This window comes from Chelonoidis abingdonii, chromosome 17, assembly GCF_003597395.2.
Source record: "Chelonoidis abingdonii isolate Lonesome George chromosome 17, CheloAbing_2.0, whole genome shotgun sequence".
Classification (NCBI taxonomy): domain Eukaryota; kingdom Metazoa; phylum Chordata; order Testudines; family Testudinidae; genus Chelonoidis; species Chelonoidis abingdonii.
The window spans coordinates 26,847,284-26,918,812 of record NC_133785.1 but is presented as its reverse complement, the minus strand read 5'-3'; the positions used below and the strand labels follow the sequence as shown (position 1 = coordinate 26,918,812).

Below are 71,529 nucleotides of genomic sequence, written 5' to 3'. Positions count from 1 at the left end.
CCCTTAACAGACTTGCTTCCTGGGACCCACCAGTGGCTGAAATATGCCCACTAATTGCAGCAGACAAGTTAAAGTCCTTGCTTGATGGTTCAGCTTTGTTCATAAAGCAAAAGGAAGGAGGGCGTGAAGTTCCAGTTAGTAGCAATCTTGGTAGAGTATCAATTATAAGGAGAAAAATCTTGGGTAGAATTCAGTTCTAGAACTATTCCAAGACCTTACTTTGGCCTTAGAAAAGCAGAGATGGCAATTTTGCCAGCAAGTTACACTGAGTTTCAAGCTCTGCAAACCTTTTGCAATGGAACCTGAAACCACGGAAAATTTTACGAAGTTTCCGATTTTGTTAGGAACATGAAACTCAAGCCAGATTCGTTTACATTCAAGTTTCATGCATGTCTGTGCTGATATTAGACCAAATCTAGACTACGTTTTTGTATGGTCAAAACTTGTTTCCATTCAAACACAGGCAAATCTCAGCAGTTTTGGCCAAGCTTCAGGTCACATTTTTTAGTTCAAAATTCAACCAAAAGTCAGCCCGAAACGGTGGAAGAGAGGCCCTCCTAATCTTTCCAAAGCCGTCTCATCTAGTAGTGTGTCTTTTTTGTAGCTCCTCTTTTTCTTTTGTGTTACAGTTGTACAGCCACATTATTGCACTTATATGCAGAGAGCAAAACCACTTCTTTTTTTCTGGAAATATGCTATTCTGTGGCAGGGTTTATATTCTAATCAGTTGAATTTCCAGATCTTAGGAAGAGAAAGAAGGTAAATCAAAGAAGCAATTTATTCTGTGAAGCTGCTTGTGACACTACATCAAATACACCAGTCCAGTTTTCTGAAGCACTATAAGAAGATGTTATGACATCTCTAAATAAGCCAAAGGATTTATTTTAGTTTGATCCTTAGTAAGGACTAAGGTGATACTGAACTGGGTGTCTCTGGTGCGCAGAATTGAAAAAGGAGGCTTAGGGATCTTGCTAATTTAAGGAAAATCATATTCAGCTCCTTGCATTTAACAAGTATAAATTAAGGTGATCTAATGCTACTTTAGAGGGGGAGGGAAGTATTTGCTGAGGAACTCAGTGATTTTGAATAAAATTTATATGTGCCTGCTTAGCTCTTTGAATGGAAGGATAATTTATGCCAGGCTCATCTGATCACAAGCCATAGCAGAATCACTTTTGTTTTTTATTTTCCAGTAGAAGTGCTCTTCCTTGCTACTCCCAACAACCTAGTGAATAAAGAGCCCAGCAGCAGCACCTGTTCAGACCGATTTCTGATGGCTGACCCATAAATTAGATTGCCCTTTTGCAGCACAGCCGCCTTGCTAAAGCTGGCTGTGCTGGAGAGCTACTGAAATTGCTCCAGCTGATGGGAAAATGAAGTTTAATCAAGCTGAGAGGCAGAGGTGCTCTGCTGGTTACAAGGACCTCTGCTGAGTGTCATGTGGCTTTATGACAGGGCTGCACATCAGAATTCCAACAAGATCCGCGTTCCGCAAGCTCCCTCCATAATTAGCCTTCAGTGCCCAGTGGCTTCACATCAGCACAAAGTGAAGAATTCACAAATGTGGCTTTCTAAAGCACCCATCAGGTTCAGATCAATACATCTGTGAAATCTGCTGGGCTTCTGATGATGATAGAGACAATTCTGTTCTCTGGGAAGGAAAAGATCAATAGTAAATCTTCAGGTTGTTATGGAGATGATCAGTTCTCTTTTCTCTCCCCCTCCCATCCCATATTTTGCAGGTTTTATACAGATGGAACAGACAGAGTAGCACATCTGTAATCGAAACTAATAAAACATCTGTCGAGCTTTCTTTGCCTTTCGATGAAGATTACATCATAGAAATAAAGCCATTTAGTGATGGAGGCGATGGCAGCAGCAGTGAACAAATCCGAATTCCAAAGATATCAAGTAAGAATGTTGTCATTGTGCTTGTGTTTCCAGACCATGGAGCATGGATTCGTAATAGATCAAGGGCCAACATTTTCGGATGGCATCCCATTTTTTGCACACTGAAATTGAGCTTTTGGAGGCACTGTGGCCCACTTTGCATATGCAGAATATCAGCTGCAGCCACAAAGAAACGTTTTGTGCAAGCAAACTGGGGTGTTCAATCACAATGAAAGCAGGCTTCAAATTTGCCCAATTCCGCATGTACGCAGCGAGGTACGCTGAGAAACAATAAACCAGAGACTAGACTGAGCTGTAGTGCTCTTATTCAAACCTGAACTTTCCCAGAATTCATAGGCATTCAAACCCAAGGTTTTGGTTTGGCCCTTACTCAAGAATAAACTATATGCAACGGCATAGTAAAAAGGGTTATATTTTACGAGCGTTTCTAGACTGACACACTCAGGGTTTTTTTCATTTGTTATTACAGGTTTTGATAGTCTCTTTGATACCAATATATTGAGTCTGTTGTTTCACTGCAATCTGTGATCAGAAAGTGTCTAGTATGAAGTGCAAAAACGTATTAATTTATACTGTCGCCTTATATCAGTACTTCACTCTGTGTTGTGTGCATATATACTTATTTAGGGAAATGAGGCTTTATCTCCATGTAGAAGCTAATATTTTCCTTCTAAACAGAGAAAAGAGCAGGGCCAGCGCTACCATTTAAGCAGCCTAGGCAATCACCTAGGGTGGCAGGATTATTAAGGGGGTGGCATTTTGCTGGGGGGGCAGCAGCCGGCTCCGGTTGACCTGCCGCAGGCATGCCTGCGGAGGGTCCGCTGGTCCGCGGCTCCGGTGTAGCTGCCGCAGTCATGCCTGCAGACGGTCGGCTCGTCGCGCGGCTCCGGTGGACCGCCCGCAGGCATGCCTGCGGCAGCTCCAACAGAGCCACAGGCCAACGGACCCTCCACAGGAATGACTGCGGCAGCTCCACTGGAGCCGCGGGATCAGTGCGGGGGGCGGCGAAATGGCCGTGCGCCTAGGGCGCGAGAAACCCTAGCGCCAGTCCTGGAAAATAGCTATTACAATGCACTGGTCTTAAAAAATGCCTGTGTTCCACCTTCCCAAGTGATTTCTGTGAGTGATGCTACAGCTGGCAAACTGATTTAATCAGGTGGGTGAGGGAGTTTGTGGCCATGGGCCAAATCCTGCCATCATAACGCAGTCAAAACTCCCACTGAAATAGGATGGCAGGATTTGACACGTACCATGGGAAAGTCAGGGGGAAAGCCGCAATCCACCTGAGATAGCTGAAATTCTCCAAGCAGGATCAGAGCTGATAGAGCAAGACACAGAGCTGAAAGTTTAGGGAGGTGTTGCTAGGCTGGCTGTTTTTGCAGGTTCTTCAAGCCTGACCCTGGCATAAATTTGTCAGAGGAGAGGGTGTTTATGGATGTTCTGAAGGGAATTTTTAAGACTGGGTCACTTTTGCTTGCAGTGTTTGACTAGATGTGGATTTAAATCCAGATTGGTGGTTTTACTGGGAATCTTTAATATTTCTCAGAGTTCTGGATGCTCTACTCATGCTAATCCATTCTAAGGGCCTGATTTTGCCCTAATTTACAGAGTAACTCCACTGCAGTCAGTAGAGTTACAGCAGTGTAAAAGGTAATAGGCTACGATTCTGATCTTATCTATGTATGTATGTACCTTGTTTATACAGACATGTCAGGAATCTAAGCATCAGTCACAGAAAATCATGAGATCAAAAGCCAGTAACACACATGCTATTTTTCTCTGATCTAAAATGGAATCACAGATTCCAAGCTGGTATAAATCAGCTAGCTACATAAGGATCTGGTCCATCATGCCATGTTAGTATGGTGTTTGGTAACTTGAACTTTGTTGTATTCTAAAGAGATGCATTCCCTAAAGTCACAGAATTTTGCATGTACCTTGAATACAAATGACTGGAGGAATTCAAGTACAATCCATAATGCAGAATGGCTAATGAAAGTAGTAGGTCCCACTAAATAAACAGAATCTAGAAGGGGAGAAGAGGCTGGTTAGGTCCAAGAAAGAGAAATTCTATCCCATCTTCCCCCTGTGTTCCTCAGACTGGAACTGGAAGATTTACGAATCTTGGATATTCAATATGCTTGGGTAAAGTGAATTGATTTGTGTGGGAGTTTGGCCAACCCTGTGCCTGTACTGATGATACCCCATCAGAAGGCTGTTGCAGTAAGATTCCTAGCCCAATCTGCAAATGTACGGTTTGGCTAAACTTTGCAGGAACATGCGAACTCTTGGGTCTGTAGCCAAACTTACTTTGAACTGTGGACCTTCGGAGGTCACCACCTCCTTGTTTGTGATTTGTTACCCATTTTGCTGTCAAATGCATTTTAGACTCATCATGACAGGATATAATGGCTGCGGGCTGAATCCTGCTCTCCTTACTGTTTCTTTTCTCTCTCCTTTTCTCAGATGCATATGCGAGAGGATCTGGTACTTCTACTTCAAATGCGTGTACATTGTCAGCCATCAGCACAATAATGATATCCCTCACAGCTAGATCAAGTTTATGACAAAAATTACATAAAGGACTTCCTGTTTATAATATAAGCAACATTTAGCTAGTTGTTTTGAAGACACCCAGTACTAAGTAATATTGTTGTTCAAGTACATCTTACTACTGGAAAAAATGTTTTATGCTTCTTTAGGAATGGCATTATACAGTACTTCCTCAAAGCAAGTATAGCTTTGTTTGAAGTTTCCTTGGAAACTCTGCAATGCACTGAAAACATCTGTAATATGATGTTACCAAAGCAGTTTACATATGTCCTTATATGCATATTTTTATTATATATTTAGTGTTTTATAGAATTTTTTAAAGTTAACATATGATGTAGATATTAATTTTTCCTCTCCTATAAAATGCTACAGATAACACTATCATAAAAAATATTGTTTGGAATTTTTTCCTTTAAAACTGAGAGTTCAAAGTTGTTCTCAGTAAATTGGTTACAAATTGATTGTACAGTTTTGCAAGGGTACACATTGGGAGAACTGTTTAGGACTTGGTTCGTAAGTCAAGGCAGCTGTATTTAAACAACAGTTATGATGGTTCCTATGTTAAATCAATTGCTTAAGATATTTTTTCATTTTGGATCAGATGAGTATACAAGATAAACCTGAGATAACCTTCAAGAACAGCTATAATCTTCAAAAATAAGCATACAGATTTTTGTTCCTAGCCAATACTTTAACATCATATATTAACCTTTCATTTTATTGTATTGAAGTAGCTTTGTCTTGATCATAATTAACATTAAATTGAACATTAAAGTTGATATTACATAGTCGTAACTCTTCCTATAGTAACATAGACCAAAAGTTACTGCAGCAAAAGAAGGACCAGTTTCTGACCTTAGTTACCTTGGTGTAAATCCAAAGCAATGCCAGTTTAAATCAATTATTTTACTCTAGATTTACACTAAGGAAATTATAACCATAGTATGCATGTCTTTAAGATTTAAAACTAATTCTGGGTTCCACTGTCTGAATATGTATTTCTTTTCAGTCTACATTTTAAATGTAATTCATAAATCTTCATAATTTAATCACAAAGTCATGTTTTCTTATGTAATCTCTTTTGAGTGTAGGTCATAAACTGAATCTGACAGATGTATCATGTTTCTGGTGAATAACTCTCTAAAGTACATTTTTCATATTAATTTGCAAAATGTCTTTGTGTGTGTGATCCCTTAATAGTTCTGTGCTAGGAAGTCTTTGTTTCTTTAGAAACTCTTCATACAAATATGAAGTTTTAATAGAATCATATTGGAAAATGACAATATCAACAGAAAAATAACTCTTCTTGAGAAAAGGACTGTTTGTTACTATGGGATCATTTTATAAGTCCACTCAGATGGATCAATGCTGGTAAAAAGGCAATGGAATTTTCTATAAAAATTTTCAAGTTTAAATGCGCTGCAGTGCTTTATTTTTTTTCTGATAGCTTAAATTTCCCTGTAACTTGTCTTTTTTGCTTACACAATACTACAAGTTAACTTTTAAACCTTCTCAATATATTTATTCAGTAACTCATAATTGGGATTCCACTTGTGTAAAAGTCAGGGGTGTTAACCAGAGAAATACTGTCAATATTTCAAGCTGTGTTCCTTTCTTAGTTTGATGTGGTTACTTCTATGTAAACACAAAAACAAAAAAACCCACAAAAACAAGAAAATGAAACAAAAAAAAAGCCTATGTAGTTTTCTCCCCGGTGTAAATGATATTTATTGGTGATCTAGCAAATGTAATCTTTTTTTAAAGGTATTGGTAATAAATATTCTGTCGTTTGTAAAGATACTGGTCTTTCGGGAGCATTTTTCCTAAATACCTGTTTACAATTTGAGACAAACTTCAGCACTGGTTATCTTGAATTGCCACTGACTTAAAAGTGGGAAGCAGTCCAACCCAGAACTAAGAGGAGGCAGAGAAATCAAATTACATGAAGTCTCTAGGCTTATTCTGCTTCCTACACTATTAAAAAAGAGTATCTGATGAATTTTGGATGATTCCAAACTCTGGTGTAGCTCTGTGACCTTTCAAAGCTTATGTGAACTAATATCATAGAGTCTTTACTGATGGAGAATCTCAGTTAGCATCTCATTTAGATATGGAAAAAAGAAACAGATGAAATGTTTATCTTCACAAACCCATTTAACACTTCTGACAGCTAAGGAGGAAGGACACAAGCTGCAAAAGTTCAGCAGGTAGGAAGGAACTTCAGTCAGAACAAGTACAGGTGCCCAATTTGCTGATAACACTTGCAGATAGTGCAAATACAGTCCAGAGGATGAGAGGACCTTTCTTCTGGTGCCTGAGGGAATATTAATTCTGTGCATAAGGATAAGCTTTATCAAGATTCCTGCTGGCTCGTGGTGTTACTGCTGAAATTTTCTTCTAAATGTTCATCCAATTCTAAGTTATACACAATTCCAATGAACCTTCACCCAGAAGGCTGTTGTTTTGTGTTTTACAATGTACATCCGGGTAGTTAATAGGTGGACTGCAGGCCAAATCCGCTTTTGAACAGACCCCAAAATCTTTTTAATTACTTATTATTATTTTTTTTTCCCCTGGAGTCTGGACCTTGACCAAGAAATTTGGACCTTGACAAAAGATAATGGACCATCCCTGAATTTGATGCGCAGGGTGTCAAGAACATACATATCTTCATTTATATTGTGAGGGTTCTCTTTGATTCAACTCTAGAGAGGCTAACAGTTCCTTTGATATCAGTATTATCCTCAGGTTGTCAGTGCTGCTGGATTTAGGGTAATGGTAAATTGAAAATGGCATTAAAGTCATGAGTTGGTTTTTATATGGCCCATACTGCGGTTTCATAAACTCTGTGTTCTGTTTGTGAACGTGATCTCTGGATCTAGGTATGAGCTCTCACTGGATGCTGTGTGTTAAATTTAACAGTAAACAGATACTCCTCAAAAGAGTGTTGAGAGGAGTTAATTGCAGCCCTTATATGGATTTAAAGAGGAGTCTCTATTGAACAGACCAAGCAAGAGGTCCAGGCAGAGCAACAAGCTATGCAAGCAAAGGTGCAAGATTTCCAGGCAGATCTTCCCCGTCTTATGCTAGCTGGCTTACCACTCAGTCCAACATAGCTCTTCTTACAGACTCCAGCTTTCCAGTGCTCAGTGAACAAGCAAGCAAGGAGAAATCGATCTGCACAAGCTTTCCACCGTCACATATTTCCAGCAGAGTATGAATATCCTGCTGTATTACATTTCTAACATTGAATTTTGGGCGCACCAGTGTGCAAAAGTGATATGATTATAACACTCCAATGACGCTGTACATTTTCAAAGGAGCCAGGCTCCACTTTATGATCAAGGGAGATTAAAAATCAAATGGCCTGGTAGCATAACTCAATTTTAAATTTGCAATATTCAGTTAAGTTCAGAATTTAGTGGTAGGCATTCCCCGTGCTGACTCTCCAGCTGATGTTATCTCCGATATTTTTGTGTTGATATATATGATGAATGTATTGGGTTTGTGTATCCTAATTGAAGACAAAATTTGTGTGAAGTGTTCACTTGGGTGTCTAGCACAAATGTACTGAACCTATTTGTAATTCAGATCTAAAAACACTGGTATAAACAGGCTCAATATTTGCTTCAGCACAGTTGTAGCCACCACACCAGTGGTAAATTTGGCCCATCACTCTGCCATATTACACTGTAATCACTAAATGATAATACTGCAATTAACCATGAATGTTATGAGTGTATTAGAAATTTTTCAGGGACTCAAATTACTGTCCTGTGGCTTAAATTGCTAACTGACAGTAAGGAATGACTTACTAGAGATTTGTTTTATTGTTCTTTTTAAATAAATGGCTAGTCCCTTTAAGGCACAAGCAAAACTTCCCAATATACATCTGCATAAGATCAGCAGTACTGTGATGTCAAAAACAGCAAATACAAGGGGCTAGATCCTCAGCTGGTAAAGTTAATGATTCTATGTTGATTTATATCAGGTTAGGATCTCATCCCATTAAAAGAATAAACCCAGTATAAATCTGTGCTGTTGGCAGTAAAAGGTGCTGTAAAGAGGGAAAAATAGTGGTTGCCTTGGAAAATACTTACTTCCTATCATCCGATACACACAAACATTTTGTCTTCAAAGGGAAATTTACATCTTGAATATCTTTGACAATGTAATAATAATATTTAGCTCTTCCCTACTGCTGTTCATCTGCAACTCTCAATGCATTTCACAAAGGGATGTGAGGTCATGATGCCCTTTTTACAGAGGGGGAAACTGAGGCACAGAGCGGCAAAGGAACATGCCCACAGTCACACAGCTAGGAATAAAACCTAGGCATCTTGATTCTCAGACCAGTGCCTTATTCTCTGACCACGCTGTCTCTTTCAATTATATTTACAAACTTGCCTGATTAGACTTTATTTCTAGAATCTTGTTGGAAATTTTGTGGTTTAGACAAGACAGTTCCTCTCTGGAGATGAGGTACCTGGATTTCAGAAAAGCGCATACCAGCATAGATACATGGAGATGCAGTATTGCTCACCTATGGGCAGAACGAACAAATCTAGGTGCCAGATCCTAACAGTTTGTTGCTGGATATATATCTTTCATGTTATATTTTATTTAAATGCATTTTTCAAAGAGCAAGGCAATGGCTGTGGTCCCCACACAGCATTTATATTTGATGGGCTAGATTATGATACCCTTACTCACACTGCATAATACCTTACACCACAACTAGTGTTGTGAGTAAGGTTTTTGCAATCTGGCCCTTCTTGAGCAAGCGAAACATTTCTAGAAGTGCTAAGAATCTGGAGCATTGTTTCTGGCTTTATGAAAATCTGTACACATTCTTGCATGTTTTCATCAGATCTTTGCAAATGTTTGTGTAATTTCCTCATGCACCATCCTTCTGGCTCTTGTCAATAACACTAAAACTTGAAAGATTGTCTTTCATTTTTATTTAAGACGTTAATCAGAAACACAAATATTTGTCCAAGTATACCAGCCTAATATACCTGTCTTTTATGTTTGGTCACATTACTAGCTTGGCTGGTAAATTCTGACCATTCCAGACAGTTTCTAATCACTTGAACCTATAGTAATACAATGCAAAAAATATTTAAATATATTGCGTAATCCCAGCGGTAGCCTTCTGTTAAAAGGGGCTTAGTAAATGAGAGAGAACTAGATTTAACATTCTTATATATTAGGATACTTGGTGGCATAAAACAAATAAAATACATCAATAGCAAATGTATTCTCCTGTCTTCTCATTTTAAGTTTCTGTTGATCTAACATACTGTTTTTAAGCTGTTACATCTTGGCTCCTTTGATCCATTAAAATCACCTGAAGGGAGATTTTTAGGCACAAAATTCAAAGAAGTCATACCAATTTACACCAGTTTGGGAACGGGCTAATTAAAGTAAAAAAAACAAGGCACCTTAGACTAACAAATTTATTTGTATGTAAGCTTTCATGGGCTAAAACCCACTTCATCAGATGCATGGAGTGGAAAATACAGTAGAGCGGTGTAAATACACAGCATATGAAAAGATGGGAGTTGCCTTACCAGGCACCTATTTAGCAACAGCACCGGACAGTGGTAGCACTAACTTCCTGATAGTATTAGGAGAAACTCTGCACAAGTTGCCACACCTCATGAGCATCAGCAAAACAAGTTCCCTTTCAAGACAAAGTTGCTTGCATGGTTCTGAGATGCAGGTTTGTTTTACAGTGTGCTCTGTGGATTACACAAGGCAAGCATACAGATTGCAAGGGAGGCAACAAGATTAAACTAGAAGAACACTGGCTTAAACTCTGCTTCATTGGGTTGGACTGGTGCAACTGAGAGCTGAAATGTGTAGCATACAATGTAGGCAATACCAGAAAAGTATTGATTGAGGCTGGAATGCTCAAGGATCCTCAGGGAGCTGAAATTAATGGGGAGTTGGGGGCCTAACTCCCTTTGGCTCATTCAGAAATCCCAGCCCAGAGCAATAATATTTCTCTGAGGGTTTTCTTTCACCTTGTCACAGGGTGGCTGGTTGCTGTAAATGAAATAGGTCCAGCTTCCCTGTGCCAGAACAGGTGCTCCCAGGCTAGCTAGTTAAGAGGGCAGCACAACACCTGGGGCTGTAAAGGGTCAGGGAGAATCTAAGAGGAAGAAAGACGGTGAGTCAAGGTTGCAAATCAGTCAGGAAAAGGCAGGTGGGAACTGCCCAGATCAGTCAGGAAGGGCAGGTGAGAGCTGCCAAGTGTTTCCTGAGGCAAGATTGAAGGTGAGGAGAGCCACAGGTTGGGTTTGCCAGCTGACCTCCCCAAGCCAGAGAGCCATAGCTGAAGGGGGCTGAAGACAGGAGGAGCATCGGAGGGAGGTGCTGGCTGGTTCTAAGCGGAAGAGCCAAAGCTGAGGGACGGAAGCAGGGGAACAGCAGTGGTGCTCACCCACTGATGTCTCCTCTCTACGGAGCTGAACTCAGGGGAACAGTGAGAAGGCTGGGGGAGCAAGCAGGGCTCCCCGGTGAGGATGCTCTCCCAGCACAGACACTGTGGAAGTTCCCAATGGAAAGAGCAGGCTTGCACTTCAGTCAAAGAGGCTGGGGTGGCTGTCCTGGAAGAGGGACTAAAAAGGACTGACAAGAACCCTAGGTGTAGTGGAAGATGCCAGAATATGATATGTGTTACGTTAAAGGCTAAGAGGATGTGTGATTTTTTTTTTTTTAAGGACTATATGCACTGATTGTGATAAATGGACTTTGTGGGACTTATGTTTTGCACTATTTGTTACATTTTGTAATAAACTGGCCCTCAGGAGGGGTATTATTCAATCAAGAGAGCCTAGCATGGAGTCCCTCATTTACCTGAGTGGACAATCTGTGATGAGTGGACATGTTGTGCCATGGCCTGCCACAAGAGGGCACTCTAATCAGGACGATTATACGAAACATCCATATATATATTGGGGCAAATTTTCCCATGCCCTCTACTTTTCCATGCCAACCTTTTGCAAGTGTAACTGATTAAGACCACAGAGCTGGGCATGCTTCTGTTTTATGCACAGAGATCTGTTTGCCCAAAGGTTGCTGTCTGTGGCTACAGAATGGATGTGCTTCTATTATTACAGGTGCATTCAACTGGTTTCATAAAAATGAGCATGTGAAAACAGAGGCTAGGGCTGAAAACATAGGCCACGTCTATACGACGCGCCATATCGGCGCGTTACAATCGATTGCTCGGGGATCGATATATCGCGCCTCATCTAGACGCGATATATCGATCCCTGAGCGCGCTTACATCGATTCCGGAACTCCACCAAAACCAACGGAGTTCCGGAATCGACATGGCGAGCCGCGTATATCGATCCCACACGGTGAAGATGGGTGAGTAGATCGATTTTAGATAATCGATTTCAGCTACGCTATTCTCGTAGCTGAAATTGCGTATCTAAAATCGATTTTCGCGTGTCGTGTAGACCTGGCCATAGTAACTGAAGGGCTTTGTTTCCTTCACTCTTTTTGGGGTTTCTTCTATCTTCACACTATTTATAGCCTAGGAAGCGTGCCAGCGTGTCTAGAGACAGGATCTTGCAAACTTACTGCTCCAAACAGCGTTCTTTTTCAGAGTGGAAAATTATTTGGTCAGGTGAGAAACATGATTTTTAACATTTACTCTAGCACTCAGTTTTTGGCTTGGGCAAATGGCCAGGCCTCAGGTTAAAGGCATTCCTAGCACAACAGTACATTGCTGAAGATATTGGGCACTCAAGCACAGACGTTGTGAAGAACATGCTTGAGAAGAAGCCATGAGAGGGCACTGAACATGCTCCAGAGAGGTGCTAAGTGCCTGCCACTCCCACTGACTTCGGCAAGTAGGCCCAGAATGTTTCATCTGCACAAGCAGCATTTTCAAAGTAATGATGACAATTTATTAGTTAAGTGCTGATAATGTGCTCAACACTGTCTGTAGACGACACGTAGTCCAGATGGGCTTTATGCTGAGAGGCTAACCATTTCACAATGTTTGAAAGGGCCGCCACCTTTGAATCTGTTAGCTTCCTCTTTCCATGTGAATGTGTGACTTTTGTTGGTTTTCTGTTGAACTTTATAAATGTTGCCCTGAATGCTTTTCAGTATGAATACATCAGTGTTTGAATTTGGCACACTGATACCATTGCAGAGCACAAAGCTATTATCCTGATGTATAAAATCCAAGGTTGCACAAGCAATGAATTATCTGAATGCACACAATCACTTATAAGTGTGACTAGTTGTGCATGCAAAGAGCTAATTTGCATGTGCAGTTATCAATTGTATATACAAATTAAGCAGCCTATTTTGGATGCTGCAGAAGGTAACTAACTTGTTAAAAATCAGGCTCTCCTGATCTCACAGTTTACAAACTCTTGTCACTGTAATTTAAGAAGACCAGATGAGCCTGATCTGCCATTATCCTGTGCCTGTTTAGTCAATTACAGCAGCGCAAAAAGAATGCAAATACAAAGTTTTATACCCATTTTGCACTACGGTAACTAACTGCACAAGGTAATGGAGAATCAGGCCCTGATAGCTGACCTCTGGTTAAATACTATGAAACAGAGTTCTGCACATCAAATTTCACACACCATTAAAGCAGTTCTAATTACCAAAAAAAATTTTAAAAAAAATCCACATTTTAAATTAAATCAAGTACAGTTTGCCTAATTAGGTAAGTTGTTAGTATTTGCTTATACTTCCATTGATAAAAATTATACTTTACAGATATTAAGACACTGGTCTTGCAAACTGAAAAGCTTACAACCTAAGATGAGTTCAACAAATATAGGATGCTGAGGGAATTAATATTAAAAAAGGGAAGGCTGGAGGGAGGATGGAGTTCATAGTACCAGATATTAGAGCAGCTAAGGTGACAAAGGATGTATCATAATTTCATTCCATTTTATATAGTGGGGGGTTGTTTGTATGGGAAAAGGGGAGTTTAAAAAGGGAGTGGAGGGCAAGGGACTTGCGCAACAAAACACAGATAGAGCCACTACCTTTTGAAAAAGTCCTTTCACTGTATTTTGATTTTTGAGTCTTTCTGGCCATGTCCCTCCTGCGCTCACAAAGAGCAAAGACGCAAATGTGATAGTTCCCTAACCGCTTCCTCAGAACATATAGGTCTAGGAACAAAAATATTCTAGTTATCAGAGAACAAAAGCAGCAGCAGGAGACCAGGTCTTCAGCCCACTCTTATAGGAGTGGTTCCACTTGGCCAAATTCAGCTCCAGTGTAAGCAGAGGTAGCTTCACTGCAGTTAGTGGAGTTCTCTCTCTTAGCTGCCAAGCAGAAGACGTCTTTGGCTTTCACGCTTTGATAAGAGATGCTTACAGAATGTGTGATGTTACCATCTGGTGTTGCCAGGACCAGTGATCTGCTAGGTCACTTCAATCCTTGACTCTGGGAGCCAGCCTTATCCTGCTCTGCTGTGAGAACCCCCACCCCTGAGCTGTTCACATACAGCCTCTGGCATGTCAGCTGCTCCCAGCTAGCCAATAAATCTGGTTCCAGACACAACCCTAGGAACCTCCATCTTGCAGTGCCCAGTTATGTCCACTGGATGCTGCAAGCTTATATAAATTCATCAAAGAAATTGATATGTACCAGGCTTGTTCTCCCAAGGGGAGTCTCTGACACACTGCAAACCAAACGCATTGCTTCAGGTAGAATAAACAAACAGATTTATTAACTATAAAAAGTAGATTTAAGTGATTACAAGTCAAAGCATAAGTCAGATTTGGTCAAATGAAATAAAAGCAAAACACATTGAAAGTGTTAAGATCAGCTTAGAATGTCCTTAAAAACTTAGATGCTTCTCACCACAGGCTGGCTTTTGAGTCAGGTTCTCCCCTTGATCAGCGCTTCAGTCGCTTGGTGGTGGTAGCGTCTGTAGGTGTTGATGGGAGAGAGAGAGAGCATGGCAAAATCTCTCTCCCTTTTATCATGTCCTATCTTTCCTCTTGGCTTTTCCCCCCCCCACACACACACTTCAGAGTCAAGTGAGCATTACCTCATCGCAGTCCTAAACTGCCCAAAGGAAGAGGGGTGACTCCCTTGAGGGTCTAACAGATTCTTTTGTTACTGCCTAAGCCATTGTTCCTGTGAGGCTGGGCTGGGCTTGTCTTGTCTCATCCATGCTCTGATGAGGTGTGAACTGCCTCTCTGTTCTTGGAGAGTTTTTGCATGGGCTTGCTTTAAGCCATGAGGATACATTTTCAACCTCATAACTATATACACATGAAATTATAACCTTACTGTAACATCACTATAACAACCATGCTCAGTGCATCATGAGCCTTCCAAAGACATCCAACATGACAAACTTTGCATTGGATACCACACAATCATTTTATAAAGATGAACATGGGGGTGTAGAGTGTCCCCTCGAGGTACAGAGCATCACAGAACGTACTCACTTTTTTCTTTACAAGCTAACACATACAAATGTCACTTTTTATTAAGCAACTTCACCTCTTGGAAGCAACACATTTTTCTACGTTTGAAGCACTGATGATGGTATGTTCTGAAGGTTCATCCAATCTAAGCTGTTGTCACTTGCAGTAACACTCCTGTTAATTTCAAGCTCATGAATGGATTAATAGTTCATATTACAAGAATCTTCAAGGACATCTGGATAAAGGTCTTCAACATAACTTCCAAAATCTTCAAAGCAACTTCCAATTTCTGTTTCCGTTTCACTGGTAAAGTTACGTGTTCTCTGAAAACACAAAACACTGCTTTTAGCTACCAAACGGTAGGTGAAAAATGCTTCTGAGCGATAATTCATGACAGTTCAAAGTTCACAATGATTAAAAACATACAATATATATTTTTGCTTTAGATTTAACCTCTGAAACTTGTGTTCCAGGAGCAACGCACCCATTAACTTATCCAAGCAGTATGAAATTTTGCAGGGGTGCAAAGTATGTCTCAGCAGGGGATAAATTGTGTAAAAGTTTATATTACAATTAACCCAGTTCCTGGTTGTGACCATTTTGCTGATGCATGTCACTTTTGTCATGGCAGTGTGAGATCCATTGACAAAGGTCACAAATCCAGTTCCGTATAATACTGCCTTAACTGGCAGAATAAAAATGCTAAAGCAGTGACTGTGGGGAAAATGGCACTGCTGCTGGCCCTGCTCACCCTGCTGCCAGTCTGGGGTTCCATTCACTCAGCTCGCAGCAGGCTGAGCGGGGCCGGTGGCCGGGACCCCAGACTGGCAGCGGGTTGGTCCGCTCAGCCAGCTGCCGGTCTGGGGTTCTGTCCACCAGCTCCTGCCAGCTGGGATCCTGGCACCGGGCCCCCTCAGCTCACTACCAGCCTGGGGTTCTGCTCACCCAGGCCAGCAGGAGGCTGAGTGGGGCCGGCGGCTGGGACCCCGACTGGCAAGGGGCTAGCAGCCAGAACCCCAGACTGGCAGCAGGCTGAGTGCTGCTGGCACCCCAGACTGGCAGTGGACTGGGCTAGTCAGGCCCCCGCCGTCCCCACTCAGCCCACCACCAGCCTGCTCAGCCCACTGCTGGCTGAGTGAATTGAACCCCATATCAGCAGTGGACTGAGTGGGGCTGGTGGCTGGAACCCCAGACAAGGATCCCAGGCAAGGATCACACTAAATTGATAAGATCTGCATTTTAATTTTATTTTAAATGAAGCTTCTTAAATATTTTAAAAACCTTATTTACTTTAAATACAATAGTTTATTTCTGTAATATAGACATACAGAGGGACCTTCTACAAATGTTAAAATGTATTACTGGCTGCAAAACCTTAAATTATAGTGAACTTGTCTCACCACTTCTGAAAGCTTGCCAACCCCTGAACTAAAGCATGTCAGTGCGGTGGGGGGAAATTTGCACTGCTAGCTGCTCACGTTGTGTTGTATTCTATTGCTAAACACAGGCCTTCGGCCTCTAGGGCTATCAATCTGGCTTCATTCACCTGCATTAAATTTACTTTAAATAAAAAGATTGCTAAGTAAAACCCAGTGCTGCTCTCAGTAATGTGAAATTGTCTTAGTACACTTTTTCTAAGGATTGCTTAGCTGCTATGTTAATATTTGCTATTTCTCTTATTCTAAAATCAGTTTGTCATACCCAATCACGTTATTTTCCACAGTTGACTTTACTTAATTAAAAACAAACTGAACGCTTATACAATAATCTCTTAAGCTTGTTTCCTTGATCAGACTGTGGAATAACAAAGGAAAACTTTTCAGAGGGCGGAGGAAAATTAGAAGCAAGTTACTATACAGAATTCTCCATGAAAAACCAAGGCAAAGTTACACCTGATCTGTAAGGCAATTATATTTTTTCAGGAACAGCAAACATAAGAAGGCATCAAAACTGCTTAATATTAAGTCCAAAGGATTTCTCATCAGTTTTCACAAAGTAAATCAGGTCAGAAGACAGAAGTTAAATGGTGTTTGCGTCCATGCCAACACAGGGCTCTCTATGATACTTCCATATTCCCCATTACTGTAATATCTGAGTGCTCCCAATCTTTAATGTACTTATTCTCACAGCATCCTTGAGAGGCCATTATCTCTATTTTACAGATGGGGAACTGAAACAGAGAGACTAAGGGTACTTACATTGCAATCATCAGTATGGTTGCAGCTGGAGCAGACACACCTGAACTAGCTTTGCTCGAGCTAGCTTGGGTACCAACAGCAGATTGCAGCACAGGCCCGGAACCCTGGGTACCTACTCAGACAGTTAGCTCATGCTGCAGTCCATGCTGCCATGGGTTCACCGCCATTAGTACCCAAGCTGGCTAGATTAAAGCTACTCAGGCATGTAACATACTACACTCCTACCTCCGATTGCAGTCCCCTGTTTGACTTGCCCAAGTGGCAGAGCAGACAATTGAACCTAGAGTTCCCAGCCAGTACCATAACCACTGGATCATCCTTCCACCGTAGAATGTTTCCTGGAATACATTCTTTAGAGCTTTGTCCATTCAGGTTTCAAGTTTCCTATGTGATGGACTTTTCCAGCACTTCCCACCATTCCTCCACCACATACATCTTGCTGTCAGCAAATGTTTCCAGATAAATCTGTCTTGGTTTTTCCTTTCTTCATTTTATCAGATTAGTCCTAGTTACACCACTTGTACTATCTTATACAAATCTGCCATTAAATACCTCTGGACTCAAACTCCACTTCACTGTTTAGGAGACAGCTCCTTTCCCCATCAGAGCTATGGCATCATCTGTAGCAATCTGGGCTCACTTTGGAACACTTTGTGGGCACAGCTTCCAAAAGTGAATTCTAAATTGTAAGTGCAAATCCTATAGCTAACTAAGCAAGCTGGCGCTCTGGCCTTCCAATGGGTAGCTTGCTGTGCACCTATGTGCCTCTTTGCCTGAGCAAATGTGTGATTTGGGTGCACTTTTATGTGGTCACCCTTGAAAATCTGGTTATTTCTCTCAAACCCTGAAGGAATGTATATGGCTCCCCCTGGGTTCCCCAGTGGGCAAGCTACAGGCATTAGAAGGTAGTAGCAGGCCACATCCACTGCTCTCTCCCTCCCCCTCAACACACACACATAAATACACAACTGTAGCCAGCCCTAGTCTAGCTACAGATATTTCTTCAAGCAAAGTCTCCTACTCAGATTTGGTCCTTTTACCAGGATTTGTTTTTTTACCTTTAACATTGTGGCTTATTTTTAGTAGAGCTATGTAATATATAAGACAACCCTTTAGGATTTCACAAAAATATACAATGCACAATCAGGGCTAGGTCTAAAGTCTTCACTAAAGTCAACAGATCTTTGCTCATTTAAACCAGTTTGAGAGTCTGGCAACAGTTGCCATAATTGCACACACAACCTCACTAACTGCAGGTGCAAATGGTTAATTCAGTTTCTAGCTCATCTTTTGTGCTTGCAGTTAGGATTGTCTGAGTTATTGCATTAATTGCACATACAAATTATGTGCACGCATTTCTGCATGCACTAGTCTGAAAATGTGGTTCACAAGTAATATTTATGTGGGAAGTTATAAACAGCAGGAAGGGAGTTCCTAATCAGAGCAATATTAGTTGCTCTCCAGGAGGACAATACAAAAGAAATACAGGTTTAGCATATGTCTAGGAAACAGGCAGCAGCCAAAGACAGTTAATTGTCTCCTCTGTGCAAATATAACACATTTCTTTTACCTGATAGCTCTTATTTAAAAACAGATTTTTTAAACTGTTATGGGGTGTTGGAATTGGTGGAAATAGTCTGCTCCATAAGTGATACCTGTGGAAACAATAAAGCAGGTTTATGAAAGAAATCAGTTGTTTTCTTCACTCTACCATGATTAACAATGATTTGATTCCCATGGGCTCTATTGTCACATACACTCAATTTACCTGCCCTAACTCCTTTTCAGATTGTGACTCCTGCCACAGTGAGGCAAGCTGGGGGGTTATTCACCGGTTAGTAAATACCTGAGGCCAGTGCAATGAGGGAGGAGATTCCACTCACCTCTAATGACTGGCCAGAGCAGCTGACCTAGCACACAGTGAAAAAGGATGTAATAACTTATCCTTTCCCCAGGGAAAAGGAGAGGGAATGTGACTCTGTGTCATAATCTGTTCTTTGAGGTGCTCCTGGGATGATGCAGCTGTAAACCATGTGCCTAACAGAGAAAGATCTCTTTAAGAGATCTGTGGAGAAGGGGTGGGGGTTTGGGAATGACTGGGTCATTGGTGCTTGGCAAATGCAAAATTAGCACACCACACCCTGAAGTTCCTGAAATTGGGTGTAGTTTGGGACATGCGCAATAGGTTTCTTGTAGCTGGACTCCATTGAGGGTAAGTAGACAGGGCTTCTGCTTTGCAAAAGCCCATGTGGCCTGTATGCTATGTACTGTTTGCGTGGGCTAGAGTTTACTTCCCTTCTCCAGTGCCTTCAAAACCCCATCTCCCCTAGGAAAGTACATGGAGACCCAGAATTCAGTTGCTGAAGATTTTCAGCAAGGCTTGCACAGGGTCAAGCACCCCAAACCAATTCTAAAAGGAATTAACTTAATTCTCAACTACTAACTTTATAAAATCTTATAATGCTAAAGAAACACAAGAACAACAATTTCTGCATTATGAGGCTACTTTATAATCCACATACATTATCTTCACAGTTATACATAAACATAAATAAAATAAACTAAGGTTAAACAGGTCAGTCCCCACAGAAACACAGTGAGAAGTAACTCAAGAGCTTAGGCTGAGTTTATCAGAGTCTCAGTTAGTGTTTGATCACCAGAGTGAAAATCTATAGTGTCTGCTGAGAAAAAAGCACTATTTCACTTTCTTAATCATGTCAATGCAAATATGAGAATCCCACAGCACCATGACCTGCAGAACCCACCAAAAACAAGATTAAAATCCCACAACCCCCTATGGAACCATATCAAGATCCTTGCACCCAACTTTGATGCTGAGGCTCAGTGTTGCACTTTCACCCAGGCTGGTAATCCATCTACTCTGCAATATGGACACAGGCTCACTCATTTGAGTGCTGATAGTCCTCCACTACCTTCTCACAATTCCCCTTTTGTGCCTAGAACAGATATGATCCTGTGATCTCTGTGACAAAACTATATCCTTAATATACATGACCTAATTGTCCATTCCATCACATGCTGGTATGATTTAAGTGAAATGACATGGGTTAAAACCAGTGCAACAATTAGGGTAATCTCTGTTGATTAGATGCTCAGCTAGCATTACTTCTGCACCACCTTCATCTGTGTTGGTTGGGGTCAAGGTGAGAACTGCCTGTTTCTGTTTCACTTTGTTATGTGCTGCTTAAGGAAGAGGCAGTCCTATACTATCCCCACTAAGCTACTGATCCTTTTATTTTATGACCACTGTCTCAGTTCATCTGGTTGGTTGAACTCCTCCATTACCATCACTTTGCCCTTTTCAAAAGCCTTTTTGGTTCCTGCCAAGCTCTTTTTACCCACATTCCTTCTGATCAAATTGTCTAAAGTAAATATATGCTACTAACTTAGTCCCTTTCATGAATCCCACTTGGGCACTTAATTATATCCCAAAGAGAGCTCCTTCAAAGTCTTCCATGACTATCATGCAGTATTGTAGTTGGTAGACACAACCTGGCTAAAATGGCTACCACCTCAGTAAGTAAACGTTAAAACACATATTTGTGCTTAGCTATTATTTAGTGACATTATGATGAAAATTACAAGTCACAAAAGGGAAGACTTGGAATACTGAAAACACACTGAAGTCTTTTCACTGTTGTACAGGCTAACTTTATGCCTGAGGTGTGTGGCCAAGGAATCATTGGGAATGGGGGAGAAATAGGGTGCCTAAGAAAGAGATTTCTAAGGGGACCTAGGCACTTCCTCGTCCTTACCAAGGAGAAAAGATGGAACATTCTGCATCCTATTTTGAACACAGTGTCACAAAATTATTTGGAATGTGCATGGCACTCCCTGAAGTGTGGCTCAGCTGGAGTCATTCAGGGTAAGGCAGCTGCAGCTGGGGAGCCAGCTAAGAAATGGGACACAGCTGACTGGAGACAGTACTGCTATATGTGCTGCTATCATTTCAGCTCTTGGCAGGTGAGTTACTTGTACCACAAAGGGAATATCTTCACAGCACAGTTAACTCAGAAGACTGGCACCTTGTCTGAGCACTTACGTTGTTCCAGCCCAGGTGTGAGTAGCCACACTGCAAAGCCCTGCCTTAGTTACTGGGTATATCTATATTGCAATAAAAGACCTGTGGCACAGCCACACCAGCCTGAGTCAGTTGACTGAGGCTGCAGGGCTATCAAATTTGCAGTGTAGATGTTGAGGTTCAGGCTCAACTCTCCTTCCTCGTGGGGGGTCTCAGAACCGAGGCTCCAGACCAAGTTCAAACATGCCGTTGTTAGCTCCACAGCCTGAGCCTAAGTCAACTGACCTGGGCTCTGACACTTGGCATCATTGGGATTATATCACAGCGTAGCCATACCTCACTGGTGCTGCACTCATGCATGTGTGTGGCTAGGACTTCAGAGGCATTCGTTGAGCTGAAGTAAGCTGACCTGCTCTATAATTCCTTCCCAGTGAATTGTGAGAGAACATGTCTGTCCTGGGCACAAAAAGGGAATTGTGGGAAGGTAGTGGAGGACTATCAGCACTCAAATGAGTGACCCTGTGTCCATATTGCAGAGTGGGTGGATTACCAGTCTGGGTGAAAGCTCAGGTTTAAGTCCTCATGAAATCTAGATAGGAGGGTTTTGTGTGTTGATAGGAGGGAAATTAGGGCCAACTGCCGCGTTAACTCTGTACTGGGAATATACACAATGAAAAAACACCCACCTGAGCAGTGCAAGTTTCAGCACTGCAAAGGGGCAGTGTAGACAGTGCCACAGCACTGGAGCTGTGCTCCCAGCACTGGTAGCTATTCCCCTCACAGAAGTAGCTTTTTACAGCACTGGGCTTCCTCCCAGTGCTGGAGCAGTGACTACACAGCCACATTAAAGTGCTACCACCATTTTTGTCACAACCTGTGCTTTTAGTTTGGACAAAAGAAACTTTGTGGGAAGGAAATCAGCTGAGGACTCATCAGGTGAGCAACTAATTTAGGAGCCATTAAAGAAATTAACAGGCAGTTAGTGGATTCATAGACAGTGCTTAAATTACTGGGAGCATTTTTATTGTGAACCTGATGGTTGCTGCTTGATATATCTCTTAGGAAGAGGAGTTTGTAATTAAATTATTGATTCTTTGAATCATCATTGATGAACTGACTTCATCATTGATTTATAATTCTCTTCCTTGATTTCTGGATGCTGCCACTGAAATCCAAAATACTTCTGGCTTTGTTCACACAACGTCTTTGGAAGCTTGGCTACAAGGGCATTCTTTGGGCCCTCATATTAAAAAAAAAAAAGCTGCTCTAAAATACTTGCCAAACCAGTCTTAGAGAATAGTTAAATACTGGCTTGGTTTTCTGGTGATACTGAACACCTTTGCCTCCCAGTGAAGTCAGTGAAAATCAGGCCACGTGTACAGGTGTCTAAATATGGATTTCAGGTGCCTGGTTTTAGATCACAAGTTTGAAAATACTGGCCTTTTCTTTAACCATGAAAGATGGTTTCTCTTAGCAGCTTTTGTTGGGTCTCAAGGTAGCATTCTTCTATGGAGATAAATGGCCAGCAGGGTCCACCTTAGTGAGGCCTGAGAAAAGTAGATAAGGTAGTTTCCCGACAGTCCATCTCACACTGAGACAGTTTCAGTCCCTCTTTCAACACTTGGCTTTGGAATTTGAGATTAAATTGAGCATTCTCCTAAACTTCCTCAAATTCACTGAACTTTTATCTTCTAATCAATATTCTTGATTTGTATAAATCATGTTTAATACCAAAATAAAAGCCCTTTGAGTACAGAATAATTCATTTAATGATTCCTCGTGCAGATTTAATCTATGCTAATTAGTTATTGCCTACTCAAAAATACTTACTTTCTGCATATTATAGCAGTAAGCAATGCCACGGAACATATGAATACTATAAGAGCAATGAGAATCGTGTAGGCCTTGGAGTCTACTGGAGTCCTTGGCTGGTTTTTTCCTAGATTTAAAAAAAAAGAAAGAAAGAAAGAAAGAAAGAAAGAAAGAAAAGTGGTGAGATTTTTTCCTTTGGAAAAAACACATTGGGAAAAATTCTTCTAATAGATAAGCTCTTGGAACCAAGCTTACTTCATTCAGTGCGTTTACATGGATATAACTGAGATCACAATTTATATCTCTCCATATAAAATCTTTTATATCTATGACTGGGAAGCATTCTGTAGCAAATTCAGCATTAAGAACTTCTTCCACATGGCTAGGTTTTGATGTATGCATAGAAGAAAGAAAGCGAGCTAAGAATTGTCATGAATCAGGGCCACAGTCGTTATCAGTACAGTGCACCCTGCTATGTTAACATACTGAGTTGTGCAATTCCACACAACAGGCAAATATGGCCGAGTCAGCAATAAAGAGACAGTTTGCTTATAATCATGGTCACAAAAAACTTGTTTTCCGTTAAACCACCCTTCAGTTATTTATATTAATCCTTTCAAGCCAGGAGCTGGATTTTCCTGGCTTAATAGCCATGGCCAATAAAACATGCAGTGAGACCACCGATCTTTCTTTGAAGTCTGTTGTTTATCCTCCTTCAGGAAGAATGTCACTGCTTCAACTGCCTGGGGGCAGAAACACCTATTACATTAAGGACAATGTTCCTATTTGACAAAGGTGTTCCTAATGTCACATTTCACCACTCTGAGCTATAGAAAGAAAATATTTACTTTTGAACTTTTAGATTTTAAAGTCCCCACCCTTCCCATGTCTATGAGAATGGCACAAGGCCTATATCGAGGTGACAGAATGACTGTCACTGAATAATTGAAAGAATTTAAATTGGTGAGCAGCACCATACTATTTCAAAAAGAAATAATATTCACCTTTGGAACAGATTCTTTTCTGGGGAATGAAGGACTAAGTGTCTAAGCATGCAGATCTTAAGTGAGTAGTCTCCCTGTAGTCATTGAGACTACTTTTGTGGGTATGGAGTGCTCACATGAGAAACAATTTCAGGATTGGGTCCTCTGCCATTGCAGCTCAGCGACCTGGGCTAATATTGTGTATATTAATTACCGCTATTGATTTTAATAGGTTTTTTTTTTTAATTCTGGTTACAAATATACTTCAAGAAAATGAAGCCTAAGGCCAAGCTGGGCTCAGGGCAAGTCTGGGAGGGTGGGGTGGAAAGTGACTCTAAGATGCATTTACATTTTCTTAGTCCTTAAACTGGAGTGAGCTATTCCTGGTTCCCAGCACAAAGTAGAACAATCCTGAGGCTTCTGTGCCTTATTTTGGCTGCCTGTGATCCTAAATAGCCATAAAGTAAGGCAGGAATCAGGAATACAAATTTCTGTTTGTAAATAAGAGAAACCTAGCAACCTTAACTGAAACTGAATTAAGTTTGTTGTGGGGAATTTAATTGTTTTTTTTCAGGCTTTAAGGGAATGATCCTGGTGAGACATCTAAGTGCATTTTTAGTTTTTTCATCAGTTTGAATACGATTCATGTTTGCAATTAATTAGTGATGCAACATATGAGGTTGCAAGTTCAAGTTCTGCAAAACACGTGTGAAACCAGTTCTCCACTGCAGACCCACTTGACGCATAAACAGTTCATTGTCGTAGGCTAGATCGTGTCTAATAAGTTCTCCACAGACAAGCAGACTAAGATTTACCCAGTTATCCTCTGCAAATTCAACATTTGCCAAAGTTATCACAGTTTGCTATCTGAGACAAGGCAGTATTTCTTCATACTTCAGATAAGAAGTAAGGGCCCTGCTAATGGCAGGCCAGGTCTACATTATGATTTTAGGTCGAATTTAGCAGCGTTACCTCGATTTAACCCTGCACCCATCCACACAACGAAGCCTTTTTTTTCGACTTAAAGGGCTCTTAAACGCGATTTCTTTACTCCACCTCTGACAAGGGGATTAGCACTGAAATCGGCCTTGCCAGTCAAATTTGGGATAGCATGGATATAATTCGATGGTACTGGCCTCTGGAAGCTATCCCAGAGTGCTTCATTGTGACCACTCTGGACCACGCTCTCAACTCAGATGCACTGGCCAGGTAGACAGGAAAAATCCCACAAACTTTTGAATTTCTTTTTCTGTTTGGCCAGTGTGGTGAGCTGATCAGCACAGGTGACCATGCAGAGCTCATCAGCAGAGGTGACTATGGAGTCCCAGAATCGCAAAAGAGCTCCAGCATGGACCGAACAGGAGGTATGAGATCTGATCACTGTATTGGGAGATGAATCCATGCTAGCTGAACTCTGTTCCATTAAATGACAAGCCAAAACATTTGAAAAAGTCTCCAAGGGTATGAAGGGCAGAGGCTATAACAGAGACTCACAGCAGTGCTGCATGAAAATTAAGGCACTCAGGCAAGCCTACCAAAAAAACACAGAGGCAAATGGCCGCTCCGGGTCATAGCCCCAAACATGCCACTTCTATGATGAGCTGCATGCCATTCTAGGAGGTGCAGCCACCAGTACCCCACCCCTGTGCTTTGATTCCATCAATGGAGTAGGACGCAACATGAAAGCGGGTTTTGGGGACAAGGAAGATGATGAGATTGAAGATAGATCACAGCATAGAAGCGGAGAAACCAGTTTCCCCATCAGCCAGGATCTGTTTCTCACCCTGGACCTGGAGCCAGTAACCCTGACCCAAGGCGGGCTTCCGGACCCTGTAGGTGGAGTAGGGACCTCTGATGAGTGTACCTTTGTAAATATTAGACAAGCTTTAAAAGCAAGCATGTTTAATTATTTATTTGCCCTGGCATTCACAGCCAGTACAGCTACTGGAAAAGTCTGTTAATATGTCTGGGGATGGAGAAGAAATCCTCCAGGGACATCTCCATAAAGCTCTCCTGGATGTACTCTCAAAGCCTTTGCAAAAGGATTTTGGGGAGGGCAGCCTTATTCCGTCCTCCATGGTAGGACACTTTACCATGCCAGGCCAGTAGCACGTAGCCGGGAATCATTGCAGAACAAATCATTGCAGCACATGGTCCTGGTGTTTGCTGGCATTCAAACAACATCCATTCTTTATCTCTGTATTATCCTCAGGAGAGTGATATCATTCATGGTCACCTGGTTGAAACAGGGTGGTTTTATTAAGTGGACATTCAGAGATGCCCTTTCCTTCTGGGCTGTTTGCCTGTGGCTGAACAGAAATGTTCCCCACTGTTAGCCACGTGGTGGAGGGGAGAGGTGAAGCCATCAAAATGTGACCTTGTAATGAAAGCACATGTGCTATGTAATGTTAACAGCAAGGTTTACCATGAAAGAGTGTACCCAATGTTCTACAAAATGTGTCTTTTTAACTAGCATACACACTTTTTTTTTCTTCCACCAGTTGCATATGTTTCTCCTTCCCAGAGGCTAGTGAAGATTAGAAGGTGAAAAACATACATTCGGGATGAAATGTTCTCTAAGTTCATGCTGTCCTCCCACACTGACAGAGCACAGCAGAATGCATGGAGGCAGACAATGTCAGAGTGCAGAAAAGCACAATGTGAACATGAGGAGAGGTGGCGGGCTGAAGAGAATAAGTGGTTGGCTGAAGATGATAGGTGGCATCAGCTTGCTGACAGAAGGCAGGATTCAATGCTCAGGCTGCTGGAGCATCAAACTCATATGCTCCAGCATATGGTTGAGCTGCAGGAAAGGCAGCAGGAGCACAGACTGCCGCTACAGCCCCTGTGTAACCAATTGCCCTCCTTCCCAAGTTCCATAGCCTCTTCACTCAGATGCCCAAGAATGTGGTGGGGGGCCTCCAGCCACTCCACCCCAGAAGACTGTCCAAGCAACAGAAAGCTGGTATTCAATAAGTTTTAAAATTTTTAAGTTTTAAAGTGCAGCTTGGCCTTGGCCTTCCCTCCTCCTCCACCCCTCCCGGCTACCTTGGCAGTTATCCCTCTGTTTGTGTGATGAATTAATAAAGAATGCATGAATGTGAAGCAACAATGACTTTATTGCCTCCGCAAGCGGTGATCGAAGAGGAGAGGGGAGGGTGGTTAGCTTACAGGGAAGTAGAGTGAACCAAAGGTGGGGTTTCATCAAGGAGAAACAAACAGAACTTTCATACCAAAGCCTGGCCAGTCATAAAACTGGTTTTCAAAGCTTCTCTGATGCCTACCGCACACTCATGTACACTTTTAACTCCCCTGGTGTCTGGCTGTGCATAATCAGCAGCCAGGCAATTTGCCTCAACCTCCCACCCTGCCATAAATGTCTCCCCCTTACTCTCACAGATATTGTGGAATGCACAGAAAGCAGTAATAACAATGGGAATATTGGATTTGCTGAGGTCTATATGAGTCAGTAAACTGCGCCAGCGTGCTTTTAAACATCCAAATACACATTCTACCACCATTCTGCACTTGCTCAGCCTATAGTTGAACAGCTCCTGACTACTGTCCAGGCTGCCTGTGTATGGCTTCATGAGCCATGGCATTAAGGGGTAGGCTGGGTCCCCAAGGATAACTATAGGCATTTCAACATCCCCAACAGTTATTTTCTGGTCTGGGAAGAAAGTCCGTTCCTGCAGCTTTTGAAACGGACCAGAGCTCCTGAAGATGCAAGCGTCATGTACCTTTCCCGGCCATCCCACGTTGATGTTGGTGAAACGTCCCTTGTGATCCACCAGTGCTTGCAGCACCATTGAAAAGTATCCCTTTTGATTTATGTACTCGCTAGCTTGGTGCTCCGGTACCAAGATAGGGATATGAGTTCCGTCTATCGCCCCACCACAGTTAGGGAATCCCATTGCAACAAAGCCATCCACTATGGCCTGCACATTTCCCAGAGTGACTAACCTTGATATCAGCAGCTCTTTGATTGCATTGGCTTTTTGGATCACAGCAGCGCCCACAGTAGATTTGCCCACTCCAAATTGATGCCCGACTGACTGGTAGCTGTCTGGCACTGTAAGCTTCCAGAGGACTATCACCATTCGCTTCTCAACTGTGAGGGCTGCTCTCATCTTGGTATTCTGGTGCTTCAGAGCAAGGGAAAGCAAGTCACAAAGTTCCATGAAAGTGCCCTTATGCATGCGAAAGTTTGCAGCCACTGGGAATCATCCCAGACCTGCAACACTATGTGGTCCCACCAGTCTGTGCTTGTTTCCCAGGCCCAGAATCAGCATTCCATGGCATGATCCTGCCCCATTAACACCATGATATGCACATTGCTGGGGCCTGTACTTTGTGAGAAGTCTATGTCCTCATCACTCTCGTCATTGTGCTGCTGTCGCCTCCTCGCCTGGTTTCGCTTTTGCAGGTTCTGGTTCTGCATATACTGCAGGATAATGCGTGTGGTGTTTACAGTGCTCATAATTTCCTCAGTGATCTGAGCGGACTCCATGCTTGCCATGCTATAGCGTCTGCACTGAAAAAAGGCGCAAAGCGCTTGTCTGCCGTTGCAACTGACGACATGGCTTGCAGGGAATTAAAATCAACACAGGGAGTGGCTTTGCATCAAGGAGAAACACAAACAACTGTCACAAAGAATGGCTCCCCCTTAAGGATTGAACTCAAAACCCTGGGTTTAGCAGGCCATTGATTTCACGGAGGGAGGGGAGAGCCAATGAATATAAAGCAAATCTGATCTATTTCTTGTTTTGATCCACTCCATCTATCTTATACATCTTAGGCTGGCAGCAGATGGTGCAGTATGACTGCTAGCCATCATCATCTCCTGAGTGCTTGGCAGAAGACGCTGCATTACAATTGCTGGCCATCGTCATCTCCTGGGTGCTCACCAGAAGACGGTGAAGTACGACTGCTAGCCATCATCATCTCCCGGGTCCTTGCCAGAGGATGGTGCAGTATGACTGGTGAATGACCTGGCAGAGTCACTCCCATGTCTGCCCAGGCACCCCGACCGACCTCACCGAGGTCAGCTAAAAGAGCACCCAGGAGTACAACGATGATGGCTACCAGTCCTAATGTACTGTCTGCTGCCAAAAGGCAACAAGCTGCTGCTGTGTAGCAATGCAGTCCCACATCTGCCAGCACCCAGGAGACGTATGGTGACGGTGAGATGAGCGGGCTCCATGCTTACCATGGTATGGCATCTGCACATGTAACCCAGGAAAAAAAGGCGTGAGACGCTTGTCTGCTGTTGCTTTCATGGAGGGAGGGAAGGAGGGAAAGGGGGGCCTGACGCCATGTACCCAGAACCACTCATGACACTGTTTTTGCCCCATCAGGCATTGGGATCTCAACCCAGAATTCCAGTGGGTGGCGGAGACTGTGGGAACTGTGCAATAGCTACTCACAGTGCAATGCTCTGGAAGTTGACGCTAGCCTCAGTACTATGGACGCAGTCCACTGAGTTAATGCACTTAGACCATTTTGTGTGGGAACACACACAATTGACTGTATAAAAATGTTTTCTAAAAAAAAGACTTCTATAAATTCAACCTAATTTTGTAGTGTAGACATTCCTGCAGCTGAAAGAACTTAACAAAGGGCCCTAACCTGGCAACTCAGAAATTGTGAATGTGGCAAATTTTGACCCCTGCTCCAGTAGGTTCTCAAGCTGGAAGGGAGTAGAATGTATTCAGAGGAAGGAGGTGACAGCAGCGGCTGGTGGCTGGGCATCCAGTTCTGAAGGCAATGGAGAAATAAGGGTGGCATGGTATGGTATTGCCATTCTTTCTTCTGCTCTGCTGCTGGTGGCAGTACTGCCTTCAAAGCTGGACACCCCACCAGCAGCCTCTGCTCCCTGCTCTGCCTTCAGAGCTAAGGAGGCCATATATGTACTTGTGGGCTGGGAGCGGGCCAGGAAGGGTTGTAAACTACTACAGACAGAAAGAAGGGGGGGTGTAATCAAATAAGTTTGAGAACCACTGGCTTATAGGACTTATAAATGACTCATAAAGGGTTGGGGGAAATTTCCCCAGCATGGAAACAGGGTAGGGCCAATGTAAGCAGCCCTACACTGCCTTCCTTCATTTTGCAGGCAGAGCTTGGTCAGCATCAGAGCACTGCTGTGGGCCCACTTCTGAAGGACGCTCTGTTACCAGGAGCTGGGTGAAGGTACCCAGTGAATTCATTAGAGCCAACTAGGCAGATTAGCACATTAATGTTCATTAGAGACAAGGTATAAAGGCGTTGAAGAGTTTGGTAAACAGGAGAGAGCAAAGTGAAGAACATTTTTTTAAAAGAAAATCAGGAAGTAAAGAAATATAACTCCAAAGATAAGAGTGAGAGGGGATGGCTGAGTACAAACAGTTGATAATGTGTCATGATAAGATAACTGCTACTTCTGTGAAAACATGTTTAGAAATCAGGAAATACAGTATCAAGTGGATCAGATCTACGCAAATTAATGCCTTCCAAAGATACTAACCTTCACAGATCCCCATGGGAGTTCAGGTAACTTCTAATAAGGAGTATCAGACCTCACCATTCGCTTTGACTTTTGGCATTAGCACACCAGCACCCATATCACCATGGGGGAGTGTGTGTGTGTGTGTGTGTGTGTGTGTGTGTGTGTGTGGCAGGTACGTGTCAAATTTCAAGAAGTAAACAGCTAGCAGAACATGCTGATTTCTTCAGGTGTGATGCATGTCAGACCCAGCTGTGCCAGCTCAGGCTAGGATCTTGTCATATTAGAGAGCAAAATTGCCCCAGGCTAGTGATTATATGGAGACACCTAAGGACACTGCAGGTTACTACAAGACAGAGATTCAGGAGGTGGCATTCATTTCTCTGAAATAGTATTCCACCAATCATGTCTACATTTGCCATTTAAAGCGGAAAAAGTCCCTTTTTTGTGCAAAAACCATAGGAGCATCTACACTTGCCAATGACTTTTTGCAGTAAAACTCAGAAGTTTCACCGCAAAGAGAAAACCACCTCCACGAGAGGGGTACAGCTCTCACCGGTGATGTTTTTGCAGTGATGTGCAACTGAAGACACGTTCTTCCTGTTTACACAGCTTTTAATCTCTACAGGATATCCCTCAATCAGGGCCGGTGCAACCATTTAGGCGACCTAGGCAGTCGCCTAGGGCGCTAGGATTTGGGAGGCACCATTTTCTTCTGCAGCGACTGCAGTGGCCGGATCTTCGGCCACCCCAGTCGCCGCCGGTATTTAGGCGGAGGGAGCTGGGGCAAGGGAATGCGGGGGGGAGGGGGCCTCTTGCAGCAAGTAAAGGGTGGGGGGTGGCACGCAGGGGAACTCTCCTCCCCAGCTTACCCCTGCCCTGCCTCCTCCCCGAGCATGCCATATCCACTTCACTTCTCCCACCTCCCAGGCTTGCAACGCCTGAGCTGATTGGCGCCGCAAGCCTGGGAGGTGGGAGAAGTGAAACAGCCACGGCATGCTCGGGGGGGGGAAGCGGGACAGGGGTGAGCTGCTTCATTTCTCCCACCTCCCAGGCTTGCGCCGCCAATCAGCTTAGGCACCACAAGCCTTGGAGGTAGGAGAAGTGAAGCAGCGACGGTGTGCTCGGGGTGCTCGTGCACGGAGCAGGAATGAGCTGGGGCGGGGGATGTGCCACAGGGTGGAGGGTGCGAGCTGCTGTGGGAGGAGGCGGGGGGAGAGGGCGCAAGGTGGAAGTTTCACCTAGGACGTGAAACATCCTTGCACCGGCCCTGCCCACGATGCCTAGGTGACCACTCTGGCAGCAGCTCTGCTGCTGTGATGCCAAGTAAACAGACATTCACCTCTCCCCCTGTAAAGCCCTGGGAACTTTGAAACTTCCCACAGGACCTAGCCTCAAAATGGAGAGAGCTGCACTGTGGAATAGCTGCTCTCATTGTTGATGGAAGTGCTGCAAATATAAACACTCTCTGATGCCTATGGAAGTAAGTGAGTGCACAAACCAGCACTTTTCTTTCACCAGTTCACTATCACTGTTGAAACTGAGAGCACAAAAATTCTGCAAGTGTAGACATGGCCAATGCTCCAACATTGCACCAGTAGGCAGGAGAGAGCTATATACACTCCCCTAGGATCCTGATCTCAGAGGTGCCAAGCATGCACAGCTCTCATTAACTTCACAGAGAGTTGTGGGTGTAGTTCAGTCAATCCTTTTCAACCAGCTCTAAAACGTGAACCAATCAGTTTCACTTTCTGGTTCTCATGTGTTAGCAATACAATTGCATTTGTGTTCACAACACCATGTTTATTTTTAGGAAGCTGTTTTTATTGATTCTTTTAATTAAAACCTGAATTTGGGATCTAAACTATTTTCAAGTGTTCTTTCAAACAAACGTTTCATTTATCCACACATTTCTTTATGAATGGAACCCATATTCTGGTCTACCCAGAGGTAGCAAGTAGTAGCAACAATTAAAGAGTCAATGTACATCCTCAGATATACTTGCATAGCTTCCATTGAAGTTAATGGTGCAGTACATGCTCATGATTAAACAGAATTTAGCCTTCAGTAACGTATGTATTAAAGTAACTATTAGACAAATACATTTTGATTCTTACCAATATAAAGAGGTTCAGTCCAATCACTCCAAAATCCTTCACTACACCATGATTGACGATTAGCTCTTATCTGTATGGAGAATCTGCAGGTGTCATCAATACTTAAACTGAAACTATTTAACGTTGTTTCCAGTATCTGTTAAAAACAACATAACTCTGTCATAGATTTCTTAAGACTAATATGGTCAAGATAACAACACTTAAATTGCTACAGTTACGAAACTTCAGAAATAAATTTACAATATTTGCTTTAGGCATAAATATAAGCATTGATTATTGTGTTTGTTCTTCTTTTAAATTAGTTTTAATAGCCTAGAGGTGGATGCCAAAGACTTGATTTTCACACAAAACCTCCATATTTGTGGGCACAATTTTGCCCCACAATTAATTACATCCACCATTTTTCACCTGCAATTCATTCAGGCCAAATTTTTCAAAAGTATTCACTGGTTTTGGGAGCTCAGTTTGAGACTCTTAATGTTGGGTTTTCAGAGTTGCTGAGCACGTGTACCTTTGACAGAATGGACCTGGATGCATCAAGATGAGCATCCAAAACTGACGAACATTTTAAATTGTTCCATTAGTGTTTTCCAAGCTAAAATATGGGTATAATTCATAATTAGGGGTGAAATCTTAGTCCCATTAAAGTCAGTGGGAGTTTTCCCATTGATTTCAGTGGGACTAAGATTTGACACTAGTTCTGTAGATTTTAGAGGATGGTAGTTGGCGTTCTGATTACATGCATAATTTGAAACTCAAAAGATGTCCATGAACCAGAAGACTTTTTCACTAGATTACATATGAGACCTATTCTAGACATATAAAAAAGACAGTTCATAGTCAATTTATATCGAATACCTCAACTTTTAACAAGTTACCTGTCTGTAATCCATCTTCCAGTTGTAGATGTTAAGTTCATATTCAAAACAGTCCTCTAGGAAAGAAGAAGCTGGCATTTCCCACGTGATCAGGAGGTTATTTTGTTTTAAAAACACGGTGACATTTCTGGGAGGATTCACTTTCTCTAGAAAATGAATAAGATACCAGTGTGTTAGCAATATAGCAAGTCTCTTGGCAGGAGGTTGTTCGAAGTTTGGTTATGGTTTGGATTTGGTTGAATGTATAGCCCATGAGTTTCTCTTTGAGTTTGTTGTAAGATAGCTTTAAAAGAACTGAATATATCAGTGGAAAAACAAACACTGAAAAGAAGGTAAAGCCACTGATATATCAACAATTACTGAGTAACTGACTTCCTTTATTACAAGATTTAAAAAAAACAAAAAACAAACAAAAAAACCCATTCAATTATTTCATGCCTTGTAAGATTCATTATTGACAAAGACAAGGTAAGGAGATTTTTTTCATTCAAAATAGGTCTTGTTGCTATAACCTTTCTCCCCCTCCCTCCCCCTGCTTTTCTCCTTAGCTTCCATCAGCTTACGTAGGGTGACCAAGGGTGGCTCTAGCTTTTTTGCCGCCCCAAGCACAGCAGTCTGGCAGCCTTTGGTGGCACGTCTGCGGGAGGTCCCCAGTCCCACGGATTCGGCGGCTTGCCTGCGGGAGGTCCTCCAGTCCCGTGGCTTTGGCGTACCTGCCACCGAATTGCACTGAAACTGCGGGACTGGCAGACCTCCTGCAGGCAAGCCGTCGAAGGCTGCCTGACTGCCGCCCTTGCAGGGACCAGCAGGCCACCACCGCCCGGCTAGCTGCCCTAGGCATGTGCTTGGAGCTCTGGTGCCTGGAGCCACTGCTGAGGGTGACCAGACAGCAAATATGAAAAATGGGGACAGTGTGTGTGTGGGGGGGTGGTAATAAGTGCCCATATAAGAAAAAGCCCTGAATATCAGGACTGTACCTATAAAATTGGGACACCTAGTCACCCTAAGCTTTTGTCACCATACATCATTTCATGTTGCCTTATTTTAGGGATCGTATCATGCCCCCTAGAATTGTGTATATGGATGCTGCCCTCCACACAAATTTTGCCTTTCCTGTGCCAAAGGTGGTGCTATATGTCCTGCTGAGTGCATCTGTGTTGTAAGACCTTCCCATTTTTCAACATCATTTTGGTAATATGGTGACTGGAATACAATACTTCAGTGTATTCCAGGTACCATGCTGCCATAAAGTTTCTAAAAAATTGCAAGAAGTTCAGAGAAGAGCATTGAAACTGAGTATGTGGATACCTCTAAGAAGTAAGTTAAAAAAGTTAAATGTCTCTCTTAATTAAGCAACATATGAAAGAAGATGTGATAAGTCTATAAATAAGTGAAGGTTGTAAAAACTCAGATGGGAGAGGAATTATATAAGAGAATCAAAGGGGTATAAACTAGACTAAAGGGATGACATTAAGAAAAGGAAAATTAACCTATCAGGAAAAGCTTCCTTCCAATGAAATGTGTTAAACTGTATAATAAAAACTGATAAAAGCTGCATTGCTTGGGACATTTAAAGCTAGACTGGATAAAGCAGTAAAAAAAATACTGTGGGAAACCATACTTTAGCAGACAGATCAATTAGATGAACTAATAGGTTATTTCTACCTCTTATTTTTATTGTCCTAGAATTTAAACCTAACTGTTAACACCACACAGTTAAAATCATCATATTTCCCCTAGTTCCACACTAACACCTCCACTTTCAGAAAATATCCATGCAAAACCTTAAACTAGCCCATATCTTAAACTGGACCATGAATCATTCAAACCATCAATGAACTTCAACAAATCTTTAAACCAAAATGCATAGCAGGTTTGAGTTTTATACCAGATTTTTTAAAGATTTCACTGCAAACATTTCACCAAGATCTAAGAAATTATACCAATATTTGAATGTGTAAAAACTAAAAATATTTACTCACCAATGGCATGTGGATTAAATAACTGTTCAAAAGGTTTGATTGCAGTGTACTTGCTTGACCCATTAATGTGTATTACGATGACTTCGTCAATTTCACTAGTCTTTATGTAAGTGTTTGAAAATCGACAACCAATATTTCTCTCCCATTTGTCTTTACTATATTCTTGGCATTCTTCAGTGTAGCTATTATACCTAAATTAGATTAGTTTGTAAGACACTATTAGCTTAAGGAAACTAACAAGGGGTAAAAATAGAAGCAGACCCTTACCTGTAAAATAAAAAGTATTTTGTATCTTCTGGTGCCTCTTTGCCAGCAAGCCAGGTGCAATGAAGAGATGCAGTATTATCAATGGCCGTGTAAATCACACAGGACAAGTTAGTAACTGATGTGTCAACAGCACCTATAGCACCAACAATACATAAAAGGTTGCACTTGTAAGGTAATAAGTGCTAAATATTTACTAGCACGTTCTTATTACTCATGAATATAAAATAACAAAATACAATTGATTATAATCTTTGGTTCCTTGTATATGTATATATTCTATCAAATCTGTCTAGATATCAAATATTTATACAAGATTGGGATGTCTCTCTCATGAGTGGTGAAGCAGTTCATCCCAAACACTACAAATTGTTATTTTGATACCACCGGACACCACCATGTACTCTGTGTATGCCCCTCAATTACAGGAAACAATGTTTAGAAATGTTTTAGAAAGTTTTAAGATATTTTCTCTTATCCCCATTCACTTGAAGCAATTTCTTTAAACCCCATTCCAGCAAACACGTAAGCACGTTATACTATATTTGATGGTCTATATGAGTACAGCCCTACTTCATTTGTGATAGTATGCAAATTGCAGACCTTGCGGCTTCCACTGCAATTTTTATTTTAATTGGCTTACTTTGCACAGTCCACAATTTTGCAGACATTTTTATTATGCAATTAATACTGCACTAACGTTTAATGCCTGTAAAAGGCTAAAGTGACTGGACTCGATTTCTACAGCAGTTGTGTTGAGACTTTTAGTCTTCTGAATTTTATACTGAACCGGTCACTGTTTTAAAATAAATGTAATATAGTTGCAGCAAAATGATTGGTGATCAAAAAATAGCAGGCATAACATAATACTTCAGTGTTTATATCGTTCCAGTAAATTTTTCTTAAACAAATAGGTCTGTTTTGGCTTTTCCAAATTACTGCTATTAATAAAGGTCCATTATTACTTTTCCACGATTTTCCATGTCTGGTTCGCAACTCAGCCACAATTATTTAAAGTTTGTCAGTCGGGCCTTATACATCAGCCCAAAGAGTTAACGATGTTAACATGACCCTGTAACTTTCCAACATTAAACAGTTTTAAACAACCTGTAACATTTGATAAACAAAGACCTCAGCCTGCTTAGTACCATGGCAAACACATCATTAAAAAACCTTTTAACCTGTTTTTAAAGATAGAGAAAAGAAAGGAAAACACTTAAAACATTTAAAATGTCAAGTATTAAGCAAGACTTTCATTTTAACAACACCCCTTGTTCCCTTTCCTTTACCTATAGACAGTCTTTAGAAGGAAAAAAATCTTTGTTTGATAGTCTCTTAAATGGTCCTTTTTGGGGAAAAGAGAAAAAGTTAGTTGAGATGGGCTGGAGCTGCTGTTGCCGTTCTTTTTAAAGTCTGATCCCATTTCCTAGAAGGCAAAACAAGACAAATACACACAAGAGGAGAGAAAAGAACAGGAAAGATAGAAAACGCAGCTTTAGTCTCTGGTGTTAACTTCCATTTGCAAACTTATTGCTGGAGAAACACAGGCATGGCACAGTCTTATCAGCCACTCCAAGACTTGGCAAACTTGTACTAGTGTTGGACTATTTAGACACTGCTTTTATCTGCCTCTCTAGGCATGGACTCACAGATATATTGGAAAAGTATGCAGTCTTGGCTGGCTAAGCCAGACTTCTATTAAATAGAAGGCAAATGAAGAGCGATAGGAAAGAGAAGAAATAAGGTGGGGTGGGCAAAAGATACACAGGCAGGGAAGAAAACAACACAGTCTCAGACTCCAGACAGTGTCCAGGATTTAGCCAGAGCCAGTAGGGGTAGTGATATCATCTGGGTCTTGCCTTTCGGCTGAGTCTGTTCAAAATATCTCTTAGTAGTAGGATGACAAAGACCCACTGGCATCACAGTGGATCCCAAGGTTCCAGTAGGCAGGGGAGGGAGGAAAGCCATGGCGGTGAACGTTGCTTGTTTCTGTTTTCCCATCTTTCAGTCACTGGTTATTGGCAGACAGCTGCTGCTTGATTCCCCCCCTCCCCCCACATAAAGTCTTTTCTTTTAAGGCACCCAAAAGGCAATGATGAGCAGAAGAGCCCATTGCCTCATTATTTAGTTCACCAATTAGGTCTAATTTCCAAAACACCAATTTTGGTTCACTGACTGCCAGTCTCAGACTTTTCTTGTTTACCAGGCATGATCTTAACACAGTGCTTGAGTTATAACAGTAGGCTAATTCCGTCTCCCTTTTATATCTTTCCCCATCAACATTTATTGTAGTGTATGGGGGAGGGATAACTCAGTGGCTTGAGCATTGGCCTGAGCATTCACCTGCTAAACCCAGGGTTATGAGTTCAGTCCTTAAGGGGGGGCCACTTAGGGATCTGGGGCAAAAATTTGTCTGAGAATTGGTCCTGATTTGAGCAGTGGGTTGGACTAGATGACCTCTCTCGAGATCCCTTCCAAACCCTGGCATTCTATAATTGTGACATTTTCTGATCTTTCACTCACTTCTTACAACTGAGCTCACAGTTAGGGTAAATTTGTAGGCCCAAATATTACTACACACATGCATAATTTTAAGCCTCTCCATAGTCCCATTGGCTTGTAAGGGCTTTGAATCAGGCTCAATAGTATAAGGCTTTCTCAAGCAGTTTGCATGATGTCTGACACGTACACATACATACACACATATGTAAACAGACCTATCTCTCTCTAAATAAACATTTCAAACATCAAGAGCTTCTTAAAATCACTTCCATTTCATTCTTCCACAGAATCGGTTGAACATGTTTGCATAAAGAAAGTCAGACTAGAACAGATACAACACTGCCCTTCAGGCTTTATGATGTAATTGGCACATTTAGACTTGAGCTGGTCTAAACTGTCTCTAGAGCAGAAGTGAACTGAATTATTAAACAAGAGGGGATTAGATGATCTCAGCTACTGTCTTTCAAGAACTCTGTTGCAAGGATTATCAAAGTTGTACAGCTGCTGTATGTATTCCAGGCTTGAGGGCTTCAAAGAGTGAGTCTGGCTAGCATGGAGATGACAAGAGTTCCAGAGAGACTGAAATCAGATATAGATTGGAAAGGAGATAGAAGAAGCAATGGAGATAACTATGATTCTCTGAGACCTGTTTCCTTAGTTTTTTTGTACCATAAGGCTCTGGTTGATGATATTGCTGGATATCAGGAAAATGAAAATTCTGTAGGAGATGAGTGCTACAAACTTGTCTCATGGAGAATTCAAAATCCTAAAACAGGAGTATGTTTTTTAAACCAAAGGGTGGATGGTTAGATTTGATTTAGAAGAATGCGAGTCCATTTACAGGATGAAATCTTACAATAGCAGTATAACCTTCTACATGCATTTCTACCATCTAAAGTGCCTCTCCCTTGACCTTTAGGGATCATTTCTAAGGTTGAAAAATAGTGCCCATCTCCATTCAGTACTTTCAGCATAGATAGACAATTAGTTAAAACTGTGATGAGGAATCAGCTCCACTAGAAACCAAACAGGATTCCCCAATGTATTTCACAGACCTCTCAACAGTTTTTAAGTAATAGTAATTTAAAGTCTACCAGTGACCTACAGGTGAAAAAGGCTGTTATTCTGGTACCAGTCCCCTGAGTCAATGAATCTTCCAAGATGTGCATCTTTCTGTTCTTTTCATTTCAGGATCTTACACATCCTCATGATATCTCTGCCCACTCCTTGCTCTAACAAAACCACTACTCCACCTCCTCTTTATCAATTATATTGGCAAAACCAGGCTAATCTTAACTGATACCCTAAATCTCAGCCATCTTCTCCTCCTTGGGAATTTATGTGTTGTCTCTCCTGCGGGACAAATTCTGATACCCATACTCAGACTGAATAGCATCTTTCCTCACAAGTAGTGCCATTGACAAAATGAAGTAATAGAGTCATAATTAGGAGTAAATTGCTATTCAGTGTGAATAAAGATATTGGAATCTGGAAGAAAACTATTGTATAAGAACAATGCCATGTAGAGCAGGAGATGTGTCTCCCTTTTGAAGTTTTTAACCTGTCATCCTTTTCATACTTTCTTGTCTACAGACTAGAACATAACATAAAATTAAATCCTTGTTCGTAACACATCTTACCTGGTGGAGCTTGAAGTTTAGCTGTAACCCAGTTACTTTCTATTTGCAAGTTGTTATAGAGAAGCAATGTCCGAATACGTGCAGAAAAACCATTATGAAGCACAGCTGTACGGGTACTGCAAGTTTTCTTTGTCTCGTACTTGAAAAATAAACAACTCATTAGTATCAAATGCAATGATACCTAACCTAGGTTCTCACTCAGGGGACCAGCAAAGGTTGATCTCCTAACAAAAGTGGCCTTTAACTAAGGTTCAAATCATATGATATTTGAACCCATATGAAGGTACTTTAAATGTATTGCTTAAGATGGGGGATTGCATACTGGAAATGGGTTAAATGAAGGTTTTCATGTACAGAATTTTGGTGAAACATGGATTCAAATGCTATCTATATACTGGTGTCAATCTGCAATAAATGCAGTAACATCAGTGGTGGATTATACCATCCAGAAACAGTGCTGATTCAACACCTCTCCTGGACAGCCTTCAACAGGCCAAAAATTAAAACTGCCCTCACTTAGTAGAATTCCTTGGGAAGAGTGACAGCAGTACTGACACCTGCTATCTCCTGGGGTTAATCTCCCTTGGAACAGATTTCTTCCCATAGACAGAGAGAGAGATGGATCTGGGTTAATATATTTGTTTATGATATAAAACCAAAAGTAAATCTGATGAGCCAATGTATCTGAAAGTCATATCTTAATCAGTAAATCTTGCGTTTGAATTTGATATAGCACATTTAATCCAACATGTATTAGCCATACTTTACACTTACCGGTTCCCACTCAGGAGTCATAATTTCCACATTGTATTCAACAGTGTGGTTCTTTTCTTGGTCAGGGTTTGGTTTCCATTGCAAAAGTACTTCTGCTAGTGCAGAGACTGTGAGAGTGAAGTTAACAGGTGGGAGAATCTGAACTGTTGATTAAGGGAGAAAACAAAAGAATTAATGACATACTAATGAATAAACTAGTAATAGAGAGTAGTTCAGAGCAATAGCTACTTTTAAGTAACTATCAATACAAGAAAATGATTAGAGACTTAATTTAAATGTTAGACTGCATTCATTCAATAGCTTCTTATAAAACATGTTTCTTATATGCGGGCAAAAGGCTGAGAGTTAGGAGCAAATAGATTGCTGAATAGGAATTTAATTAAAACCTAACCAAGCTAAAATTATTATGAAAACCAAATTACTTTAAGTTCATGAATTTGAGAAACCTACTATCACATCTAGTTTGTTTTAAAAATATAGTTTTGGATCCTTCAAGTTGATTTACATGGATGAATCCCTGAGGACCATGAGCATTTGTGTTGGCCCAGGGCTGTCACCCACAGATCAGTTTGCACAATCAGGGTCTTACAAACAAGATGGAATTGAGTTTTGTCCCTGGGATAAATGTATATTAAACCATACAGAGAGATTTAATTGAAAACACAAGAATTTATATGTGTAGGCTTCCTAGGATTAGATTTTTATTGTCAAATGTCAGTATACATCGCTTTCACCCTACGCGCGCACACACACAAACTGAAGAAAAATATTTCCCTTGGTAATCAAAATTTATAAATAGGTAAAGTAAGAGAAATGCTGCTTGAGAACTTATTCTTGTTTTATTTGAGGATATTTACTTTGTATATTTTGATATCTGATGTTGACAGTTAGTGTTTTAATGGTATAAAGCTTTAACTTTTTAAATAACAACACCTGTTGTCATTAAATAATTGTCTGATACACACACCCATAATTTTGCCGAAGTGTGAAAATTAGAATCAATAAAAATTGGAAAAAAAGCTTAAAATAAACATTGGTATTATCCATTGAAATAATAAAAAAAAATTGAATTCTGCCAAGCCTTCATATATGTGTGGAACATATGTATGCTGAACAAGGAAACAAGGCATAAATATTAGCAGAGACAGAAGATGGATGGGATTGACAATTTAGAAGGATAAGGTGATAAAGACCCGGGGAGAATAAATGATGAAGCGTGAAAAATCTAAGCATATAAATGGCAAAAGAACAAAAGCTTCAAGTATCACTAGAAGAAAATTACTTACTTCCTTTAGCTTGCAATAAGTTTGCCTGAAACTCCATCATTCTCCAAAAGAGAACTGGAAAAATGCTCACCACGATTGCCATAGCCTTTTGGTAATAAACAATAATGGTTAGTTATCAGCACACGCCTCAGCCCATTTCAGCTAGCAAATACAAGATGCAGCCCCTTATCTATAAATTAACACACAAAGTTTGTAGTGTAACATCTCAGGTTGCTACATGCAAATAAACAAAATTAAGAAATTAAGCTGTAAGGTGAATGATGGCTATCATTCTCCACTCCTTCCCCTGCAGGTACACATCTTGCCATTACCAAATTTCTGTGGACCACCCACCTAAAGACGACATGGAAGAGGAGGGGAGGCATGTGGGTCACATGGTGTGGCAGATCCCCCTTCCCTGTGCAGCAGCTGTTGGCACTGGTGAGCTGTAAGCTGCACCCCGCAGGGAGAGGCAGGAGCAAAATCTGGGAGCTGAGGGAGGGGCCGCTGCTTTCCGGAGTGGGAGACTGAGGGTAAAGGAGGGGGGTCAGCTTGGGGGGGAGTATGACTCTAGGCCAAACCTTTAAATTGTGTCCCCTCCCCGCCCCACCACCACTATCAGCAAGTATAGGTTGCCTCTGCACATACCACAACCTTCATTCTATCCTCCTTCTCTTTCACATACACTATTTTACTAACTTACCTCCTGTCAACACTGTTATTGCTGGATGTGCCTGAACCGTTACTTCCATGTTCTTGCGGTATTTAAAAAAAACATGCTAGCGGGCTAGCCCTATGGGCTACATTCGCCAGGGACTTACATGTCTGTGTTTATTACTGGGTGTAAGAGAAGCCATTTTTGTTTGTATTAGACCAGGAGTCAGCAACCTTTCGTCAGTGGTGTGCCAAGTCTTCATGTATATGCTCTAATTTAAGGCTTCACATGCCGATAATACATCTGAATGTTTTTTAGAAGGTCTCTCTATCAGTTTATAACATATAACCAAACTACTGTTATATGTAAAGTAAACAAGATTTTCAAAATGTTTCAGAAGCTTTATTTAAAATTAAATTAAAAATCAGATCTTATTAGTTTAGTATGATCCTTGCCCTTGCTTTTCCTTGCTGAGTTTTCCAGTGCCTGGTGGCACCTGTTTAGAAACTTTAAGCTGCACACAGGCTTCTGAGTTATAAGTTGATAACCAGCTGGCAGGAGGTCAGCGGTTGGAACCCCAGATCGGCAGCTGAGGTGAGTGGAGCTGGCGGCTGGTAGGGCTGAGCAGGGCCAGAAACCTGGACCCTCTCTGGCAGGGGGCCTGCACTGAAACTACAACTGGAAGCAAAGTGAGTGGGGCTGCGGGGACCCCGGCTGGTAAGGGGCCAGCAGCAGGATCCCCAGAGCGGCAGTCTCAGCCTGCTGCCACCCTGGGGTTCCTTCCTGCCCGCCCTGCGTACCATGAAAAATCGGCTCGCGTGACACCTTTGGTTGCCGACCCCTGGACTACATCTTAAGACAGAGACTGTCTCACTAAGAACGTCCTCAGGCATGATTGCATTCCCTCCCATTCTGACTCACATAATTTGTCTGTGGCAACTACAGCAATTCTTTACATGGAAAAAATAACACTTTGAAAGTATTTAGTGTATTTTAATTTCTGTAAAATCGTTTAGCAGCTGGAAAGGAAAAGAGCTAGCATCTCATGACCTATCAGTTTTCCATGACCCATTAGCAAGTACTCTGCAGATCCCCAGTGATCTAGCAAGCACAGGTTTGGAAACTTCTGCTGCTGAGGAACTATTTTTACTTTTGAGTTCATGAAAACAAGATGTTGTGTAACATCCAAGTCCTACTCCATTCTTTATGTTTATATCCTGTGGGGAGCTAGTTCTTTGCTGGTCAGGAAAGTGCATGAGTCTGGTTGGACCTGTGGTATTTCTAACTGCTCAGTCTCAAGGGAGCCAAGCTTGGCCTCCATCTGCTACTATGGAGTTGGAAGCAAGTTTGGCCTGACACTTGATGCCCTTCTGAGATCCATATGAATTTCAAAGAATCATGCCATGACTATCCATATGCCTGCACAACAGCTCCAAGACCACTTGCCCTCAATGGCAGTATAGCTCCTGAAAAGCCATGCACCTATGGATTTCACCATTGGCTGTAATTACTGTGGAGGCTGTAAGTCAATAACATAGGTTGAGTTAGGGTTGTAGTGCAGATAAGCCCTAAGATGGGCTATTTAATTGTTGTCTAATCTGTATGTAAAGACATAGAAATCATACCAATAAAAAAGTCTTTGTGTAAGAAAAGACCCAGTGGGTCTTGTAAAAATATGAAATATAGCATTTCTTTAAAATTCTGTTTGCAAGCCATATACAGATGTTCAGTTCTTCTTCCATAAACATTACTAATGATACAAAAATCTACAGACAATGGCTAGATCATATTCTGCTAAAACACATTCAAATTACTGAAAAGTTAGACTAAACACATACATATCCTAACAGGAAGGTCTGAGCCTCACAGAGGCAATGCAACAGTACTTACTGTTTAGTTCTGGTATTATTTAAGCCAATGTAATCAGAGTATTGAACTAGATTCCACTTATGATTACACTTTTTAGCTATGGGAGGTGCTTTATTATTCCATCATAGCTGCAGCAGGTGTGGATTATTATGTAATGTTTTAAAGACAGTTTTATAATGTTTCTGTCAGTAAATGGGGAGCACAACCCTGATGATCAATTTTTTCAAACACAGGTTCCCAAAGTTAGGCACCTGAGTCCACCTTTAGGTTTCTAAAATGCCCAGCTTTTCAGATGTGCTGAAGACCCACCTCTCTTACTGACTTCAGTAATTTCAGAACATTGGATTGGATGGAGGCAGCTGGTGCTTAGCATGCCTGCAAATCAAGTCATCTATTTAGTAGCCGAAAGATGGATTTGGGTGTCTAACACTCAAGTTTGTAAATTTTTACCTTGGAGCCAGCAGATGTGGATTCTAATTCTCCTTCCACCACTTACTTTCCCTGGGACCTTGGAAGGACATTAGGCCTTGGTCTGCACCACAGAATTACTTCAGTATAAGTACATCGCTCAGGAGTATGAATAAGCCACACTCTTGAGCAAGGTAGTTATACTGACCTAAGCTCCGGTTAGACAGCGCTATGTCAGCAGGGGAGCTTCTCCCACCGACATAGTTACCGCCTCTCCCGGAGGTGGATGAACTAAGCTGACGGGAGAGCTTTCTCCCATCAGCTTAGAGTGTTTTCATTAAAGTGCTACAGCAGTGCAGTTGCATTTGGGCAGCTGTGCCAAGCAGTGTTTTAAGTGCAGACCTGCCCTAAGATTCCTGGACCCTCAATTTCCCCATCATTTTCATTTTTCCATCACCCTAGTACTGAAAAATGAACTCTTTAAAGAGGTATTTCCACACTCATGTAATACTACAAACTTTTCAGATATATTCACCATTGTACTGTATCATTTATTGCTGGGTTTGTATGTTAAATTACTGAAAATGTAATCAAATGAAAACGTATGCAGTGTAGATGTAGCCGTGTTGGTCCCAGGATATTTCAGAGACAAAGTGGGCAAAGTAAAATCTTTTATTGGTGTTAACTGGCCACTCTACCTTGAATGGGCCTCTATACTATGTGCTCTAAGCAATCCATTCCATATTGCATTTTGCTATGACATTGCAAGGACCTTTTCCCAGACCTGTGTGCCTCCAAAGCTTGTCTCGCTCACCAACAGAAGTTGGTCCAGTAAAAGAAATTACCTCACCCACCTTGTCTCTCTGATCAAACAAAAGTGTCATTTTAAATCATTAGACAAGCTGATTAGACATCTACAATAGCATTAACAGCCTATTCATTAATAAGCATGATAAGTATTCACATTGAAATAAGAGGCAAGCAAATTTTGATTACTTATGGTATACAATAAATACTGTAGAAAATTATAAATAGTATCTTCCATCATAAAAGACAACAGAAAAGCCAGTGTTGCAGAGAACAGTTGCTAGAAGTTAAGGTTTTCCTTACTTATTAGCACAGCTTCAGTCCAGTCCACTGCCAAGAGTTTACTGACTGGGAGAAGGTTCCAGACTCTCATTTCCCAGTGCACAGAAGACAAGGTAATCTGTAAAAGGGATACCCAGTCACTCCTCCAGAAAATGTGCTTTGAGGTTCCCAGCAGAATCCTAAGGGTGGCTTTCAGAGTCTTTGCTCTGTTTCTGAAAACTGGTCTCTGGGCAGCTCTCTCTGTGTTTCTTTTATAACTCTGCTCTGTGTTTAAATGCAACTCTGAGAGGTACGTTAGAAATGATGACGGATGATTAATTAGTAGACCGTGCAGAAAAAAAGGGAACTGTGCATATAACCACAGTATGAAGAGCTTTCTTAAGCCATGAAATGGTTTTACTTCTACCTGTATTGACTTAATTATATACCATACTACGGTGGGTCTATAAATAATTTGGCATATAGCACTATGATATAACATACCACAATGATTTCTGTCATTCACACAAACTGCATCCCCAAATGCTCTGCCTGGTTAAAGAATTCTGGCACAAAGTTACAATTAAAAGTGATAGCAGAGGAAATGAGAAATTAAGAAGCAAAGGAAAAAACAAATGTAGAGTACTGATTTGTAGGGAAAGCAACCCTGTCATTATCAATGGACAGTTTCTGTAAAGGAGGAAAAAGGAGACTAGTTTTGGGCTTGGCCTACACTTAAAACTTATACCAGCATCATTATGTTGACAAACACACCCAGTATAAAGAACAGGAGTCCTTGTGGCACCTTAGAGACTAACAAATTTATTTGAGCATAAGCTTTCATGGGCTAAAACCCACTTCATCAGATGCATGGAGTGGAAAATATAGTATGAAGATATATATATACACAGAGAATATGAAACAATGGGTTTTACCGTACACACACCAACGAGAGAAATCAGTTAAGGTGAGCTATTACCAGCAGGAGAGAAAAAAAAATTTTTGTAGTGGTAATGAAAATGGCCCATTTCCAGCAGCTGACAAGAAGGTCATGCTGACGTATCCCAGGTGTAAATGTGGATTGGATAGGTCAGTGACAGAATCCTTCCATCAACCTAGCTACCGCCACCCAGATTCTTAGTATTCTTACCATCTTACACAGGCCATTATATATATATATATATATCAGATTTTTTGGAAGAGTTCATTTATACCTGCAGGCTTTCACTCTTGCAATGTCTTTTAAATGTTGAATGCCAGGAAATCTGTCCACAGCAAAATGCTAGTGTGTCAGATTACTTTGCTTAAAATGTGAGACAAATGATTGCCTTTATGTATAACATTGCCTCCCATCTGCAATGAATATTTCAATACACTTGCTGCTGAGACTGAGCTTTATCCAGGCTGGGAGTTTCCAAGGAGGCAAAGGAAGTCAGGCACCCAACTCCCAATGACTTTCAATGAAATTTGGATGTGTAACTTCTTCAGGCTCCTTTGAAAACCCCAGCCAGATTTGTCCCTCTACCTCAATCGGTAGTGTCCTTCTAACTTTCTAAGAGGAAATTTACCCATTTTTGAATCATTCCCTCTCAATAAAGTTATACCAAATACCCAAACTATTATGCAGTGTCACAGAGCATTGTTGAACAGCTCTCAAGTTTAACACGAGAAGTGGCTCCAGTTCATTACTTGAAGTGATCTCTGTAATTGATGTATCAGTTATAAACCCATTAAGGTCTATATAGGCCCCACAAGGCTTTGTGTAGGTGGACACATTTTGCAGAACATTTGGGGGCCTATGTTTGTAAAGCATTTCAGAATGGTAAACATTAGTTACATTTCAGATAGAGTTCTGTTAATTTTAAAGTGGCCTGAAGATTAGTATGAACTTGTATTTAATGATGGGAATTTTTCTGAACACAATGATAAATTTATTCTTTCGTAATCATTGGTCTGTGTTTTTCATTAAGAAGCTGAAGTAACAACACTGACTGTTCCTTTCTGTTGTTTCCCCTGATTATTTGTTTACATTTTGTTAAAATCTCATTTTATCATCTCTTGATACTTGTGGTTTTTTCTTTACAGTGTGAGTACTTGCCTGCCTACAGCTGTGCTCAGGAGCACCTGCAGCCTGATGCACAAGGGAAGCATTGCCAACTGTGCTCACCTTAGGAGGGAGGTCACATGCTACATTTGCCAGAAATCTGAACATTTGCATTATGATGGTTCAGTGAATAAGAACAAGCAGGATCAGGGTAGATACTAAGCAAACCCCTGCGGTACTTGGCTTTGTGATTGTCTTAAATGCGCCAGAGGATGGACCAACATCAGCATCTTCCCAAGTTGATTTTGGCTTAACAACAAAATTTGTCAATGGACCCAAACAAGGTCTCGCTACACCAGAATATTCTATTTAAAGCCTTAATGAAAGGTTTAAGTGAGGCATAGTGCCCTCTGCACTGGAAAATGTAGGATCATCAGGTTTGCAATACTAGGACCAGTATCCTAACTAGTCATTCTTTCACAGGAAAGCAGAATGTCCACCAACCTAATGCACCTCAGAAATTGTGAAATGCTTTTCATGGGGAAGAGATCCTTCTGACTCTGGAGCTAACATTTAATACCCATGTCATAAACAGATAGCTAAGGGTTAATGTCTCTTTCACCTGTAAAGGGTTAACAAACAACACCTGACCAGAGGACCAATCAGGAAACAAGATACTTTCAAATCTCAAGGGATGGAAGTTTTGGGTGTGGGTCCTTTGTTCTGTCTCTGTGTGCTCTCTAGGCTCTGAGGGTCATCACATGTCTCTACAGGCTCTCTAATCTTCTAATTCAAATTAGTAAGTAAAAGGTAGAAAAACAGTATAGTCTTTTACATTGTTTTTCAGGATTTGCAACTGTGTATCTGGCTGGCAGAGTTTAATGTGTATTTGGCTAAAAGTATTTTAAACTTGGATTCTGTCTGGATAAAGCTGTTTATCCATTTCCTATAAGCTAATCGACCCTGTAAAATTTCATCTTGATTACAGAGACAATTTTTATGTTTTTCCTTCTTTTATTAAAGTTTTCCTCTTTTTTTAGAATCTAATTGATCTTTTGGTTATCTTGTATAAGATCCAGGGAAGGTGAATACTCACCAGGGAATTGGTGGGAGGAGAGAAACCTGATCTCTCTGTGTTGTGTTTCAAGGCATTGAAGCACGGTAATCTTTCCTAGTGTCCCCAGGGTGGGAAGAATCTGGGAGGAAGGAAGGAGGGGGAAGGGAAAAGGTTTATTCCCCTTTGTTGTGAGACTCAAGGAATCTGAGTCTTGGGGTCCCCCGGGGAGGTTTTGGGGAGACCAGAGCTTATCAGGGGCTCTACCCTAAGTCCTGATTGGTGGCAGTGCTATCGGATCTAAGCTGGTAATTAAGCTTAGAGGATTCATGCTGGTACCCAATATTTTGGACGCTAAGGTCCAGATTTGGGAATTATACCATGACAACCCGGAGTATCAAATTCAATGGGCTCTAACATTGCCTTTGTAGCTATAATTTTGTTTTTCTGGTCACAGAATTATCCAGGCCATTATTAAAGCCAGCTACAGCATATAATGTTCTGACCTCCTGTATCAGTGAATTCAGCTCACTGACTAAACACGCTGTGAAGAATTATTTTGTTTTATATCAAAAGCACCAACCATTAGTTTCAAGTGACCCCTTGCTCTTGAGATCAAAGGTAAGGGGTACACTGGAAAACTACTTAGCTAACAACAGGAAATTAATCCATGAATTTGTGGACTCTGAACTGACAGGGCCAGGTGCCTTATTACAAGGGACCACATTAAAAAAAAGAGGTCTGATTTTTAATTTTAAATACCTCAAATAAGTGCTTATATATCTTTCACAGTATTTCTAATGTACCTGTCCCCACAGTCTAGGCTATGATATAATAATTAAAGCTGTTAGAGTGTTTATATTTTCAAAGTTTTGTTCAAATAGTAATTAATCCTCAAAACTATATCATTTGGAAGGTAATACGCAGATGAAGAAACTGAGGCAGCAAGGTTAAGTGACTTGCCCAAGGCCAACAATGAGTTACTAGCAGAGCTGAGATTAGACTTCAGGGAGCTCCTGGCTTCCCAGCCTGTGTTCAGAGTACTAGCTCATTATATTTTGTAGTTTACTGTGCTTTTGCTTTTCAATCTCTTTCTACATAGCCTCATAAAAGACTTCTAACCATCTTTACTGTCCTTCATTGAACCTTTTGAATCTCAGCTATATCTTCAAATTGTGATGCCAACACTGAAAACAACATTCCAAAGGGGAATGTGCTATTTTATTATTTGTATTTGTGGTATATTGAAAGCTATATTAAAATAAGATGCTATCACTGTAATTTGTAAGGAGTTTGCTGGTCCTCCTTGCAGGTTTGGGGGCTATATAGGGAAGCATGTGATCTGGATCTTTCTCAGCAGATAGTCTGCAGAGAGCCAGCTTTAAGTGAGTTGTTGTCTCTCTGTTTTAGGGAGTCACCCGCTTTGTGTCTCTCTGTTTTTAAGTTCTTGTGTGTATTGTTCTGAATTCTAAGAAATAAAGTAGTGTTATGTTGCAACTTTCCAGCAATAGTATTTTATATTTTTATATAACATCTATATGTCATGAGAAATACTATTATGTTCAGTACCTAGAGGCTCCAGATGAGATCAAAGTTCCATTTTGCTACGCACATATAATAGGAGATGGTCCTTGCCCCAAATTGCTTACAAGTAACAGTTAAACTACATTCTGTATTATTTCGGTTCATAATGCATCCAGGCATGCTGCACACGGGACCTCTGTTCTGCTTGGGCTCTCTATAATGAAATCTAAGGACTAAAGACTTTGGAAATTTGATCTGTTTGCATACATCCCTACAACCAGGCGGAGCCCTGCCAAAGGTAAGCAGGTGCAACTAGGGTGACCAGATGTCCCGATTTTATAGGGACAGTCCTGATATTTAGGGCTTTTTCTTATATAGGCTGCTATTACTGCCCCCCATCCCAATTTTTCACACTTGCTGTCTGGTCACCATAGATGCAACCAGGCCGATTTAGCTGAGATTCTAGTCCTAAGACTTTACTACAGAATACTCCTCACATTTACAGCTCATCAGCAGAGTGGCCAGCTCTGGTGATATTATTGTGAGATTTGCAGTACTTTTTCTTAAAGTTCGGACTGCTGGAATGAAGGGATTCCATGTGAATCTCAGCTTTGATTTTTTATTTTTTATTATTTTATTTTTTATTTTTTGTAAATGTAAATTTCTAGCACTCATAGTTGCATAGTAAAGCACCCTTAAGGCTCAGAAAAGTCCAAGGCAAATAAACACATTTTTTATTTTTTTTAATCTTATTATTTCTAAACCAGCCAGTCATGATTTGGGGGGGGACCTGAGTTATGATCTTTGAACTTTAGGGGTGGGCAACAGTGCATCTGTATGAATTAAAGAACAGTATGGAGTCCCTCATGGGAAGTTTTTAAGTATGGGTTGGACAAGCATCTGTCAGAGTCAGGGATGGCCCAGGACGATGAGACAGGACGATGGACATGAAGTCCCCTCCAGCCACTACATTTATATTTTCCAACATACTATAGTAAGATGAGGCCCTGAAACATAAATCCTTGTATCAGAGGCCCAGTATGTGGCCTAAGGCCTGAACTAAAGTAATGGTCAAGACTTTATTAACATAAAGCAAAGTTAAACTGTGAGCCAGAGGCAGGACCTGCTCATAGAAGCTGGCAAGGAAAGGGCTGATGTTGTAAAAATACACATACCTAAAAGGTACCAGAACACTCTGATACTTGGACATTTCACACAGATAACAAGGAACAGGCTGACCCATCCTAAAGACAGGCAAAAGGGTAATATGATGGATAGAGTTGTTTTGTTTGAACCAACATGTCCCAGATGAGAGGTGGCACCTTACTATGTAGAGGGGTTGAATCTCAATACGTCAGGAGTGATGTGTAACTTGTTTGTACCTGTGTATAAGAATGGATCCCTGAGTGGATGTCTTTGTCTGACCTAGGGGACAGTGGTAAATCCCACCACTGACTGAGCCGGTCCATTGTCAGGGAGCACATACGTACTAGCAGAACTGTAGACATCTGATTCGGGGAGCTAGAGACTGTATTTCATTTGGCAATAAACTTGGGCAGGTGACTTCGTACCTTATCAGAGTCTGTGGCCATTGGCGGTTCTCTCGGGGTCTGCTGTGTCAGCTATCTGCGCAGAGCCGGGGCAGCACACAAAGGGAACACACGCATGTAGCCGACTGTTATCATCATTGAACAGAGTAGAGCACCACACAGGTGATGTCTGACAACACTGGTGACCCCAACAGCTGATCTGGTGAGTAAGCGAGGTGTCCGCTGTAGGAATCACAATCTAACATGACAGAAAACCACGAACTAGGGAACCCCCTTAACCGCTCCCTGCAAATTGCCACAGAGTTTAAAAATATAATGGGGAAGAAACGTGTAATATAATTTGTAAGGCTAGCGCAGAGACAGTAGCCTTGAAATGTAGACTATTGCAAACTATAACCATGGCTGTTAAATGGTTAAAACAGCACACTGCAAAATTGGCGAGGCAAGTACAGTAACAAAGAAAGATTGTGAGCAGTTAAGCATTACATTTAGTATAAAATATTAGTAATGCACCTCAAATAAAAATGAATGTCTATACAACAATTGCAAAAGTATAGCTTGTGTTATAAAAGACTTGGTCCCTATTACATTGTCACTATTACATTGTAAACCAGCTTAGATAAATTTTGTATTAAGTTTGGGTTACTGAAAACAAAAACAAAAAAGGAAAACAAACAAAAAACTTTACTATGTTAACTAACAAAAGTTGTTTCAGTTGCATCCCACAGACCAAAGACACCAGAAAATATCACACCCTGAAGACACCAAAAGAAACCCCCAAGCATCAAGAAAAGAAAAATGAAGTGCTTTATAAATAAGAGACTGGTCAAATACACCTCTATCTACCATATACGGACAATTAAGTTGCCAATCAGCTAAAAACCACTACCTGGACCAGGCTAAACTGTCGTTTAATTTCAACTTGGTTACTGTGTAAAAACAACTGTATGATTGCTGTACTGCATCATTGTCGTACAACATTTACAATGTGCATAACCTGCTAACCTGCTTAACCAACACTAGGTAAGAACCAACCAATGAATGGCAGCAAAGAACATGAAGGCAAGGACAAAGCAAACTGGTAAAGAAATTAAGTTACACAGTAACTACACATTGGGTAAACAAATTTCCTGTTAGTACCAGTCATAATTTGGGTTACTGACACTACATCCTAACTAAGGCATGTATTATTCAAAATAAGCGTATTCAGTGTCAGGAGACCAATATTATATCCTGACACAGCAACATTTGATAAATTGGTTACTGTCCATTCAGTAGGTTATCTGGAAGACAGTATCCATAAGAAACAAGTGGATCTACATCAACTACTGGTGTATCACAGAGCAGTTCAACCAATGGAACAGAGAAGCTAGCCACTTCTGTTTCCTGCCCAGTGAAGCTTACCAGAGGGTGACAACCAGCAGTAAGGGTGATGCATAACATGGATAGACAGTACTGGGGTAGTAACTAATTACAATATATTAATATATAAAAGCCTCACTGGTAGTGTCACTGCTCCAAATTTCTGTTTTACTTCTCATGAACATAGCAGTGTGGGACACATTATCACAATCCCTATCCCAGTAATTCAAAACACTCAGACAACTCCTAATAATGATACGGATGGTAATTGTAATTGCCCTAATAAAAGTGGGTTGCTATCTGCAGTCCCACAGGGCCAAATTACACCACCAGATTGGAAATGAATTGTTATGCTTGGATATAAAGTGCTGTTATATGTACACATACATACATATATGCCCGTATACACCACAAACTATTTGGTGTGCCTCTAAGGCTCAATCATAACACTACATTCCTCAGTCATGGTCCCAGGCCTAACATTCCCAGGCATTGTCAGAGAGCACATACGTATAGCAGAACTATAGACATCTCTTCCAGGGAGCTAGAGACTGTTTCATTTGGCAATAAACCTGGCTGGGTACCTTCGTACCTTATTGGAATCTGTGGTCTTTGGGCAGCTCGCTGGAGATCTGCTGTGCCAGTGATCTGTGCAGAGCTGGGACAGCACACAGAGGCAACACACACACACGCAGCTGACTGTTAGCAACATTAGATAGAGCAGAAGAGCACACCGGTGACGTCTGACAACACATACCTATTACCATGCACCATATGTTTCTTCTGCCCACTTTACCCAAGTATGTATGGAAGTTCTCATGCTGCTCTGCAGGCTGACGTCTGATTTTCTAGTGCAACTGATAAATTTTTAAAAAATTAAATCAGTGTATATTCAAAGAGAACGTCGCAACCCCACCTGTTTTTTTGGACAGCTACATAAAACTCAAACACTGCTGAAAATACCCCCCTCCCCACCATGAAATTAATAAATGCCAAAAAACAGAAGCACTGTCTGTAGGTTAGTGACAGGATCAGTTAAGGTGCCCTACCGAGGTTAACAGGGCAAGTGCCCAGGGTCCCTCAGACTTGTGTAGGAATGGATGCTCACAGGAGTGGGATGCTCATCGTTACCTCCCTCAGCCTGGCCCAGGGGACGCTGAAGTGATCGGGGGAGGATGACAGCGTAGAGCTGGTGCAGGTTGAAGGCTCAGTGTTGACTGTTGAGGAGCTGGGGGATGAGATGGTCTAAGAGCACTAGGACATTGGGATGCAGATACCACAGTCCCCACTGGCCTTTGGCCTTAGGGGGCCCTGGGGTTTCCCAGCCTGCACCTTCTCCTGAGCCGGCAAGGGGCACAGAGCCTGACAGACCGCATCTTCCCCATGGGCCGGCAGGGGACCGCAGATTCCCAGAGCCCCACACCATCCCCAGAGGCCGGCAGGGAGAGCAAATTCCACAGCCTGCACCTTCCCCAGGGGCCGGCAGGGGCACAGGGCACGACAGACCGCACCTCCCCAGGGGCCGGCAGGGGGCACAGGGCACGACAGACCGCACCTTCTCCAGGGGCCGACAGGGGGACCACAGGGCGCGACAGACCGCACCTTCCCAGGGCCGGCAGGGGGCGCTGGGCCTGTCACCCTTTCGCCCAGCGGCCGGCTCCTCCCCGCTCTCGCGGCGCTCTGCGCTCACGCGCCTTTCCCGGAAGAAGCGACCTCGGCTAGGAGCTGGGCACAGCGGCTGCAGGCTGGGTAGGGCGGCCTCTCCTCCCGCGATCCAAGCGCTTCCGTCCAGGCCGGACCCCGCGGCGCCTGTCGTGGCCACAACGAGCCCCCCCTCCTGTGCGGGGTGTGCGGCGGGCCCGGAGGGGGATGGAGGGTTGTGCGGCGGGCCCCGGAGGGGGGATGGGAGGGGTGTGCGGCGGGCCCCGGAGGGGGGTGGGAGGGTTGTGCGGCGGCACCGAAGGGGCGGCTCCCACTGATCCCGGCGCAGTTCGCACTGGGCCGAGCCCCTCTGCATCGCCAGCCCCGCGCGGAAGTCGCAGACCCGACCCTCTGAGTTGGCCCCCTTGGAGCCCTCCCTTCTGCCGGGGGCGCTGCGCCGGGACTCGGGGAGTCTTGGGGTGCAAGGAGGGGGGGGTTCGAGTCCTCGCTCCGCCTGAGAGTTTGCACAGGGCCGCTCCTCGCGCCGGCCTGGGGTACCCCCCGTCCCCCCCGTGTGTGCTGGACCCTCTTATTCTGGAATCTGAATCTTTCAGAGTCGGTTGAGCTAACCCGGAATAAGGCACCGTGATTATGGCCTGGGTGGGTCTGTGCATCCTCCTCAGTCAGGAGCAGTTAAGCGGGAACTGCAGCATGCGGGGGCCAGGGTTTAATTCCTGTTCCTCAGTTTCCCATCTGTAAAACAAAGGTGGTGATGCTTCCTTATTTCACAGAGCCTGCACTGAGCAGACATTCATGGAAGTTCTGGAGGTGGTCCGGTGCTGTGGTGATTGAAGGGGGCATATGCATGTCAAGATCAGTAGTTTGCCCCTTCCCACCTTTGTGGAGAAGCTGTAGAGAAGGGGAACTTGGCTTTCTGGCCTCAGCTGCGGGTTGCATCCCAGCTTAAACTGGGTCCATTCCTTCTCTTTAGATGTGGTGTCAGCTGTTCCTGCAGCGCTGCAGGGCAGGTCTCCACCTCTTCCCCCTCACCCAGAGAGGGGTCCGGGTCCAGATCCAGGGACGGCACTTGGTCACCATGAAGCTGGAGTCTCCGGAATTCCAGTCTCTTTTCACCCCAGGGCTGAAGAGTATCGCAGGTGAGAGACCCTTATTCCTCCATCCTCAGAGGTGATGTCTGGTCACGCAAATCCTTGGCAGTGGAGTTCAGAAAAGTGAACAGATCATTGTAGATCACTAGCTCAGAGCATTGTTAGCACTGATTGGAATTTGGAGGGGTCCAGGCTGTCACTCAATTGATGAAGGTAATATAGAGGGAAGCTTACTTCAGCCTTGTGTTGGTATAGCGTGCATTGATTAATGGTTAGAAAAATATATATCGGAACAAATCTGAGTGTGGACACAAGTGCATTTCTCACCAGTGAATGGATATCTTCATCAGAGAGATCTCTAATGTACACATGGCCTTTATCTGTACACATGTAGGAGGGGCTAGGTATTGATGCAGTTACTGCATGCTGGAACATGTCTGCTTTTGTTTAGCTGTAAAGTTCAGTGCTTCCCGCAAACATGACTTTGTGTAAACCGTTCCATGTTCATCAACTCTTACTCCATTATTTGTTAGCTCAGAAAATGAAAGGTGGAACCTTACCATCCAATGTGAAGATATTGTTCTCTGGGACAAGTTGTCTTGCAGAAGCATGAGAGCATGAGTATCAACCTTGGGGCACACTGTCAAGGAGTTGGGCACAAGCCCCAAATTGATTGCGAGCTCTGTTCTTAGATTTTACCAACCAGTATCGAGACATGAGAAGTAATTCTTCCACTCAATTCAACACTGATAAATCCTTAACTGGAATATTGCGTCCAGTTTTGAGCACCACACTTTGAAGTTGGGAGGAGTCAAGGGTGAAAGTGAGCCAGTATGGGCCGGTACTCCGTACTGGTAAGAACCCTCACCGGCCAATACCCAGCCCACTGTTGCGGCGGCACTTTAATATCCCTGCCCCTTTAGCCTCCCGTGTCAGCAGCCCTACTGGTAGGGTTTGTACCGGCAGGGCTGCTGGCTGGGGGGGGCAGGGCTTTAAGGACTGTCCTTTGCTGCGATGGTGCTTTAAGGATCGTCAAAGCACTGCAGCAGCAAAGGACCGTCCTTAAAGCGCTGCCCCTTCCCCCCGTTGGCGGCCCTGCAGGTAGGGTTTGTACTTGCAGGGCCGCCGATGGGGGAGGCTAAAGAGGCAGGGATAAGGCAGCGCTTTAAGGACGGTGCTTTGCCGCGGCAGCACTTTAACGTTCCTGTCGGTGGGGGGCGCGACAACATTAAAAGACTGCTGCGGCAGAGGGCCTTGCAGCACTTTAATGTCTCTGCCCCGTTGGCCCCTTGCATCCCCCGCAGCGTCCGACAGGTAGGGATTGCAAAGAGAACAGTTGCCCTGGGGCTGATGATTTAAAAGGGCCTGGGACTCTGGATACTGCTGCCGCTAGTGCAGCAGCGGTGTCCAGAGTCCCGGGCCCTTTAAATCAACACGAGAGCCCCGAGTGGCAAGGGCCAGGTGGCCTGAAAGGGCTGGCTGGGGGATGCTGACTCTCAGCCCCACCTTTTCTGCCTGAGGCCCCGTGCCTTCCAGGAGCTGGAGGAGCCCTGCCCTGCCCTCCCCTCCCCCGGCCCGCCGTACTAGTGAGTGACCTAACTTACTTTCACCCCTGAAAGGAGTGGGATATATTAGGGAGAGTCCAGAAGAGAGCAACTAAAATGATCTTGAAAACATGACCTGTAAGGAAAGATAGAAAAACTTGGGTTTGTTTAGTTTGGAGAAGACAAGACTGAGGGGGGATGTAGCAGTCTTCAAGTGTGTAAAAGGTTGTTATAAAGAGGAGAGTAATAAATGGGCTTAAATTGTAGCAAGGGAGATTTAGTTAGACGTTAAGAAAAATTTGCTAATTGTCAAGGTAGTTAAGCCCTGGAACAAATTATCTAGGGAAGTTGTGGGATCTCTGTCATGGGACATTTTTAAGAACAGGTTAGACAAACACCTGTCAGGAATGATCTAGATAACACTTAGTCCTGCCTCAGTGCAGGGGACTGGACTAGATGATCTCTTGAGCTCCCTTCCAGTCCTACATTTCTGTGATTCACATTTCAGATACGCCCAGCTTGCAAGTGTTTAAAAAAAAAAAAAAAATTTTTTTTTTTTTCCAAATGTCGTCTGCATAAACCCTGGGTGTTTTCACAGTCAAGCTGGATTCTTTTATTTTGCTCATTGCTATCTGCCAAATTGCACTTTGGCAACCTCTCTGTCTTCAGATTATAGGTAATACCTGTGCAAAGTTACCAAAGGCTGATAGTGTCACTGAGTGCAAAATCTGAAGTTTATTGGGCCTCAGGCATGAAGTTACATGTGGCTTGCAGAACCTATATTACTGGTGGTGATTTATGAAATGGAGAGACGTAGGGATCCAGAGTGAGTTTGTGGGTGATGGCATTTAGAAAACAAATCTTTTCACTTCCAAACTGAGCAAATTTAAAATGCAGTTCAGTGAGACAATGTATATGGAGTCCCACTGTGATATTTTTAGAGATTAATTTCCTGAGGTAGAATTGTATTCTAAAATCAGAGATCCTGTAAACTTAGCTCTGTAAATATATTAAAGATTTGATGGTACATATACTGAATTTGGATTTGCTCTAGTGTGTTACACAAAATTTCACTGACTTTGTATGCCATTTGTTTGCTGTCCCTTCCAGAAGTTGGGGTGTTTTGTGTAATGTGTGAAGTGTTTGGGATCTTTTGGGATAGTACTATGTAAGTTTAAAATATTATTGAATCACTTTGTAAAATAAATGAATAAATACATTAAAGTGGCTTCATATAACTTCTTATTCGAACTTAAGGGGACACTTTCAAGAAAAAAGAACATTTTAATATGGCTGATGCTAAAGTGCCTTACATTGTTGAAACTGGAAGCTTTAAACAGTTTTTTTTCCCCACGTATATTGTTTCCTTGTTTGCATTTCATTCAACTAGGACAGTATAATTGGCACATTTGTCAAAGCCATTTCAGTCAGTTTTGTCTATTTGACTTTTTGGTTCTCGTGTGGGTATTATTAAGGATTTCAATGCTATAAGGGACTATTTATCCTCAAAACTCTTTTAATTGAAATAATAAATGAAAACATTTTTATTCACAATAGGTTTATAAACAATGAAAAAATCAATAATTTTGTTCCTAAATTAGTGTGTATTCTTGTTTCTTCTGTCTGGGTTTTACAATTAAGAGGTCTAAAAAACCACTGCCTCGCTTTTTGCAAACTTGGACATTTTAACTCATTCTTATGTATAATATGTTCTTCGTGTGTTTCTCTTTTTTTCTTTTTAGTTGAAAACAAATCTCACTTCTTGAGTCTGACTTTTTTTTCTTTTAAACTTGGGGTAGAAAAACTGATTTTGGCCCCGCTGAATAAATATGGTATTGCAGTTACACCTCTGACTTTGTATTGAGATTTATCAAATTTTGAGGTTACTGCATCAGTAAATCTGTCAAGAAGAAAACATTGGAGATTGGGAAAACTGCACTGTAATAATATTTACGTAAAATATATTGTGTCATTTGCCAGACTGTGGTAGTAATGTAGTGACCATGCCTCTCAACTTTAAAAAGTGTCTTTTGGAACCTTAGTTGAAAAAATATTTTAAATTCTAGTAAAATAAACGTATTGCCTGAAAGAAAATAAATATTTGGTTTGCAACTCATGAATCTTGCAGATTCACTGAAATAAAAGTATTGCAAAGCTTGCAGGAATCAGTTTTCTAAATTAATGGAAGAAGTTGCCCCTTTTTAGTAAAATGTTAAGACTACAGGGAGATATGTACTTTGCCCTATATTTTTTTTTTTTTTTACCAATTTCAAATATGACAATCATTTGTATAAATTCCAGAGAAGACAGCGCTCCTCATAATTTATGTCAAGAAGCTACTGAAGGCAGCAGACTAACTTTTTTAGTTCTTCAAGGTCATAGAGGCATTTCTTCACACTGGGTCCACAGTGACAGCAGAAGTCACTACTGAACCATTACTAACAGTAATCTTTAAACCAGTGATACTACATTGAGTCTCGCAAGTCAGAAATGTCTCTTTAATGTTTCTCCTGCAGCTCTCATTTTGCTGTGAGACTAGTGTGTGTGTGTGTGTGTGTATATATATATATATATATATACACACACACACACATATATATTCCATATATAAAATATTAAATGAAATAATGAATTCATACTACTGTGACTCTTTTGGGTAATGTCGATCGCTAATTTGGCTTCTGATCCGCTGAGCTCTGAGTATCACTGCTTTAAACTGTTAGCACATTTTAATTTCACATAGATCCAGTGATAGATGTGTGCATGTTCGGGCACTTGCACGGTTATTCTTGTTTAGGTTCTCTTGTGGTGCTATTCAGTCTTTACAACAAGTATAACCTTATGCAAATTACAGTAACCTAAATATTTATTTACTAAATGCAAAAGGCCTATATTGTCTGTCTTTGTCTTTTATGCGAAACAAGCCTCTGTTAACATGATGCACTGGACTAGATTTTCAAATGTGTGCATGCGATGTCATGAATGCAAACAGATTTGCGTCCATACATGGCCAGTTAGGTAATCAGCTGGCTTGATTGTATGCGCACATGCCTAGTTTTTGTTTTGTTTTTGTTTTACATGTAATCCTGGTATTTGTGCGTGTTTAACATTTGCCGCATCTTTGAAAATCTGCCTCAATATATGTGTGAGCCAAATCTACAGCTGGTTAAAGATGGATATTACATTTTTAAAAAAAAATATTCTTACCATGACTTTTTCTCCTCCCAGAATTATTTGAAAAGGAAAAGTATGAATTAAGAATAGCTGGAGGTGCTGTCAGAGATTTATTAAATGGAATGAAACCACAAGATGTGGACTTTGCCACCGTTGCTACACCTACTCAGATGAAGGAAATGTTCCAATCTGCTGGTGTTCGTATGATCAATAACAAAGGAGAAAAACATGGAACCATTACTGCCAGGGTAATTGCAAATTAGGTTTATGAATCATGTAGGCTCTTAGTCCTTAGAAAAGATCTGTTAGATCAGAGGTGGACAAACTACAGCCCGCGGGGGGCAGTCAGGGGGACAGGGAGAAGGGGTGGTTGGATGGGGCAGGGGTCCCAGGGAGGGAGTCAGGAAGGGGTAGAGGGGTTGGATGGGGCAGCAGGGGGGCAGTCGGGGCAAGGGTCCTGGGAGGGCAGTCAGGAATGAGAGGAGGGGTTGGATGGGGGGCAGTCGGTACAGGGAGCGGGGACAGATGGTGGATGGGGCAGGGGTTCTGCAGGGGCGTCGGGGTGAGAAGCAGGGAAAGGGTTGATAGGGGGCAGAGGCCGGGCCATGCCTGGCTATTTGGGGAGGCAAAGCCTCCCCTAACCGGTCTTCCATACAATTTCCGAAAGCCGATGCGGTCTTCAGCCCTGTGTTAGATAGTCCATCCCCATATAGAAGCAGGATATGTTGTCCGCAATAAAGGGCTTATCCAATAGTAAACTGAACTATGCTTGATCTTATCCAAAGTACTATTGCAATTATTTCCTCCAGTTTGTATAATTATTTTGCTTCTGTTTTCTCAGTAAAAGTATAGCACCCCAAGTAGCATGAGAAAATTAAAAATGAAACCTTACCTAACTTAAAGGCAATGAATGTATTCTGATTTTTCTGTTCATGGAATTCATTGTACATGTGTTTAGAAGCTGGATATGCACAAAGGAACATTTAACTCTTGTACATTGATTCCTTTTCCCTATTGTGTTTGAAGATAAAACAACAATATTGTGTGAATTGCAGCTTCATGAACAGAACTTTGAAATTACCACACTTAGAATTGATGTAGTCACTGATGGACGACATGCAGAGGTGGAATTCACAACTGACTGGGAAAAAGATGCTGAAAGAAGAGATCTTACAATCAACTCTATGTTTTTAGGTAACTTCTCCCAAAAATAAAATACAATTTCTGTCTTATTGTTGAAAGCAGTGTTTCATCTAGGCCTTCAACAAAAGCCACAAACTGCCTCCGCTTATTCCTATAGCTAAACTGGGGGTTGCACAATGGAGGAGATCTGACAGTCAGACGATATCTTGGCTTTCATGTCTTCTGGTGTGAACGTTTTCTTCATAGAATCATAGGACTGGAAGGGACCTAGAGAGGTCACCTAGTCCAGTCCTGTACACTCATGGCAGGACTAAGTATTATCTAGACCATTCCTGACAGGTGTTTGTCTAACCTGCTCTTAAAAATCTCCAATAATGGAAGATTCCACAACCTCCCTGGGCAGTTTATTCCAGTGCTTAACCACCCTGAGAGTTAGGAAGTTTTTCCGAATGTCCAACCTAAACCTCCTTTGCTGCAATTTAATCATATACCCAGTAATAGAGTATCTTGTTAAAAAGAAGTGTATAATGTCTGCTGCTTTAAATTAACTAAATTATAGGCTGTTTTTTTACATTTACTTAAGTGTGCCTTTTAAAAACACTTTTTCTGCACTAGGTTTGGATGGCACGCTTTTTGATTATTTCAGAGGTTATGAAGACTTAAAAAACAAGAAAGTCAGATTTGTAGGACATGCAGCCCAGAGAATACAAGAGGATTATTTACGAATACTGAGATATTTCAGGTAATACTTCGCTTTTCTAAATAAAGATAACATTTGTGAAGATTGTTTGAACATAACTGTAGAGTCTTATATTCCACAGTCAGTTGGATAAATAGAAACTTAGTGTGTCATGAAAAACACACAAGCCAAACTCATATAGTACCTTGTCCTCAGTAAGATGCTGAAAATAAGGAATCAAATGTAATTTTTCTAATGTTTTTCCCTCTGCATTGATAAATAGGGCAATGGGTCTTACCACATTGGTTTCTGCAGCCTTATGTCCCAGTTATTCACAAAACATGTAGGTGGAGAAACAAGACTGTGTCAGCTTTAGAACTGTTGAGTTAACTGATAACGTGAAGCTCAATTTACTGTTTACTCTGACCCCTCAATGGATCTAATGTTACCATGCCTAGAAATTTTCAGTGATCAATCAGCTTTTCTTTTGTGATTGCCTCTGTTTTGGCAGCAGATGTCCAGAATTCACTACAGTGGCTTGGAAAGTTAGTGGGTATGTAATGTGTGTAATATAATTCCTCTGTTGAGGAATGGGGAGTGTTGCCATTTGTTGCAGGGGAAGTTAGAGTAGAGCCAACATGGTATTAACCTCTCAGGAATGGTTTATGAATGACACGTTATCTGAAAACATGCGGAGAAAAGGAAAGAGGTATTCTGAAGACATAAGAGCTGGATAATCATTACAAGTTTAGAAATTGCTTGGTTCATTGGGAGTAGGTCATAGCAGTCAGCGACCAGATTTTCAAAGGCATTTATATAGCCATCTAAAGATGCAGACAGGCAGCTAGTGGAATTTTCAAAAGTGTCTAAACAGATTAGCTGCCTGACTCCTGTTAGGCACCTAATCTATTTAGGTGCTTTTGAAAAACCCACTGGACACCAAAATACATCTGAAAATACGGTCCTAAGAGACTTCAATCTGTCCCAAGATCTGCCACCAACTTTCTGTAAGACTTTTTTCAGCGGCACCTCAGTTTCATCTGTAGATGATGCCTTTGAAAGTGTGATGTCCTTTGACATTTGTGGATATATAAAGCACTATAGAAGTTCTAATTATGTAAGATCAGTTGCACTTCAATACTCCATGAATACTTTAAGATTAGAACAGTTAATAGTGACCTGAGGTAATTCTCTGAGGAGAAGTAATAAACAGGAGAATCGTTAAATGTAGTAAGATTTAGAATTCTTATTTTGTAGGTTTTATGGAAGAGTAGCAGAAAAGCCTGGTGACCATGAACCTAATACTCTGGAAGCAATTAAGAAAAATGCCAAGGGTTTGGCTGGAATATCAGGAGAGAGGATTTGGGTGGAACTGAAAAAAATTCTTGTTGGAAACCACGTAAATCATTTAGTTCGACTTATGTATGAACTCGATGTTGCCCATTATATAGGTAAAGTACGATGGGGGCTGGATAAGAATTGTATAACACAAATAACTGCAGACTAGCGTATTAAGATGGCAGTAGCCTCCATAGTCATTTGTGGTGTTGTGCAGTACTTGATTAGACCATTTCTTCTACTGATTTGCTAGTTCTTTTGTAACACTATTTCATGATACTTTTTGTGTGTCCCCCTTCAGGATTACCTGTTAATGGGAGTTTAGAGGAATTTGACAAAGTCAGTAAAAATGTTCAGAATCTGTTTCCAAAACCAATGACCGTTCTAACATCACTGTTCAAGGTGCAGGATGATGTCATAAAACTCGATTTGAGGCTGAAAATCTCAAAAGAAGAGAAGAACCTCGGCCTCTTTATAATGAAGCATAGAAGAGACTTAATCAAAGCTATAGATAGTCCAGAACCACTTAAACCATATCAAGACTTCATTATAGATGTAAGTGCATTTCACATCACTGTCTATATTTTATTTCTTATGTTAAACTCAAAGCTCTCGCTTAAGACAGACAGGAAAAGAGGCAGCATCGTCCAGTGCAGAGGACCCTGGACAGGGAGTCAGGACTCTTGGGTTCTATTCCCAGCCATTTTACTGACCTGGTTTGTGATTTTGAGTTAGTTACTTCACCTTTATACACCGAAGTTTTACCACCTGTAATATAGGGATCATAAGACTTTCCTTCCTTTCAAAAGTACTTTGAGATTTGTGGATGAAAACTGTTATACAGAATTAACTACAGTTTACTCCTGGGGGAATTCTGTGTCAAAAAATTAAAAATTCTGTACATGATATATTAAAATTCTGCATTTTTTTTAAAATCAAAACAACACCATTATAATCACATCAGTGTCAATTATTTTGGTAATTTGTTTCAAAATATCTGTCAGCAAGTATAACAGTAATAATACAGGATAAAAAAAAGATTCAGGAAATGTTTTTTGACAAATAGATTCCTTACTAGGCAAATTAATACAGAACTTTGAGTAATTCATTTAAACTACAATACAGAAACATATTTCTCATGCCCCTCAGTGCAATGGCTTGGGGGAGTCTGGGGCAACGGAGGAGCTGAGGGAGAGGGAAGGACCCTGGGAGTGAACCTGGAGGGTTGTTGGGTGTGGTTGGGGAGGTTTGGGGGCCAGGGGAGGGATTGTTAGAAAGTTAATTACTATAATCTGTCATTTATACATAAAACACCAAGGTTTGATATTTTGAGGCTCCCTTCAGAGCTGCCATTCACATAGGCACCTGTATCGCACTTTGATACCTAAAAAATAAATAAATAAATAAATAAATTCAAATTTGATGGTTTGTGTTAGGCTCCTAAAATCCATAAGTATGCGCCTTCTTAGAAGTAGTATAATTTTTAGCAGTGCTGAGCTGCTCCAACTCCGTAAGGTAGCAGGTTTTGCATGGGTCTATCAGTCTGACTTTAAGGCAGCGTGATTTGAAATGTTGGACTCAAACATCTGAAACAAAAGTTTGAGTCAGTGCTGCACAATTCCTTGCAAATATATCTGGGGAATGTTAGTTTGGCTGTGACTGTCCCAGCTGATCTCTACTGCTGCATTAACACAGAAGTAAAAAGGTTGATGGGTACTACCACCACTACTATCTGGCTTTCCAGAAGCTCCAAGGATCTGCCAAAAATCCCCCGATTGCAAACCTAAGTAATAAAAGATAGGCTCACTGTGAGATGAAAAATATCACCTCTACTATTTCTTCTGATTTGTTCCACCTTCCCCAAAATGCTAAAACCAACTTCTCATCTGGGTCAGTCTGGTAGCTACAGTGGCTCTCTTGCAAGTGCCGGTCTTGGTTAGATGTTGCAGAAAGCTAATCAACTGCGCAGTCAAAAGGGAGATGTTATGTACATATTAACTTGCCTATTCAGGCCTTACAGGCTGCCAAGAGGGTGTCAGTTGCGGTGTCACTTTGTGATGTTGAGTAGGAACTGATCTGAGACTAAGCTGTTTTCTGTCACTTTAATATAGTTGTTGTGTGTTTTTGTTTTAAGTCTAGGGAACCTGATATGAACTCCAGGATCTGTGAGCTTCTAAAATACCAAGGAGAAGAGCATCTTCTAAAGGAAATGCAAGAGTGGTCTGTCCCTTCTTTTCCTATCAGTGGCCATGATTTAAGAAAAATGGGAATTTCTTCTGGAAAGGAAATTGGAACAGTGTTACAGCAGTTAAGGGATCAGTGGAAGAAGAGTGGTTACCAAATGGATAAAGAACAACTCTTAACTTGTGTAAAGAAGGTGTAAAATCTAAGAGTAGTAGGGTTTGATGATGATTTAGTAATACACATAATTGTATTTACCTTGTTACAAGAAGAATCAAAATATTTGTAAACATAATGCTACTACCAGCAAATATTGCATTTGAGTTCAAGACTTTCAGGCACAGAATTATTTCATGTTCAAAATTCATACTGTGCTCTGAATGCTGCAGTAACATGCGGCCTTGTTTCTGCCAATCTGACTGAAAACCCTACCTCTGTTTGTTATGTTTAAATGGTAACTTAATTAATACTTGAGGTTTTGTTTTTTCTCTCTTGTGTTCCTAATGGCAAGTAGAGGTGACACAAGGATTTTTGATATTCTGTCTTAGCTATAGACTTCTGTGCTCCAGATAAAAACCTCTAACACATTTTTTATTTTTTTGTAGTCAAAACTGAGTATCAGATTGAAAGGTTCACTTCAGCAGTTCCCAAACAAATGATATCCTATCATGTGAAACAACCTTGTTTTCCTAACAGTTTTGGTTTTTATCTTAATTCCAAAATCAATTTTAGATTAAACGGATCACTAGTCTAAATCAATATCATCAGTCTCTACTTGGGTATAAGTACTTTTTATGTCTTCCGATTTTTCAATCATTTGTTTCTCATTTTACAAGTATACAAATTGTTGGAGCCCCTTTTTCCTAAAATATATTTTAATTTTTGTACACGAAATGAGGGATATTAAAGTGTAACATTAACCACTGAAAACTAAAGCAGATCCAGAGCAGCTAGTCCAGATTTCTCCTCCCAGGGTCAGGTCATCACATCCTGCCATAGTAAAAGAGAGCTACCTCCTATTCCCTTTACTGTCTAGAGGTAATTCCCTTCTTACCTTTCCCTACAGTCACAGATAGCAAAGGGAGTAAAAGGATTAGGGTGTGTTTGCTTGATGTACACTAGGCAAAGTGAACCTGAACTGTGTATGTGTTTTGAAGTACTGACATTCCAATGAGATATGGGCATGTAAAAAATGTCTACCATTTGGGGGGGATAAGAAACTGCCTGTAAAAGTATATTTACTACCGTTAATACCCCCACACCTCTCAAAATAACTGACTTAGGGCCTAGTTCCTGCCACCCTTACTTATGTTTAGTGTCATTCAATGAATAGTTGAATTGAAATCAATGGGATTAGTTCAGGAAAACAGACAATGACTCTAACATTAGATGGCAGTAAAATCAGAGCAATTTTACAGCAGAACATGTATCTGTGTTCTTTCATGTAGCTAATTATTTCTGAGGGTGTTGGATTCGTTATTTACATGCTCAAGACATGATACGTTGTTCCGTAGCAATTTAGGGCCAGTGATCTGAAACTGAGGGGAAAGCATAAATCCTTGAATACTGTGTTTTCATATTAATAAAAGCATGGTTGTATTGTGTTAGTCTGATATGCTTATCACAGCATTCCACCTTTACAATTTGTTAAATAAAGTATTTTTGTTTAATTTTGCTGGGGGGAAACATGGTACAGTTTTATCACTGAAGTAGGTCCTTCCCTCTAAGGAACTTAAAACACTTACAGACTTGAATTAACCCTTAAAGCAGCCCTGTGAGGTAGCAACTTAGTGCGGCAGCTTTGAAATTTCTCTTCTCAGGATGAAACTCAGGGAGGGTTTGGTATCTTTGACTTTTCTATCCTTAAAGTCACACTCTCAGCAGATTAAGAAGCAAGTTGCTTTGAAAATAGTGTGATTAAATACAATCACTCTGTTTTGATTGCAACCTGCTTAGCATCTCAGATCAAATACCCCAGTTAAAATTCTTATTAAATTTATGGTGCCTACCTCAGGTGCATTGAATGCTCAACATTTGTTTCACAGAATTTGGAAGAAATTAAACTAAAAGATGTGAAACTGTGAGATCAGTTTTCATATCTGCAAATGACTATGTAACATTTTAAACTATTCTACTAAATTCTACAAAACATTAAAAGCTACTGTTAATAGTTCTATTTTCTAATTCAGTATGAAATTTAATTATATTCAATTCCACAATTAGGCAACAACGCTGTTGTAGATATCATAGTCAAATTTACTTTTAATGCATTCCATAACTGGCTTAATTAAGTTATATTCATAATTTGTATTAATTTGTAAAGTTCCATATAAAAAAGTCACATTAAAACTCATATTTTGGGTTTGATAGGCTGTAAGACATCCCTGTTCCTTGGCCCTATCTTTGACGTAGCTGCCAATATTAATGGTTGAATGGATTATTTATGATGGTTCTGTGAAGCCAGAGTAACTAAGCAAATTCAGGCCTGGTCTCATAAGCTGCCTTGTCTCAGTCTAGCTGTGGCAGTGTTTTCACTTACATTTGGCTCTCACTGATGTAAGTGCCTTTCTAAGCGTATTGTAACACCACCTCTCTGAGCAGCCTAGAGCCAGTCGATCTGATTAGGTCAACGCACTGTCAGTGTACACACTCTTGATTATGTTGACTGTTACTGGCCTTCAGAAGCCATCCCACAATGTCCCACTCTGATTATACAAGTGCTCCTGGTGAGGACACACACTGCTTTCACAAGGAGCCAAGTGTGCATACACACAAGCAGTTTAATATCTGCAGGGGCTGTCTGCCTGTGTAAGTTAGGTCGATGTAATTTTGTAGTGTAGATGTCCTCAGATTTTACAGACCCAGTCCCCCCTGGTGTGCAAACCGGCTTCCTCATTTGTTGTCCTGTGTCACTGAAAGGAACTGATAATTCTGTTCTGATACACCATATTCCTTTTATCCTTCAAAAGAGCTCCCAAGCAGCAGAGGAAGATTCTTTGTGGAGAAAACCAGGAGGAAAAGTTGAAAGTGCCCTTCCACTGTCTCTTCCCTGCAACTTTTCTGCTCTGTCCCTTCTGTTTTTTCTTGCAAAGAGTCAGTGCTGCCAGGCTTAAGCAGGTGTGGGAGTAGCTATAAACAAGGCAATGATACTCTGCTTCTGTAGTCTTCTGGGGTCTAGCTAGGCGATGACTAATCATCCCGGGATGTCCAGTAATGGAATGCTTAGAAAAGGACTAATATTTAGAATATGTTACCAAGGATAACGTGCTGAGGTAGCAACCATCATCCCAGGCAGAAGGGAGTTCTTTCAGTCAGGATCCGTAGCATAGCACAAGACAGATTCAGCCTTGCTTGGTGCAGAACTCCGAGGGATATCCATCCTTCCCCCATCCCCAAGGGACAAGAAAAGACAATATGCCACTGCCTCAGATAAGGAACCACCTGAGGAGAGCAAAATGGAGAATAATGCTAATTATGTACCTCCAAGGTGAGTTGTGAGGTCTAATAAATGTTTTTACTGTGCTTTGTGTAAATACTAATATCCCAAATGGGCCTGAATGAATCTCAGAAAGAAAGGGCAGAGCCAGCAGGCTGGGAGCAGTATTACCACTACATTGGGGCTTTTTATGCCCCCTGAGAACTCTAAAGGCTTACTAGAGGGAGGTTGGGAAAATAACTGTAAGGGCCTGAGGCCTTTTGGAGTATATAGAATGTAGGGTTTGATTTCTTTAGAAAACAGCACATTGAGGGCCAGGTATCGGTTGAGTCCAGCACTCAAGTGAGTTTGACGTGGGTGCTAAGCAGAGGATGAGCCCTGGCTTGAGTGGGAGTGTTCACAAGCACGCATGAGTGGCTTCCTGGTAGGGTTGCCAAGTTTGGTTGGTGGTATTCCGAGAGATTTCATCACATTTGACAATCTTTAATTAAAAATTCATCTTTAATTCCTGATGACTCCAGGACAATCCTGGAGGGTTGGCAACTGTACTTCCAGGGTGTTCTTGGGTTGTTCCCCCCCTCCCCGTTTTTCCTATTCACTTCATAGCAATACTTAGCACTTACATAGGGTTTAACATTTAGAAGTGCTGTACAGACATTAGCTTAACATTCTGACTTGCTAAGTTGTCTGTTAACCCATGCAACTCACACCTCTAAATTCTGGCATCAGCGTGACCTGCTCAACTGCAGGAGCTACCAACTGGAGCTGAAGTTTTACAGAGAAAGCTACCACCAGCCCATAAAAACAGTTTTTTCAAACCTTCACCTTAATATTCATAATCAGAGGCCAGATCATTTTTTTAATCAAGGATGTATTGCTCAAATCGTGTCTGCATTTTAGAGCTGTGGCATTTGGAAAAACAAACAAACTCAGACACTTTTTTTTCGAGTTCAAACTGTTTTCCCCTTCTTCCCCCATTAGCTCAGGTTACACTACAGGAGGGGAATTCTCGACCCATTATCTCTAGCTATTTTAAAACCGCCTTGTGCAAAATGGCTTCAGCAGACCAGCAAATCCAATTGCATGCATCTCGCTAAAAACAAATGCTGGGAGAAAAGTGAGATTAACACAAAATGTAGCCATCACATGCTTGCCTATTGTAACTTGCCTTCATCTAATACTTTGTATTCATGTGTCACTTGAGCAGTAATGTACACACCCCACCCCACCCCGGGGCCCAGAGGAAACCAATGCCCATTGGCCCTGGCCTGAGGGAGCACAGAGCTGCGCCATCCCCGAGGCTTCGTGCCGGGAGCCATGTGAGGTGCTGCACCTCCTGCGGGGTGGCGGAGGGGGCAAGGCGGGGTGGAGGGAGTGCCCTTTTGCTTAGCTCTGCAGCTGCTGAAGCCCTTGCAGCCAGGTCGCTGGTGCACAATGCCTCCTTAAGGCTTAACTCCTTCCTGGCCATGCTGCATCAGGCAGCTGGGCTATAGCCATGGCTGGTAGCTGCCTTTTGGTACTATGCAGTATGGGACGGGAGCTGCTGCCAGCTGCAGCCGGAGATGAGGGGAAGGGATGACCTCTGCAAAGTCACGGGCCAGGGGTAACTCTGGGGCAAGGCACAAAACAGTTGGCCCTGGTGGTTAAGGCACTTAAGTGGGATGGGGGCACCTTCAAGTGCAATTCGCCCTTTGCCTAGTGAGAAGGGATTTGACATTGGGTGGCCCACTTCACACGTGAATATCATCATTCTCACTTACTCTCCAGCCCAGTTAATTATTTGTACAGCAACAGTACCAGAAACCCACCTCAGACTAGGTCAGTGGTTTGGCATTCAGTGGAGTAGTGAGAGATCTATGTTCAGAGCCCATCTTCCATCAGGCAGATTTAAACCAGGCTCACCCATTAGCTGTGT

General features: G+C 41.7%; 3 protein-coding genes across 9 annotated transcripts in view; 2 read left to right on the top strand and 1 right to left on the bottom strand.

Annotated features, from left to right (window-relative positions):
- CNTN4 (contactin 4) overlaps positions 1-6,262 on the top strand; it is a 359,621-nt gene extending 353,359 nt beyond the window's left edge. For all 3 annotated transcript variants that reach the window (XM_032784171.2, XM_032784172.2, XM_032784170.2), the window contains exons 22-23: positions 1,743-1,911; positions 4,378-6,262. In XM_032784171.2, the coding sequence (XP_032640062.1) occupies positions 1,743-1,911; positions 4,378-4,478 (270 nt within the window). In that variant the 3' untranslated portion in view covers positions 4,479-6,262. The remainder of the gene's footprint in view (positions 1-1,742; positions 1,912-4,377) is intronic.
- Positions 6,263-14,907: 8,645 nt separating this feature from the next.
- On the bottom strand, positions 14,908-52,117 carry IL5RA (interleukin 5 receptor subunit alpha). Of its 3 annotated transcripts, XM_075073087.1 has the most exons (13): positions 52,029-52,113; positions 51,633-51,701; positions 45,878-45,974; positions 41,857-41,941; positions 40,571-40,713; positions 39,797-39,935; positions 35,658-35,790; positions 35,391-35,581; positions 33,409-33,554; positions 32,531-32,666; positions 22,968-23,076; positions 18,666-18,750; positions 14,908-15,220 (listed from the first exon to the last, which is right to left on the bottom strand). In XM_075073087.1, the coding sequence occupies exons 4-13, from the start codon at positions 41,936-41,938 to the stop codon at positions 15,098-15,100; spliced, it is 1,287 nt and encodes a 428-aa protein (XP_074929188.1). In that variant the 5' UTR covers positions 41,939-41,941; positions 45,878-45,974; positions 51,633-51,701; positions 52,029-52,113; the 3' UTR covers positions 14,908-15,097. The 3 variants fall into 3 exon arrangements, with proteins under 3 accessions (XP_074929188.1, XP_032640067.1, XP_074929189.1); XM_032784176.2 differs by lacking the exon at positions 51,633-51,701 and having other exon boundaries at positions 52,029-52,117; XM_075073088.1 differs by lacking the exons at positions 45,878-45,974; positions 51,633-51,701; positions 52,029-52,113 and adding an exon at positions 44,810-44,888.
- Positions 52,118-55,017: 2,900 nt separating this feature from the next.
- TRNT1 (tRNA nucleotidyl transferase 1) lies at positions 55,018-67,782 on the top strand. Of its 3 annotated transcripts, none has more exons than XM_032784174.2 (8): positions 55,018-55,118; positions 56,002-56,167; positions 60,892-61,085; positions 61,893-62,031; positions 62,596-62,722; positions 63,917-64,110; positions 64,299-64,552; positions 66,132-67,782. In XM_032784174.2, the coding sequence occupies exons 2-8, from the start codon at positions 56,002-56,004 to the stop codon at positions 66,378-66,380; spliced, it is 1,323 nt and encodes a 440-aa protein (XP_032640065.1). In that variant the 5' UTR covers positions 55,018-55,118; the 3' UTR covers positions 66,381-67,782. The 3 variants fall into 3 exon arrangements, with proteins under 3 accessions (XP_032640065.1, XP_032640066.1, XP_032640064.1); XM_032784175.2 differs by having other exon boundaries at positions 55,091-55,215; XM_032784173.2 differs by lacking the exon at positions 55,018-55,118 and adding an exon at positions 55,553-55,670.
- The last annotated feature ends 3,747 nt before the right edge of the window (positions 67,783-71,529 follow it).

What these genes read in the sequence shown, in the direction of transcription:
- TRNT1 (XM_032784173.2), top strand. An exon ending in AGGGCTGAAGAGTATCGCAG is followed by an intron (nt 56,168 to 60,891) that starts GTGAGAGACCCT and finishes TTCTCCTCCCAG; the next exon opens with AATTATTTGAAAAGGAAAAG. An exon ending in AATCAACTCTATGTTTTTAG is followed by an intron (nt 62,032 to 62,595) that starts GTAACTTCTCCC and finishes TTTCTGCACTAG; the next exon opens with GTTTGGATGGCACGCTTTTT.
- IL5RA (XM_032784176.2), bottom strand. Translation starts at nt 41,938, where the DNA reads ATGGCAATCGTGGTGAGCATTTTTCCAGTTCTCTTTTGGAGAATGATG. An exon ending in TAAACTTCAAGCTCCACCAG is followed by an intron (nt 35,791 to 39,796) that starts GTAAGATGTGTT and finishes TTGGTGCTATAG; the next exon opens with GTGCTGTTGACACATCAGTT. An exon ending in AAATACTTTTTATTTTACAG is followed by an intron (nt 35,582 to 35,657) that starts GTAAGGGTCTGC and finishes AATCTAATTTAG; the next exon opens with GTATAATAGCTACACTGAAG.